At 39.6% G+C, this 55714-nt stretch overlaps 1 protein-coding gene across 1 annotated transcript; it reads left to right on the top strand.

The window, feature by feature from the left end:
• The first annotated feature begins 13831 nt into the window (after positions 1 to 13831).
• cckbrb (cholecystokinin B receptor b) lies at positions 13832 to 54413 on the top strand. Its single transcript, XM_063006245.1, has 6 exons — positions 13832 to 13976; positions 41404 to 41652; positions 45639 to 45900; positions 48297 to 48421; positions 49900 to 49914; positions 53899 to 54413. Exons 1-6 carry the CDS (start codon positions 13832 to 13834, stop codon positions 54411 to 54413), a joined length of 1311 nt encoding a protein of 436 aa, XP_062862315.1.
• Positions 54414 to 55714: the final 1301 nt, after the last annotated feature.

Below are 55714 nucleotides of genomic sequence, written 5' to 3'. Positions count from 1 at the left end.
TTCGCAGGACACCTTGTGAAACTATAAACCCCAAAAAAGACACTGATGGGGTATGGAAAACGGATTTCTCCAGCTTGACGAACAAGTGATGGTCAAGCAAAAGCTGGAGAACCCGACGAACGTGCCTGACATGTTCTTCGATGGATCGGCTAAAGATAAAGATATCGTCCAGATAGACATAGACGTATCTGTCAAGGGCCTCCCGCAAAGCCTCATTGATAAAGCGTTGAAAGACCGCGGGGGCATTCATTAACCCAAAGGGCATCACTAGATATTCATAGTGTCCCGTGGGCGTAATGAACGCAGTCTTCCATTCATCCCCTCGCCGGATACGAATCAAGTTATACGCGCTGCGAAGATCTAGCTTCGTAAAAATTGAAGCTCGCTGAAGAGCTTCAAAAGCTGTGGCCATCAGCGGCAGCGGATAACGATCCTTAACCGTTATAGCGTTCAGACCTCGATAATCGATACAGGGGCGCAAAGTTCCATCCTTCTTTCCCACAAAGAAAAATCCTGCCCCAGCTGGGGAGGACGATGGTCGGATGAACCCCTGATCGAGCGCCTCCTTGACATATTCCTCCATGGCGATCCTCTCCGGTCCCGACAGGGAGAAGAGGCGCCCCCTAGGAGGAGAAGTGCCAGGAAGCAAATTAATAGCACAATCGAAAGGTCTGTGTGGGGGCAAGTCCCGCGCCCGGGACTTGCTAAACACCTCCTGTAGGTCATGGTACACGGGAGGTACCCGGGCCAAATCAGGGGTCATCGCAACAGGCGATTGTGGTGCCGATGACATGCTTGCTGGCAACAGGCAAGCATCCTGGCACCGTGTTCCCCAGGCGAAGATTGACCCGGTCTGCCAATCAATTTGAGGATTGTGCTTCTTCAGCCACGAGTGCCCCAGGACCACTTGGAGTTGAGGAACCTGGGTCACCAAAAATGTGACCCGCTCCTCGTGCCTCCCCAAACGCATCGTGAGAGGAGGCGTTTGATGCGTGATCGGGCTCCCGGCCACCGCCCGGTCGTCCACAGCGTGAACCACTATGGGGACTCGTAGAGGCTGAAGATCAATCCCCAACCCGTGCACCAGATGGCGATCAATAAAATTTTCCACCGCGCCTGAATCGACACAGACCTGGAGATCAGTGGTCCCAGAGTCCCAATGCAACGATGCGCTAAGGAAAAGACCCTGTTCAGGGATGATGGTATGGCTCGCCCTCGACTCCCTACCCCGAGAGTGGCCTACTCGTTTAACCGAGGTCGGCCTCTCGAGGCGGGGTCGGATGGTCGTGGGGCGGCTCCCCGAGTCGATCCCAGTTGCATGGGTTCTGGGTCCTGATCTCCCGAAACGGGCCGGGGCTGGCCCTGAGGCCGACAAAAGGGTGGGTGAGGCCCTCGCTCCCGGTTACGTTGTCGGAGTCGGGTGTCGATCGAGGTGGCTAGGAGATAGAAGGCCTTGAGAGAAGTGGGAAGTTCTCGAGTGGCCAGCTCATCTTTAATTCTCTCTCCTAGACCACGATGGAAAATGGCGACTAATGCCCCCTCGTCCCAACCGCACTCAGCCGCCAGAGTACGAAACTCGATGACGTAGTCGGCGACTGAGCGCCCCCCTTGGGACAGCTCGAGCAAACGCGGACCCGCCTCCCTTCCCCCCGTGGGATGAAAGAAAGTATCCCTCAGAGCCTCCTTGAACAAGGACTCTGAAGAACACTCCGGAGCGTTCTGTTCCCACAGGGCAGTAGCCCACTCCAAGGCTTTGCCTGTCAGCAAAGATATTATAAACGCGACCTTGGAGCGCTCAGAAGGGAAGCGGGACGGCTGAAGCTCGAATGTGAGGGAGCATTGTAGGAGGAAGCCTCGACATTTCTTCGCCTCCCCTGAAAAGCGCTCGGGGGGCGGAATGGGGGTTTCAACTCCTACTGGAACCGCTGCGGGGGCGGGAGGATGGTTGGGGGGACCCGAACCGGCACCCAGAGATGGCAGCAGCTGGGCAATTTCAGTTACCCGCTGAGCCAGCTCTGAAAGCGCCAGCTCGTGTCGACCTAAAGCAACCCCCTGGTGACGAAGCACGTCAATCACAGGGGGAGTCTCCGCTGGGTCCATAACTGGTCGCACCTTTCTGTAATGAATAGAGGCGTAGGACCCAAAGATGCGGAGCAAAAAATGATATTTATTAACAATAAATGATATATACAGAAGAACAAAGGAAAGGAGTTAAACAAAAAACAATTCGGGAAATCCCGAACGACGCCACTCTCGTCACTGGCAACTGAAAAGGAAACACAAAAACAGAAAATAGAAAAACAGCCAACGCGAGGCGCGAACCCGGGTCGCTCACTCGCGGTAATTATAATCACCCCGCTACGCTACGGCGTTGCTGAGGTTACACACTCGCCTTCTGAATATAAGGCTGAAACGAGAAGACGGATCTCAGTAAATAATCCGTTAAAAGGGGCAAAACTTGTAAAGATAATTGAAAGGGGAATAGTGGATCGGTTATGTCACCAGTTTTAAAAGGCTGGGAAGAAACCGATGATTGAGTTTGGAAAAAGGGTTCAGGCGAGTGGATTCGAACCGGGGATTCACGCATGGAGGAGCGGAGACTTACCGCTCAACCAAACAGCAGTGAATAACCCTGAAAAAAGTACACGCCTTTAAAGGACTGCGGAAGGTGGCAATTAGCCTGAGGCTAACCCGCTGCTAGCTTTGCAAGCGGGGACCTTATGTGGCAACGCCAAAACAACCACAGCTCGAGGGCTGTAAGGAATCGCACCAGCTCTCCCTATTAAATTAAACAAAACCCTAATTTACCTCAGTCTTACGACTTACACACCCAACCGCGCTACCAGGCGCCTGGGGTACCAAACTAGCCCTGCAAAAGGAATGGCTGCAGCAGTGCAGCCGGTCGAAAACAAAGAACAAAGGTGCGACGACTGCAGACTGGCGACGCCCCCTTAAGTAGGAAGCTGACAGCTGCAGGTCGTTGCCCTAATCAGCTGGCCTCCTATTTGAGGCCACGCTGCTCTTTGTTCTGTAACGCCTGCAACGCTGTGAACTGGTGGTACGTTCGCCAGACGTTGCAGGCACCCTAACAGACAGACAGACAGACAGATAGATAGATAGATAGATAGATAGATAGATAGATAGATAGATAGATAGATAGATAGATAGATAGATAGATAGATAGATAGATAGATAGATAGATAGATAGATAGATAGGAATCACTTTATTTTGCCAGATATGTTACACATACGAGGAATTTGCTTTGGTGATACACATAATAGTACACATAGAAGTACACACAATACACATAATAGTACAGATAATTACACATGTATGACATGTAACATATAACATATTCAACAGACCCGATAGCACACGGACTGTTAACCAGTATTTAACCAACATTTACCCAAGAGAACAACTGTGGTTAAGAAGTGTTACAGCTCTGGGGAAAAAGCTGTTAGCATGTCTGGATGTGTTTGTTTTTATTGTCCTGAGTCTTCTGCCAGATGGAAGAGTGTGAAAACGGTGATGTCCAGAATGAGAGAGGTGTGCTGTAATTTTGCCGGCGCGCTTCAGCACTCTCATGTTACAGATGTCCTGAAGCATTGGCAGACTACACCCAATGATCCTCTCCGCTGTCCTGATTATACAGTACATTGGAGTTTGGCTCGTTCATGTGATGTGAAGGAACCAAACCAAAGGGTGATGGATGGATGGATGGATGGAGACAGATACTTTATTAATCCCAATGGAAATTATTAAAAAATACCAGTAATGAGTCATTCATTTTCATTCATGACTAAAAGCTTAATTTAAATTAGCATCCTAATGCACAGTTTAAAGCTCATCAGCAGCCATGAAATGATCCCTTAATTGCAACTCATGGGTCAAACTGAGCTGTCTATTACTTGTACATTTAATTATCTGGATAGTACAGACTATATTACCTAGATAACAGCTCTATTACCTATATACTGTAGTATTACCTGTACTTTGTAGTGACCCTGTGATAAATGTAAAGGTACAACCATGAGATAATAACATACATAAGCATGGCTCTACACTTTATGGCCAAAAGTATGTGGACACACCCCACCACATCAACCCTAATCACTAGGGTCAGGTGTTTTAGAAAGTTGATTATATAAACTATATTATAAGTGTCTGCTTTCTGTCTCATTTATTTTTTACTTTCACTTTCAAAATTGGAGTATAATACATTTTTACAGTTTTGACATTTAGCAGACACTTTTATCAACCAAAGTGACGTACAGTACTGTGACAGTATATTGTCTAAACAATCGAGGGTTAAGGAGCTTGCTCAAGGGCTCAACAGTGGCAACCTGGCTGTGGTGGGGCTTGAACCTGGCGACCTTTTGATTACTAGTCCAGTACTTTAACCGCTAGGCTACAACTGCCCTTAATAAATAAATTACCTTAATAAATAAATTACAAACAAAAAAATACTTGTTTACTTTTAATGTCAATGTGATTTTTGAATAAGATTTACTGTCTAGTCTAACGTTATTTAAATGCTTCAGTGATATTCTAATGTATTAGTGAGGTGCAATAATTGGACCTTCAGTGGTGATTCATGAATTGTTGGTCAGTACACTGAGCAGTGATTGACACTGACACTGACACTGACACTGACACACACAGACACAGACACACACAGACACACACAGACACACACAGACACACACAATAAAGCAATAACATGCCTCAGTGACCTGGTTCTTCAATACCCTTTAATTATTGAGCAGGGCTCTGTGCTGCAGTTACCATGAATGAGCTGCACAGGTTTACCTCAGAGAATGATACAATTCTGCAGGGTAAAACATCACAACCTCTGAGCTAAATCACTGTACCTTGGTGGCATTGTGGAAAGAAATGCAAATAAAATAAAAATGCAGTGTTCCTTACATTTACTTTTATTTGTTTGCAGATAGTTTGAACTCAAGATATTTCATGTTTTGTCTGCTCAACTTCATTTCATTTGCATTTCAGGCATGCAACACATTCCAAAAAAGTTGGGACGGTGGAATTTTAGGGCTAGTAACGAGGTGAAAAAACTAAATAATGATGTAATTCCAAACAGGTGATGTCAACAGGTGATTGTAATAAAGTTTTGATACAAAAGCAGTATTTGCATATTTCTCCCTCTACAGTGCATAATATCATTAAACGATTCAAGGAATTGGGAGGAATTTCAGTATGTAAAGGCCCAGGCTGCCAGCTTAAGCTGAACGCCTGTGATCTTTGATTCCTCAAATGGCACTGCATCAAGAACCGTCACTCAACAATAGCTGATATAACCACATGGGTGAGGGATTACTTTGGCAAACCTTTATCAAGCTCTACAATACAGAGTTACATGCACAAATGCCACTTACGTTAACCATATCCAGAAGCAGCGTTGACTTCTCTGGGCTCAGAGGCATCTAGGATGGACCATCACACAGTGGAAACGTGTATTGTGGTCAGATAAATCAGCATTCCAGGTCTTTTTTGGAAAAAAATGGACGCCGTGTACTCCGGACCAAGGACGAAAAGGACCATCCAGACTGTTATCAGCAACAAGTCCAAAAGCCAGGGTCTGTCATGGTGTGGGGCTGTGTCAGTGTCCTTGGCAAATGTAATTTACAACTCTGTGATGAAGAGGGTATGGGTACTCGACTGGCCTGCCTGCATGCCTGACCTGTCCCTACTACAGAATGTTTGGAGAAATGAAACGGAAAATGCGACAACGATGACCCTGTACTGTTGCACATCTTAAGACGTGTTTGCAGGAATTATGGGACAAAATAAAAGCTGAAACCCTAAATCGCTTTGTATCCTCGGTGCCAAAACGTCTTAAGTATGGTGAAAAGGAATAGCAACATTACAAAGTGGTAAATGCTTTACTGTCCCAACTTTATTTGGAATGTGTTGCAGGCCTGAAATGCAATAACTTTGTAATTTAAAGTTATTTATCCATACTGAATACAAGTATAAATACATGTTTGTATTGTTTGCATTGCATGTGCTGTAAAATATAGGAAGTACAAGTTTATATTATTTTATACAAATGGTCTAATGACAAGTCAATTAACCTTATCACTGCGCTAAAAAGTAACTTGTGCTAGTCTAATGCAATTGCTAATGCAATATGCTGCTTCCTGTTTTAACCATTACCAAAGTAAAACCAAATTAAAAGACCTTTGGTCCTGGGTGTGCACTTGTTTATATCATTTGAAATGATAATCAATAAATGTCTTTATAATGCAATATGTCATGGGTTTATTATTTTATAAGCTAAATAATGGACATGCATACTTAGTCATTAATCCATTTATAGTATTTACAAGGCACTATCAACACAATCAGGTCATGAATTTAATTATTGAACCAAATATAACCAGTCAGGCATGGTCACCAGTGCATCTGCCAATTAGCTAAACTAACTTTAGTTTACAAATTGCTTTGCTGTTTTGAGATCAAGAAAGTAAAACAGGTCTGAATATGGAAACGCTACATTTCCATTTAGTACCAGGCGATTTTAAATAAAAATCTGGTCTTTACTTGCCAATGAGCTAAAAGTTAGAAGGGCTCAAATCAAACTTCCAAATCCACATACTTATACTTTGCAGTCTCACAAGTACTCTTACAACTTTTCCCTAGCACTAAAGTTCAAAGGCATCAATATTCTTCATGTCTCGCTTTTTTAATTGTCCTGCTTTCACATCCACAGACCTGTTGAATCAGGGCATCACTTAAATAGAACCTGTCTGGTAATGCAAAGCAGACTTGAATGTCTTAAAAAGCAGCACATGATGCCACTTTCTAAAGATATTTGAATACAGATGTGAAAGTCATTGAACTCCAGCCTGTAAAGAATTACAAAGACTCCAGTGAACCACAATGAGAGCCATTATTCCCAAATGGAGAAAACTTCTCATGAGTGGCCACATCAAAATTGCAGGTAGGTATTTAATAGGGTGGTATGGTGACTCGGTGGGTAGCACTGTCGCCTCACAGCAAGAAGGTCCTGGGTTCGATCCCCAGGCGGGGTGGTTCGGGTTCTTTCTGTGCGGAGTTTGCATGTTCTCGTGTCTGTGTGGAGAGCTCCGGTTTTCTCCCACAGTCCAAAAACATGCAGTCAGGCATGCCCTGCCACCACTAATTGGAAAAGCGGTTAAGAAAGTAAGTTAGTGAGTGAGGTATTTAATATGGCACTATTGTCTCATTATAATCAAGTCAAGTCAAACGTATTTGTATAGCGCTTTTTACAATAGACATTGTCTCAAAGCAACTGTACAGAATCAAGGACCGACAGACCAAAAACCCCTGTTAAGCAAGCCAAGGGCGACAGTGGCAAGGAAAAACTTCCTTAAAATGACAGGGAGAAACCTTGAGAGGAACCAGACTCAGCAGGAACCCCCTTCTTGGGTGGTCTGGAGAATAAACAAGCAACTGGAGTTACTTCATTACTCAGTCCAGTCTGTGATAAAGTCTGTAGTGAGTTTTATTTTAGGTGCACCATTTTATAATAGTGATTCTATTTGACCAATCAACTGTGACCAATCAACAGCCTAAATGTGGGATCACTGATTTTAAAACATACCGTACCATAGGGTACTGTCCTGTGAAAAACGGCATGTATAGTTGTAATGATCATGCTTGCTAAATGTTTGTGTTGATGCTGTTTAGACCAAATTTAAACCTAAATATAGCTCTCTAAACCACCAGTAACTATTTACTGAACACTAATCATTGCTTTATCTGGCAGATGCTTTCACTTGCAACTGTGACAAGATACAATGCAAGCAAACAGCTGAGCAATTAGAGGAAAAGGGCAGGACTCAAGGGTGCTCAGTGGTTGTCTGACCTTAAACTTTCTGATAACTAGCTCTGAGCCTTAACCACTAAGCCACAGCTGAAATACGGCGTACACCAGTCTGCTGCTCTCAGCCAAAAGTACCCACTAATTTGTTTTGCTTCAAACCTCATTCTATCATTACTTTTTACTGCACAGGAAACAAGACTGCTACTCCATGTTCTTTTTACATAGAATTTCTCCTTTCCGCTATGGCATGTGTAAACCCAAACCATGGTGCCAACCTTCCACCGTTTGCTAAGTTTCCACGTTATGTTAATTTGCCCTAGAAAAAAAAATAAAAAAAACATGTTTGCACTAGTTATAATGTGGTAAAATATTAAACAAAACACAAAAAGAAGACTGTAAAAGGATGTTAAGAATTATGTGATAAATAAATATAAATATTAATAAATAGTGCTGTAAATATATGTCCCTTTTCTTCTATTAAATGTTTCATATCTTCTAATTAATTTTAAGATAAAGATAACATGAGTAAACACAAAGTGCAGCTTTAAGTGATCATTACATTTATTTAGGTTCTATTTAAAACCTAGACTATATGGACAAAACTATTGGGACATCTACACATTACACCTACAAGAGCTTTATGACATTCCATTCTGAATACATACTGTATGCATTAGAGTATGCATATAAGAGTAGCCCCCCCCACTTTTTTGCTATAACAACTTCCACTCTTCTGGGAAGACTTTCTACAAAATTTTGGAGTGTGTCTATGAGAAAAACCTTCCAACTGGTGGTGCCACCGATGGCTGTAACAAATGCAATCAACCATTTGTGATAGTGTGCAATCTTTTACATCATTGTTTTAATTAGGCTACATTGGAGAGTTTTCAAGTATGATGTCTTGCCACAGCATCTTAATGGAAATCAAGTCAGGACTTTAAATTATACTCTTAATTTTGTTTCTTTTTAGCTATTCAGAGGTAGATTTGCTTGTGGTGATGGATCATTTACAAACTGATAGTTGGGCATGTCTTACATATTTCTTTAACTTTTGACTCATCAGTCCACAGAATATTACCTCAAAAGTCTTGAGGGTCAGTTTTTTTTTCTTTTGGCAAATGTGAGACAAGTCCTTGAGTTCTTGACAGTGATACTTTGTGCCTTAAAGCTCTCCCATGGATCCCATTTTTGCTTTTCTGTTGTGGAATCATGATCATTGCTTTTAAGTGAGGCAAGTAAGGCCTGCAGTTCTTTAGTCCCAGAACCTAGATTTGTATTTGTATCTCTTTAGAATGTGGCATTATGTGCTGCTTTTGAGAACTGCTACCCTGCTTCACACTGCCAGACAAGTTCTATTTAAGAGACGCTTTAATTCAGCAGGTCTGGCAGTAATCATGTCTGGGTGTGGCTAGTGAAATTGAACCTGTTTGTTAATTGAATTTGGTTAACTGGTTGATTTAGTAGCTAGGGGGTATTTACTTTTCCACACAGGCATTTTTCTTTTAATAAATGAAATCATCATTTTGTGGTTACTTGGTTTATCTTTGTCTAATAGTTTTGTTGTTTGAAGCGTATAAGTGTGACAAATATGCAAAAATAGAAAACATTTGGAAGTGTAGCAAGTTAAGTATCTTCTAAATTCATATGCCTTAATATAGACTACTTTTCACAACAACTTTCACTATTCTGGGAAGGCTTTCTACAAAATTTTGGAGTGTGTCTATGAGAAAAACCTTACAACTGGTGGTGCCACCCCTGGCTGCATCAAATGCAATCAGCCATTTGTGATAGCATGCAAATTTTTAGGCTACACTGGAGGATTTTCAAGTATGAAATCTTACTATTCAGAGGTAGATTTGCTTGTGTGCTTCAGATGATTGACCAGCTGCATAACCCAACTGTGCTTGAGCCTTAGATCACAAACTGATAGGTGGACATGTCTTTACCATTTTTTAAATCTTTGACTCATCGGTTCACAGAATATTATCCCAAACATCTTGGGGGGGTCATCTAGATGTTTTTTGGCAACTGCAAAACAAATTTTAAGTGAGGTCAATGGATACTTAAGTTTTTTTTTTTTAGCTATGGCTTTGTAAGCCTTGACTGGAAGAGTTCAATGACTTTGTTTTATCTGTAATTTATCTTTTTAGAATGTGGGATCATGTGCTGCTTTTGAGAACTTCTACCCTGCGTCACACTACCAGACTAGTCCTATTTAAGTGATGCTTTAATTCAACAGGTCTGGCAGTAATCATGCCTGGGTGTGGCTAGTAAAATTGAATTAGCTAGGGGGCATTTACTTTTCTACATAGGCATTTTTCCTTTAACAAATGGAATCATTATTAAAAAAAAAATACATTGTGATTACTTGGTTTATCTTTGTCAAATATTAAAAGTAGTTTGGTTGTTTGAAACATATAAGTGTGACAAATATGCAAAAATAGAAGAAATTGGGAAGTGGGCAGGTAATAAAACTTAAAATAACTGTAGTTACTTTAAGTCAGAGGTGTCCAATACATCATCATTCCTTTTGTAACCTACACTGTTTGTGAAGATGAGTGCACAACCAAGCACAAAGAAACCAAAAAAGGTTCGATTCGGCAAGACCACTTCAAAGGCGGCTGTTTCGTTCATATGTGGAAGAAGCTGACAGAGAATATTCAGATCTCATGTTACATACAGAAATTTGAAACACTAAAATCTGACATTCATATGTTTGGATATTCTTCCTCAACCAGCCTCAAACATAAGAAAATGTGCCTCATATTTGACAGCATTTTTGGATCAACCTGCTTGTGTGAATCAGCCTTTTCCCACATGATTTCCAATTCCAGTCCAAGTCTAAATATCGGCCCACCCTTACTGGTGAACATTTGGAAGCCTGCTTGAGAATTGGCATCAGCAGCTATTGTCCAGACTACATAAACCTGACTGACACCATTCAGTGCAAATCATCATGTAATGCTGAATATCAATATAAGCCACTGAAGCACGTTTAAAACACCTTCAAAGCTTTTTTTAAAAAATGATGAGGCCAACCTTAAAAAGTACTGAAAATTTTAGATCTCATGCCACGAAAGTGTGAGCACCCCTGCTTTAAGTGAAAGTCTTGAAGTTCAAAATTTAACACTAAATGGCAGAAAAATTGCATCATGTGTAGTAAAACCATCACACCTGGTTGCTTTCTGGTGAATGTAACTATAGTATCAGATCTGTAAGTATCTGGTCTTTTAAAGAATACCAGGCTACCTCAGCTACAGATATCTAGGTTAAAGATTATATTATTAAAGACTGGTATTGTCTTATAACAAGGATATTTATACATGTATACCTCATGTGTACTAATTGCATTTATGTTGTCATTCAACTGTCAGTCAGTATATGCAGTGCACTTGGGGACTTTACTGAAAAATTGCTAAATACCCCAAAACTAATAATAAACCCCACACATATAATTAACTAGTCTTCTTGAAATAACAGCTCCTGGCCCGGGAGAGATAGTTGTCTACATCTTGACAGATTAATTTTTGTAGGAAGCCTCTGGGTGCTTTTAACATGCAACGGTTGCTACCAAGTGTAGATCTATTTTTGTAGGAAGCCTAGGGATGCTTTTCACATACAACGTCTGCTACCAAGTGTTCCGTGTGGTAAGGGATTTGCATGTTTTTGTACCAGCCAGCAGGCACACCATGTGGTGCAAACACTCATTTCCAATGATGTTTTCTTTTATAGGATGATACTGCCCACATACTGCCCAGACATTGGCTAGGCTACACAAGGCCATTCAGAGATTTACCCCAAAGCTACTGCAATGTTGTTTTGGCTGAATGCCATCAGGTCAAAGTGAACTGTTGCCCAAGTCTGAGATTGCGTGCACTGGGAATATTTATTTTTTTACTCCTGTATTTGGCTGCATTAATCCATCCCTTATTTCTTACCAGTCTCCCTGTCCCTGCCACTGAGAACCACCACCACCTAGCATTATGCTATTAACCAGGTGAAGTTCACTGCCCAAGGAGTTAATTTTCATCTGATCAGAGTCTTTCACATGCTGTCATATGGCTTGCACTCTACAATGGCATCCTGATTTATGGCATGCTGCAGAAATAATTATACAACAGGTTCTCCCATCAGACTTTTGTAGCTCTTTGACAGTGATGGTTGGCTTATTTCTAACCCTACAGAACAAAGCTCTTATTTCCCAAATGCCTAAGCGTTTTTCATTTTAAAATGATTACGGCCTCTATGGTCCTGGGAACACTTGTAGCGCTGGCTATTGTTTTTACCCTGATCTATGCCTTGCTGTAAGTAGATCCTGGAAATTCACAGACAGTTCTTTGTACAGCATGGTTTGGATTTTGTCCTGACAGTACAGTGTACACTTTAATTAACTCAGTTTGCCAAAGGTGAACTCCAAGTTCTAGACACATCTCAAGGATAATTAAAGCAAACAATGTGGACTGCCACAGCAAAATGTATAAATACTTTTTGGAATAAAGTTTCTTTTTTGGATTTTTAATTTATTTTTGAAGAACCTAAATCATGGTATCACTTTATTATGAGTGAGTGTAAATAAATAGGTGAAAAAAATACATTTTAATTGCTATAAATTATATAAATAAATTAAAAATATTATAAAAATACAAATAAATTGTGCAAAAATATTAATACACTCTATGTGGTAGCAGAATCCAGTTTATTTTAGCATTCTTTTTCTGTTTTCAGTAGCAGGTTGCAGTGTTACTAAAGTTGGGGTTCCTCTTAAGCTATTTTACAAAAAAAAGTTGGGACAACAGAGAAAATACAAATAATAAAAAAACACAGAGTTTCTTACATGTACTTTGACTTTCATTTCATTGCAGACAGGATGAACCTGAGATATTTCATGTTTTGTCTGCTCAACTTCATTTCATTTATTAATAAACATCCATTCCTGCATTTCAAACCTGCAACACATTCCAAAAAAGTTGGGACAGTAAAGCATTTACCACTTTGTAATGTTGCCATTCCTTTTCACCACATTTAAAAGACGTTTTGGCACCGAGGATACCAAGTGATTTCATGTTTCAGCTTTTATTTTGTTCTTGCAAACACGTCTTAAGATGTGCAACAGTACGGGGTCGTCGTCGTTGCATTTTTCATTTCAAAATTCTCCACACATTCTCTATTGGGGACAGATCAGGACTGCAGGCAGGCCAGTCCAGTATCCGTACCCTCTTCTTCCGCAGCCATGCCTTTGTAATGTGTGCAGCATGTGGTTTTGTATTGTTTTGTTGAAAAATGCAGGACGTCCCTGGAAAAGATGACGTCTTGAAGCCAGCATATGTTGCTCTAAGATCTTAATGTACTTTTTTTTTGCATTAATGCTGCCATCACAGAAGTGTAAATGACCTTTTCCAATGTTTGATGGGGTTCCAGTCCAGGCCAACCAAGGACATTTAGAGATTCACCCCAAAATCGGGCCAAATTGTTCAGAAATGTACAGTTTTAGACACTTCATACATTTAGGAGTGTGTGTAATAAAGTTTCTGCTTGTTGTGGAATGCTGAAATTTTACTGGTACTGATTCATTTCCAAAAAAGCTCAGTGACAATTCTACTTTCATAAAAGGATCTCTATTGTATCCAATCACATGAGAGAATTCAATGAGCATGCTAATTCTGCTCCGTTCCACCCAGCATACACACTCAGTCCTGTCTGCTCCGCTGTTCTCTCCAAACCTGCTGCGCGCAAAACTGATGCTGAAGCTCTGCAACACTCAGATCACTGCTGCCATTAGGAATAAGTACTATATTTAACTTCATCACATCCTCCACACAAGATCAGCACAACTTCTATAAAGTTTCTCACCAGAAGACTAATCTACTGAAGGTAAATAGTAGTTTTTATTGATGTAGACTTGTGAGAATAAAATTTTAAGGTATTTATTTGTAAAATAAATATAACAGTTTTTATAGAACACAGTGTTTATTGTGTATTGTTTCTGTTTTTAGACTAGGATGGATTTGGAGAACCTGAATGAGCTGTTGGAGTGTTTAAGTGCAGTAAATAGTACAGGACTGAATGGAAGTTTAGAGCTGAGCGACTCTAACAGCACCTGTGGAGAAGACTTTATTCCTATCATACCAGCAGTACGAACAAAAGGTAAACTCTCTCTTTTTTAAATTTTACTATACAAAGCTAGAAAGAAGAAGTGAATACACTAAGATAGCTAATCCAATTGTCATTTAGAATGAAATGCACCTTATTGTTCAGGGAAAATTGTAGCTGTCTGATAAGTGATTTGCCTTCTAAAATAATTGCTTGTTCTTTTTTACTAGTTTCATTATTTATTGAACGTTTCTTGGGGAAAAAATGCCAGCCAATTCACATTTACTGCAGGGTTTTTATTGCCTTGGGCACAGACTATGAGTGTTTTCACATAGAGGTTGCCCTTTCCCTTCTTTTACAGGCACAGGGTAAACATATTTAATAATTCACATGCTCATAAGCTTTATGAAAGTTCTGACAGTGTATAGTATTGCGCTGCACTTTGCACTCAGGTTTTATGTGCATAAAACCTCTCGGAAGGTGATTAAAGGTGGGCAAGGATATTGAAAAACAGATAAAGAATGCACAGATCTGGAATCAGCATTGGGGTGATAGCAGCTAGAAGTTTTTCTTTCACTTGATATATTTTCTGATCTAGTATACATGCCAGTTTCACTGTGGACATGTGTGGAATATTAACACAACATGACCTTGCTCATAAACGAAGGACTCAAAGCCTGAAGTCCTCTGCTGTTATGCGAAAATGCAACAGCAAAAGCTTGAGTGGGAGGTAAGTGTGGGCGATGTAGTCAAAATCACAGAACAGTCATATGCAAGCGATTGGACACCCTGTGGGTAAATTATATACTCCTTTACATGGAACATGACATTCTGTACACAAAGCACACTTTTGCACATTTTAATGCAAAAGCACTGGTTATTTAATTAATTAAACATCTGGAAACTAAAAGGTGGCTTATCTCTTATTTAATATTTGCTTTTTCCAGTATGGTGAATTTAGCCATGAAATAGAAAAGATATGGTGTATACTTAAATTAGCAGGAAATGCCTTAATGAAGTTATGAAAACACGATTTTTAAACAAGGGTGTCCAAACATTTGCATAATATTGTTCACATAAGAAACAATATACAGTATATTATAATAGGACATTTTATAGGAATGTTACAAAAGCACAACTGCTTGGTGTCGGTTTTTTAAAAACTGAATTGTAATCACAAAACAGACGTGTCTTTGAATTACAAACTTTGTGTTAAATAAGGGAAATTTTATAAAGAATTTCTGAAGTTATTTCTAAATAATAAGTACAGTAGAGTGTAACAAGTGTTTAACAAAAAAACTGCCAACCAGAATGAGTGTTGCATGTTCATCCTTAAATAAGACTTGAATTTGTGTGAACTGTTAAGCAGATTGTATGACATTAAGAAACTTAAGAAAGTCTGAAAAACAGTCCTCAAGTGAGTCCTTTAAAAAAAACGTAGTACTACTATTTTTGTATTCTTAGTTCATTATTGGTTTTAACATGTTTGATATTCCTCTATTTTTTTAATGGTGTTGTATTTATTTATTACTTTTTTAGTTGTTAATCACTTTTAGATTGCTCTGTCAATAGTATATAGGCTGATCAGCATATACCTGTTATATGTTTCAGAATATACTCGTTTTTATAAAAAAAAAACCCACTCATGTTAAAATTATGTTTCATAATCCATAAACTACCTTCCAAATTAGAGTTAGTTTTTTTTAGTGTTAAACCACAAAAATCCACATTACACACATTCTGTATGCTTGCTAAAATGAAATGTATTAGTTGGTCCTAAAATAAAAAAACTAAAACAGTTATTATTATTATTTTAACTCTTTCCTGATTTGAAGGGTTGTTCGTTGGTACCTTTACATTATATAAACCCTTTTCCTGAAAAAAGTTAGGTTGTTTTGTAAACAGCAGTTAAAAAAACAATCTGTAATGTTCATTTTCTTAAAATGAATACAATTAGAATCAACTGATCAACTTTTTTGTAGTTTGTAAATAGAAACAAATTTTGAATTTGATGTATGTAACACACTCAAAAAAGTTTGACAGCAGCAGACTGTGTTAGGTGACAACAGTTTTCTGATGTACTTATTTATTTATTATTTATTATTAGGATTTTAACATCATGATTTACACACTTTGGTTACATTCATGACAGAAACGGTAGTTACAGTGCGGTCAAAAAGTATTTAGTCAGCCACTGATTGTGCAAGTTCTCCTACTTAGGAGGATGAGAGAGGTCTGTAATTTTCATCATAGGTACACTTCAACTATGAGAGACAAAATGAGAAAAAAAAATCCAGGAAATCACATTGTAGGATTTTTAAAGAATTTATTTGTAAATTATGGTGGAAAATAAGTATTTGGTCAATAACAAAAGTTCAACTCAATACTTTGTAACATAACCTTTGTTGGCAATGACAGAGGTCAAACGTTTCCTGTAAGTCTTCACCAGGTTTGCACACACTGTAGCTGGTATTTTGGCCCATTCCTCCATGCAGATCTCCTCTAGAGCAGTGATGTTTTGGGGCTGTTGCTGGGCAACACGGACTCCACAAATTTTCTATGGGGTTGAGGTCTGGAGACTGGCTAGGCCAATCCAGGACCTTGAAAGGCTTTTTACGGAGCCACTCCTTTGTTGCCCGAGCGGTGTGTTTGGGATCAGTGTCATGCTGGAAGACCCAGCCACGTTCCATCTTCAATGCTCTCACTGATGGAAGGAGGTTTTGGCTTAAAATGTCACGATACATGGCCCCGTCATTCATCAGGTCCCTCCGTGTAGTTCTGAGATTTTTGCTCACCGTTCTCATGATCATTTTGACCCCACGGGATCAAGGGAGATTATCAATGGTCTTGTATGTCTTCCATTTTCTTACAATTGTTCCCACAGTTGATTTATTCACACCAACCTGCTTGCCTATTGTAGATTCACTCTTCCCAGCCTGGTGCAGGTCTACAGTTTTCTTCCTGGTGTCCTTCGACAGCTCTTTGGTCTTGGCCATGGTTGACTGTTTGAGGCTGTGGACAGGTGTCTTTTATACAGATAACGAGGTCAAACAGGTGCCATTAATACAGGTAACGAGTGGAGGACAGAAGAGCTTCTTAAAGAAGAAGTTACAGGTCTGTGAGAGCCAGAAATCTTGCTTGTTTTTTATTGACCAAATACTTATTTTCCACCATAATTTACAAATAAATTCTTTTAAAATCCTACAATGTGATTTCCTGGATTTTTTTTCTCATTTTGTCTCTCATAGTTGAAGTGTACCTATGATGAAAATTACAGACCTCTCTCATCTTTCTAAGTAGGAGAACTTGCACAATTAGTGGCTGACTGAATACTTTTTGGCCCCACTGTATTTGTTACTCAAGATTCATCAGTTCACAAGTTTAATATCAAACACAGTCATGGACAATTTAGTATCTCCAATTCACCTCACTTGCATGTCTTTGAACTGTGGGAGGAAACCGGAGCTCCCAGAGGAAACCCATGCAGGGGGGAACATGCAAACTCCATACAGAAAGGACCCGGACAGCCTGATGTACTTCCGAGCCCATATTGTTATTACTATTTGTGGTAGCATGACTGTTTCTCATGCAATGTTGTCTGAGGTCTAGAAGGTGCAGCACGTTCAACAGTGGTTCTGGCCTTACACTGTCTGTCTGAATCTTTTCACAATATCATGTACAGTAGATGGTGAAAGCAAAGCTATTAGCAAACTTGTTCTGAGAAATGTTGACAATTCTCTCATCAAAGTTTGATACTAAAGTGTTGAGCCACAATCTTTGCCTGCAAAGACGGCTTTTGGTTGATCTTCCTTTTATACTTAGTTGTCATGATAACGTTACATGTTTCCAATTATCCTGCTTGTTGTGCAATGTTTTAGATTAGTGTAACATGAATATTCTAAAATTTTTATATCTTATTTTGCCTCAGTATCAACATTGTATTTAGTGTTGCAGGTATCAAATTCTAAATTTGTATATATTCACAAAACATTAAACGTCCTTTTAATGTTACACCTTTGACAGTGTAATTTGTTAATTTTCTAGAGATTTAATTTAAGTGTGATGTTATTATTGCATTTTACAGTAATAAAGTTTAGTAATATTTAAAATATTCATATAACAAGCAGTTAGATAAAGAAAGATAATAAAGCGTATAAAGCATAATCAAATGCAATGCCTCCATATCTGTAGATATCAGTAGTTTAGTGGAGGTATTTAGTAAGATTACAGATTAAACCTGCTCTTTTACTCTTTTACAAAAGTATCACATTCTGAAGAGAGGATTTGTATAATTTTTATCAGACTGGTACATTTTTAGCGGTAATACTGTAGGTCAGGGACTCTTGTGTTTAGCCAGTTATTTAAATAATTCACACAGCCAATTCATTTTTTACCTAAAATATCCAGTCCAATACCTTATCCAGAAATGTAGTTCTGTGTCTTCCATATCACGTTCAAGATTCTTATGCAAGTATGATTATACACTGAACAGCCATAACATTAAAACCACCTCCTTGTTTCTACACTCACTGTCCATTTTATCAGCTCCACTTACCATATAGAAGCACTTTGTAGTTCTACAATTACTGACTGTAGTCCATCTGTTTCTCTGCATGGTTTGTTAGCCCCCTTGCATGCTGTTCTTTAATAGTCAGGACTCTCCCAGGACCACTACAGAGCAGATATTATTTGGGTGGTGGATCATTCTCTGCACTGCAGTGACACTGACATGGTGGTGGTGTGTTGGTGTGTGTTGTGCTGGTATGAGTGGATAAGACACAGCAATGCTGATGGAGTTTTTAAACACCTCACTGTCACTGCTGGATTGAGAAAAGTCCACCAACCAAAACAATCCAGCCAACAGCGCCCCGTGGGCAGCGACCTGTGACCACTGATGAAGGTCTAGAAAATGATCAACTCAAACAGCAGCCATAGATGTGCGATCGTCTTTGTCATTGGCATTCAAATCTGCAGGGTAGTGCGATCATTTGCTTAAAGAAGTAGTAGAGGTTATAAATACCTTAAGAGTGGAAATACTTTGGACACTAGATTTTTGAAACTGTGTTAGGAATATGTGACTAGTTGCAAGATAATAACTAGGGATGTAATGATGCACCACAAGTCAGTTAAAAATTGGTGCACATGTGCCACGATTCAAATCGGTTATTCATTTAAGATGAATCAATATTCATTTTAAACAGCAGAGGGCACTGGTGCTATTCACCTCACTTCACAAAGTTGCCAGGTAGGGGATTTTTCAGCCAAATTTATTTATGTGAGGATACTTTTTTTTACACAATAACCATTATTTGGCATAGTTTGTACTACCTTAGAAATAAAAGGGCATTAATTATTTAGATAAATAAAAGATAAGCACAAATACAGTATTTAATTTATTTATTTATTCTTTTACGAGAAATAATAAAAGGAAACTTTGTCATAATTTGTCTTCAATTTCATTTTGTTTAAAAAAAAAAAAAATCGGGAAAAAATCGTATCGTAAACCCAGTATCGTATCGAATCGTGGGTAGAGTGTATCGTTACATCCCTAGTAATAACAGATGGACAGCATCGATAACCAGATAAAAAATCAGGGTTTAAAAATAAACTGGGATGTTCTGAAACATCTGGATAATATACCTTGAATTGCTTTAGGTAATAGGTAGTGACAAAGGGTGTATCACAACAATCTAATAAATGGGTCTGCCTGTCTGTAGCCTTAAGGAACTGTCTAGTCTTTTTATCTTGATATGTATCTTAATATGTATACTTCATATTGAAGAATCATCCAGTCAGACCAGTGTTTGCTTTATAGTCTTTTCAGTCTTTCAACACCATATCCAGAACAAACCAGTAATGCTAAACAGAATGGTATAGCACTAAACAGGTTTTGGAGGGTGAGCTAAGCCAAATGTATGAGGGATCTTCAAAAAGTTTCCGCACTTTTATGTTTTCATTGGAAATGGTGAGTAGTAGAGAGAGAGCTTATAGTCCAAATTAGTGCCATCTGATTTCCACCTTTTTGTACCGCTCAAAGAAGCTTTAAGAGGAAGAAGATTTTCATGTGATGATGATGTAAAAAACATGATGTGGAAAACATGATGTGAAAAGATTTTTTGCTGATGGCATTAAAAAGTAGATACCATTCTGGGAAAAATGCATAGGAATGTAGAAAAATGTAGTTTTGTTTTTTAAATTCTTAATAAACAGAGTTTATTAGTGCTGTGGTGAATCAGAGCATTAGAGCAATAAAATACTGCTTGCAACACAGAAACATACCCTGAAAAGCATATTACCAAGGACTACATTAGAAGCAACTAAGCACTCAGTAGCTATTCTTGCAATACTTAGGGGGATTTATTTCCAGCCTTCTTGTAGGCTTTTATCAGTTTGAATACAAAGAGTCCAGTATAAATCCAGACTTATATTTATAAAATAAAAAAAACACTTTAAATAATAACTCAAAACATATTTTTGTTTGTTGCTACCCGGCATTAGCAAAATCCCAAATGGCTTTCTCCCGTGTACATCTGTGTGGTACAATAAAATTGCTTCTACATCTAAGAGCACTATGTAAAAGCTTTATTTTAGAATGTAAAAAAAAAAAAAAAAAAAAAATCAATTCATAATAAACTAACCAATACTGACTGACAATGCAGCCAGAACCAATACAGTGTTATAAATATGACAACAGGCAGTACAGAGTGCCAGACTTTCTTCTGGTCACATCTGTTTTGGGTAACGTTTCTGTAGAGAGGTACAGCAAACATTAACAAGGCTGAAAATAACCAGAGAAAGAGATTCAGCGAAAACAAATGAACAATGGTAGACTTGATTACACGGCCAGGATACAATACAGTAACAGACAGATGTACCGTATGTCAGGCTGCTGATGATCAAATACACAGCTAAATATAGCTGCAAGCGCTGATTTCCAGGGTCCAGGCACAAACTAGCCCAATGTGGCTCAATATGTGAGTAGGGGACATTCCTGAATGAGGATAGGACATAGAACACGATCCCAAATTTAGCACTGCAGTTACACCATATTTTTGCCATAGCGTACAAACTTCCTGCGCTGTGTGCCTGTAAAGTTTGGTGACAATTGTTGAAATGTTTTTTGAGTTAGAACTTGGCTTGCTCCACCCATGTTTTGATTGGAATCTGACATTGACACTGTAAAGCAATTCCAACTTTTTTTTTAATAATTATTAAAGTCTGAGAATTCAAGTTCTCAGTGTTCCTTTGATACAACATTTGTGTATGTGGGGTGAAAATCCAGAGACTAGTTCACGCTTAAAAATGTGTGGGTGCCCAGGTGGCGCAGCGGGATATTCCACTAGCACACCAGCTCAGAGATTCTGAACTCCTCGGTTCGAAACTCGGGGTTGCCACTGGTCGGCTGGGCGCCATCTAGCAGGCATAATTGTCAATGCCAGCAGCAGACACTAATTGGCTACCGTGTCTGCTAGGGCGGGATACCGGACTATGTGGGTGGGGTCTTCAAACGCTGTGCAAGGACCCTAATTAGCAGATAGAGGTGCCTGTGCAGTGTGCATGGGTAAAAAAGAAAAACACACACAAGCATATTATGCAGATCAGCTCAAAATTCAATCGGGTGGAACTACAGTGTATCACAAAAGTGAGTACACCCCTCACATAAAAAATATTTTATTATATCTTTTCATGGGACAACACTATAGAAATAAAACTTGGATATAACTTAGAGTAGTCAGTGTACAACTTGTCTAGCAGTGTAGATTTACTGTCTTCTGAAAATAACTCAACACACAGCCATTAATGTCTAAATGGCTGGCAACATAAGTGAGTACACCCCACAGTGAACATGTCCAAATTGTGCCCAAAGTGTCAATATTTTGTGTGACCACCATTATTATCCAGCACTGCCTTAACCCTCCTGGGCATGGAATTCACCAGAGCTGCACAGGTTGCTACTGGAATCCTCTTCCACTCCTCCATGATGACATCACGGAGCTGGTGGATGTTAGACACCTTATACTCCTCCACCTTCCACTTGAGGATGCGCCACAGGTGCTCAATTGGGTTTAGTCCATCACCTTTACCTTCAGCTTCCTCAGCAAGGCAGTTGTCATCTTGGAGGTTGTGTTTGGGGTCGTTATCCTGTTGGAAAACTGCCATGAGTTTTCGAAGGGAGGGGATCATGCTCTGTTTCAGAATGTCACAGTACATGTTGGAATTCATGTTTCCCTCAATGAACTGCAGCTCCCCAGTGCCAGCAACACTCATGCAGCCCAAGACCATGATGCTACCACCACCATGCTTGACTGTAGGCAAGATACAGTTGTCTTGGTACTTCTCACCAGGGCGCCGCCACACATGCTGGACACCATCTGAGCCAAACAAGTTTATCTTGGTCTCGTCAGACCACAGGGCATTCCAGTAATCCATGTTCTTGGACTGCTTGTTTTCAGCAAACTGTTTGTGGGCATTCTTGTGCGTCAGCTTCCTTCTGGGATGACGACCATGCAGACCGAGTTGATGCAGTGTGCGGCGTATGGTCTGAGCACTGACAGGCTGACCTCCCACGTCTTCAACCTCTGCAGCAATGCTGGCAGCACTCATGTGTCTATTTTTTAAAGCCAACCTCTGGATATGACACCGAACACGTGTACTCAACTTCTTTGGTTGACCCTGGCGAAGCCTGTTCCGAGTGGAACCTGTCCTGGAAAACCGCTGTATGACCTTGGCCACCATGCTGTAGCTCAGTTTCAGGGTGTTAGCAATCTTCTTATAGCCCAGGCCATCTTTGTGGAGAGCAACAATTCTATTTCTCACATCCTCAGAGAGTTCTTTGCCATGAGGTGCCATGTTGAATATCCAGTGGCCAGTATGAGAGAATTGTATCCAAAACACCACATTTAACAGCCCTGCTCCCCATTTACACCTGGGACCTTGACACATGACACCAGGGAGGGACAACGACTAGTAAATCTACACTGCTATACAAGCTGTACACTGACTACTCTAAGTTATATCCAAGTTTCATGTCTATAGTGTTGTCCCATGAAAAGATATAATGAAATATTTGCAGAAATGTGAGGGGTGTACTCACTATTGTGATACACTGTATATGGTTCTTGGGGCTTTTTGTAGGGCATGAGACAAATAATCGGGGATACAGGGTAGGAAATATGGATCTCAAAGTTTGCACTACGCTATAGTGCCACCATCTAGCCAATTGGGCTAGAAGAAAAATCCTAACAAAACCAGTAGGGTTCCAACACCTTTGGCACTTGGATCCCTACTAATCTGTAAATACATTTACATATAAAAAAAGAAAATACCATGCAGAAACAGCTTCTATGTTTTGAGCTATGCTTACATATTAAATTAAACACCAATGTACCAAAAACATCATGTTAAAAAAAACAGCTGTCATGTATTTTTAGTGTAATTATCTAGTGGCACAGGCACCGTCATACGTGCCAAGCGAACATGTTCCTTCTTGTCAGTACCAACAGTAAAGGTTCTGCTGCTGCTTTTAGCTTGTATACGTTCTAACTTGTGGCAAAGTTCCTGGGTCATTATGATATCAAAGATGAAGAAAAAAATCAATAATTGAATTTTACTGTAATAACAGGACAGGTTTTCAAATCCAGCTAAAGATGTGTTTAACAAGGCTGGGCATAAGTAAAATTGTTCAAAATGGAATCAAGTAATCAAGCTGAATAACTTTTCATCGTCAACCAATTGCATAATTACTGCCCTTTTTATGTTTATAGCAGAAATCTCAGTAGCCACGTTTCTAATCTGACTATTAGTCATAGACTACGTCACATGTGACAAACTTAAGGCCTGTGGGCCAGATCCGGCACGACACGTCATTTTATGTGGCCCGCGAGAGCTTAAAAGATGTATGATTGTTGTGATGGTTCAAGTAGTTACAGGCGTACTTATAATTTAAAGGGACACCTGCGCCTTTAAGTGGCAACCGTTGACGTTGTAGTCATGGCAACTAACTTTGACTTTGCTAAGAAGCCATGTCACTTTTACCTTTTAAAGCGGCAAAAGAACTCAGACTGCAATCACAGCAGGATACGTTACAATCGGCCCTTTGAGGGCCACTATAATGCAGATGTGGCCCTTGGTGAAAATGAGTTTGACACCCCTGACACATCCATGTATACACTAATTGGATTGAGGCCATTCAGAATACGATTATGGCATCATCATCATCAACATCATGGCAAGTCATTGCAAATGTTGGACTACCAATGGTGGCACAACCAGTTATTAGGTTTATTGAGAACAATTACTTTTTCACATGGGAGATGTAGGTTTTCAATAAATGTAAATGTAACACATCTTTACCTTTAAAAAATTTCTAATTGGTAAGTGTAAAACAGCCACGTTTCCTCTTTCTAGAAGCAGGAATAGCACAATAAAATGTTTTCTTCAAAACTAACAAAACATATATAGTTGATACAGCTATGTCTTGATTATAGTATTTATCAACAACAAAAAAGGTAATACTTAATCACATTACCAGTCTGACAGATATGATGGGGCCAAATTACCTTTAGTGATACGTTTCATTTTCCTCTAATGCAATACAACATCTTTTACTAAAAATCACATAATCAGCATAACAGTTTCACAGTTTCAAATTCATAAATGGGAATCTTTGACAAATTTACATACATTTCTAAATTTCTTAGTATTTGATAAGGCCATATTTATAATAGTTAAACAATGACTGCAAATGTTTTAACTTAAACAAGCTTCTGTTAGGTAAATCAGTGTTTTGGCAATACTGCAACTGAATATGTTCATGCCAATGAAGCTTACTAAATTGTAGGTCAAATAAACATGCTCAAAGCTCCAGAATTGTTGGCATGCTTATTATAAGTAAGTAAAGGCGCAGTCACATGAGAAGCGGCAAAACCGCTTTTGTGCAACACACACTTTTGCCGTGTTGGGCTCGTGATTTTTGTGCTTGTCGTGATGAGTTCACCTGATTGAACTTCGACCCAGTTTGCTGCAGACCTGTTCAAAGCGCCTCCAATGAGACAAACTGTTTGATATGACGTGGTAAAAGTGACTCAGGCAGTACGAACAACTCTTAACGTTGTTGAACGCCTATACTGTTCTTGTAGTACATTAAACCGTGTTAAGTTTTTTTTTTTGTATCTAAGCATTTTAGACTCTCTTGGAAAAGCTGATTCTTACAATTTCTCAGCACTCTGAACCATAACACAAGCTTAAAAGTAAAACAGTGAGGAAAATACAGCTAAACATTGGTGTATGCAGATGCTTTTACAGTGAATTTGATGGTTATTTCATACAAATGAATATTTGTCACTTCATATTCGTCACTTTGATGATGTTTTACCGTACCGCTTAAGCCAAGCACTGAGCTAAGCGCCAGTTTGCGACAAGGCTCATGGTGAGCAAAGAGCAAAACGCTTTTCATGTGAATTCACTTTGTGTAAAAAGCAAAAATGTCTGTGTAGTTAAACTTACATTGAAAATATTTTTAGATATTAAACACAACTGATGCCAATTTATGAAATATATAAAAAGGGCGCCCAGGCGCCATCTAGCGGGCACAATTGGCAGTGCCTGCAGCAGACAATAAGTGGCCACTATGTCTGCAGGGTGGGATGACGGATGTGTGGGGTCTACAAACGCTGTGTAAGGACCCTGGTTAGCAGATAAAGGCGCCTGTGCAGAAAGCATGGGTGAAAAGAAGGCGTCTGCTAGGACTGCTTACAGGTCGGAGGAGGCGTGAGCAGCAACATAGCCTCCTCGAATGCAATCAGGGATCCCCCCGACAGTGCTACCCACCGAGCCACCGTGGTGCACTAATGCACAATTTAATTATTACTAAACAAACATACATGACAAAAAATCCTGCAGAGAAACAGCAGACCAACAAAACATGGACACCAATTTAATGGTACGCCACACTTCTGCAGCACCCACTTTACTAGCTGTGGCATTATGCTGCCTGTAAGTATAAGTGACTAAATGGGTGAGTTTGTGATGAATTAGTGCCCTGACCTGGGTGCATTTCTGCCCTGTGCCTAGTATGGTTCCGAAGCCCTGATCTGACCCTGATCTGAATGAAATGCTTACTGTAAATGAATAAATGAATGATGCCCTGTCAATGGTATTTTCTTTTCCCTTAACAGAAATCCTCTTATGGTCTTCCCTTGCCTCTTACACACATTAATAATAATAATAATACATTTTATTTATATAGCGCTTTTCAAGATACTCAAAGACGCTTTACATAAGACAAATAATCAAAACAAATACGTACATACACCATACAAATCATAGTACAAAATCAAAATAGTACATCAACATCAAGAATAATTAAGATAAAAACAAAGAGAGCAGCATAAGACAGTTCATTAAAAATTAGCTAAATTATGAGAGAGAACAACAAATATAGAACAATTTCTTAAAATTAGACAGAAACAGGACAGATTTACATGCAATCAGGAAACTGAAAACTTTACAAGTTTTAGGATCTAGGACTTCACATTTCTGTCGTGATCTAAGTATAAAAACTATTAAAAAGAATAGCAAAAATAAAAGCATTTATTTTGTGTTGTTACAAGTTAAATGCCACTCTGAATAGATGAGTTTTGAGAAGTGACTTGAATTTGGACAGGTCAGGACAATCTCGTAGGTGATTGGGGAGAGCATTCCATAAAGATGGAGCAGCTATGGAAAAGGCCCTGTCACCCCAGGTCCGGTGCTTGGTCCTAGAGGGTATGGACAGTAGGTTAGCCTCAGAAGAGCGAAGGCTACGGGAGGGAATGTGCTGATGGAGCAGGTCGGTGAGGTAGGATGGGGCCTGATTATGGAGAGCTTTGTGAGTGAATAGAAGAATTTTGAATTGAATGCGTTGAGCAACGGGAAGCCAATGAAGTTTTTGTAGAACAGGTGTAATATGATCACGGGAGCGAGTATGAGTAAGGAGGCGAGCAGCTGAATTCTGGATATACTGAAGTTTTTTTAGGATTTTGTTAGATGTACCATAAAGGATGCTATTGCAATAATCAATTCTGGATGTAATAAAAGCATGAATCAAGGTTTCGGCGGCAGAAAAGGAGAGTGATGGACGTAGACGTGCTATGTTTTTTAGATGAAAGAAAGCAGTTTTGGTGATGTGATTTACATGGCGGTCAAAAGAGAGGTTGCCATCAAAAATTACACCAAGATTTCGGATGTTAGAAGACGGAGACAAAGTGTCATTATCAATGGTAATTTGAAAATTTTTTGTGGTTTTTGCCAGGGTTGTAGGACCTACGATGATCATATCTGATTTTTCACAGTTTAATTTGAGGAAATTAGCTTTCATCCACAATTTCATTTCAGTGATGCAATTTGTCAGAGTGGAGTGAAGTTCAGTATTAATGGATTTGGAGGAGATGTAAAGCTGAATATCATCAGCATAGCAGTGGAAATGTAAACCATGCCGACGTATGATGTCACCAAGGGGGAGCATATAAAGAATAAACAAAAGGGGACCTAACACTGAGCCTTGGGGAACGCCTTGGGACAGTGGAGCAATGGCAGAACTACAATTGTTGATATTAACAAACTGTTGTCTGTTTATGAGATATGACCTTAACCACAAAAGGGCAGTACCAGTGATGTTGACAGAGGATTCAAGGCGGGACAGAAGAATGGAGTGATTAATGGTGTCAAAAGCTGCAGTAAGATCAAGGAGGACGAGAATATTAATTTGTCCAGAGTCTGAGGAAAGAAGAAGGTCATTTGTGACTTTGAGGAGGGCTGACTCAGTGCTGTGCTGGGGGCGGAAACCAGACTGAAATGATTCAAATAGATTATTGGAATTTAGGTGATCTTTGAGCTGTGAGGCAACAACACGTTCCAGTATTTTCGACAGAAATGGAAGATTGGAAATGGGCCGAAAGTTACTCATAATGTTAGAGTCAAGTCCAGGTTTTTTAAGTATGGGAGTAACAGCAGCCAATTTGAGTGATTGAGGGACTGAGCCAGAACTAAGAGAGGAATTGATTATCTCTGTGATAAGTGATGAGATAACTGGAAAACAACCCTTAACAAGTTTTGATGGAGCAGGATCCAAAACACAAGTGGAGCTTCGCATCCCTGTTAAGATCTCAGATAGGTCCAAAAGAGACACAGGTGAGAACTGAGACAGAGGCTGGGTAATAAATTGAGATGAGATAGGCGGAGAAACAGAGATGACAGGGGAAACTGTCAGAAAATTGTGGATATTCTCAACTTTTGTTTGAAAAAATGAGAGGTAAGAGTTACACTTGTCAACTGTAAAGGAATTGGTAGTATTGTCAATTGGTTTGAGAAGTTTATTTATTGTGGAAAAGAGAGTCTTAGGATTTGTTGATCCAGCATGTATGAGTTCGGAATAGTAAGTGGATCGGGCTGCCGTAAGAGCGTCTTTGTAATGTTGAAGATAATCAGAATAAATCTGATAATGTACTGTTAGACCGGTTTTCTTATAAAGTCTTTCAAGCTGGCGTTTACGGGATTTCATTTGGTGAAGCTCAATTGTGTACCATGGTGCGGAATGACTAAATGAAACAAATTTGGTTCTCAAAGGAGCCAGCTCATCAAGACATGAGGCGAGTATGTCATTATAGTAATCGACAAGGTCAGATGAATTACTAGACAGTACAGGACAGACAGACATCTTTTTAACAAGAGAATCTGAGAAAGCAGAGGGAGAGATATATTGAAGATTCCTGAAGGATATTTTACGTTTAGCTCTAGTGATGGGCCTAGTGACCTCAATGTCCATGATGATTGTCAAATGATCAGAGACAGTAAGGTCATGGCTGGACGGCTGATGAACTAGGACACCAGTAGAGCAGACAAGGTCAAGAGTATGACCTTTTTTATGAGTTGGAAAATGTATATGTTGTGTGAAATTAAAACACTGTAACAATTCCAAAAATTCCCTGGCAAATTTACAGTTGTTGTCATCAATATGGATGTTAAAATCACCCATAAGCAGTACAGAGGATGAGAGGGCACTAAGCTGGGTTAAAAAATCTGAAAAATCAGAGAGAAAGGAAGCGTTTGGCTTTGGCGGACGATAAACTACAGCAGTGACCAGAGGAGTAGGCCCTGACAACTTGAAAGCCAGGTGTTCAAAAGAAAGAGCAGCAGGAAAAGACAAAGTGGTTATTTTAATATCATCCCTATAGACTGCAGCAACACCACCACCTCGCCCTTCCATACGAGGTTCATCAATATACGAGTATCCCATTGGCGTGGTCTGATTTAACATAAAATAATCCAAGGGTTTATGCCAAGTTTCAGTGAGACAGAAAAAGTCTAGTTCACTGTCAGATATAAATTCACTGAGTACAGTACTTTTTGTGTTGAGTGAACGAACATTAAGCAATGCCATTTTCAAGTGGTATTGTTGTGTAGTTGGCTGTGAGGAACGAGGAAGAGAACGGAGATTTGCTAAGTCCACTCCGCGTTTCCTATCCCACTCCGTGGACAGCGTTGTCATGGAGACTACACCGCTACTGGTGTGCAAGGCAGCAGCGCTCTGATGACGTGTTTGCGGAGCGACAGTGCGCACGGCTGACCAGAAGGATGGAATAGCGTTACCGTTTCGAAGATAAACAAGCTTTCTCCGGGAGCCCCTGTGAATATAACGAGGCCGGCGAAGGAGTCCAAGCTGTTTGATGACTGAAATACACGATGGAGTAGTGCAGTTGTTGAACTTCCTCAGCTGGTCAACGGAATAGTTCAACATCGTGCCGATCCCAGGAAAACTCATCCACCGTTCACCACCGGCCGCAGACGCGATGTACAGTAGAAAGAACAAAAAGTATCAAAAGCACAAATAAAAGTATCAAAAGTAACATAAAAGAAATAGATCCACAAGGTGTGTAAAAAGATGAAAACGAAAAACGATAAAAATACAATAAAATACGGTAAAATACGGTAAAATACGGTAACGGTAGCGGCAGCCAAATGCGCCAGCGTCCACCATCACCATGGCAATTAACACACATTAACACACTAATGTTTTAAGCACTGTGCATCTAGGTACACCGGAGCACATTCTGGCTCTAAACACCTCTTCTTGAAACTCAAATGGCTAAATGTCCTTTCTGGTTGTTTTTAGCATGTGTGCAGGTTCCAAATGATGCCATTACTGGTGTATTACTTCCACTCTTTCAAAGAAATGGACTGTAAGCATATTTTCTCTCTAATGTTTTTGAGTCACGATCAGCATAAATTTCCCTGATGTAATTTTGTTTGCTACCAGAGTGAAACGATTGCTTGTCTAAACAAGTCTTCATATCCTGAAATAATTCACTTCATTTTTACCTAAATGTACGTGATTACATGATGTCATTTACACTTTGTGTGGAAACTTTACACCGATTAGGCATAACATTATGACCACCTTCCAAATACACTGTGTTGGTCCCCCTTTTGCTGCCAAAACAGCCCTGCAACTGTGATGCTCTGTGTATTCTGACACCTTTCTATCAGAACCAGCATTAGCTTCTTCAGCAATTGGCTGCCCATGACCCTGTCGCCGGTTTACCACGGTTTCTTCCTTGGACCACTTTTGATAGATACTGACCACTGCAGACCGGGAACACCCCACAAGAGCTGCAGTTTTGGAGATGCTCTGACCCAGTCGTCTAGCCATCACAATTTGGCCCTTGTCAAACTCGCTCAAATCCTTACACGTGCTCATTTTTCCTGCTTCTAACATCAACTTTGAGGATAAAATGTTAATTTGCTTCCTAATATATCCCACCCACTAACAGGTGCCATGATGAAGAGATAATCAGTGTTATTATACCTGTCAGTGGTCATAATGTTATGCCTAGTCGGTGTATATATATTGTATTATTATTTATTTATCAGTGTTATGATAAATCATGGCTTTGTAGATGGTAATCCAATTAAATAATACATACATAGTCTTTTTTGACATTCAATCATGTGGATTAAATATGTATTATACAGTATCAAAGAGGAAGTGGATTTCTTGCTGCACAGCATTAAGTTAATAGGTTGTTATATGTTGGAAATATTTTATGCAACAGTACATGTGTGTACATTTATCACAAGTATTCATTCTACACACACTATATAGCCGAATAGCCAAGCACATGTTGTGGAAAAATAAGCTGAATAACCAGGAACAGAACTGTGTGCCTCCCTTTATACTGCTTTAGTCACATTACATTGGGTGTTAGACTTTGGAGCCTCCATTCTGTGCTAACTGTTGTTTCTTATTTGCTTACAACAGCTTAACGACAGACATGTTGCTTATCTCTGTACTTTAGACTCCCAGCCACATCTCAAGCAACCACGTGACTAAAGATTTAATGTACAAGCAGCATAAAACTAATATTACCCTTATGTCTAAAACAAGCATTTTATGTGCATTATTGAAGTAATAAGAAACCACATAAAGCAAAAAAGGGGGGTTATATTTTTAATGGTCACACGGTGCCATCATTGCTTTTGTGGGTAGTCACCTGACATTAGCGACTTGGGTCATTGGCTGAACAGTTTTGCAAGGCCAGACAATATTCTCTTATATATAAGAGAATATAGCTAAGGGATATAGCTTTGGGGAGGTCAGTATAAAAGGTTTGCTATAAATGGCACTGAAATCAAACACAGCCGTGTCCACTTATTTAGTTCTAAAACCTGCTCCAAAACCATTAATTCGTTGTCTGTTTTAGCACCGCTTCATTCCAGTCAGGCTAATGTTGGGTCTGATTTATTGGCTAAAAGGCAGAAAATACCTCAGACAGGTTGCCAGCGTTTTACAGGGCAGACACACACGCACACACACACTTAAGGCAATTTTTGTTGCTCCAACTGGCCTTATTGCATGCCTCAGGAAACTGGAGCACTCAAAGGAAACCCACACAGACACAGTAAGAACGTGCAGACTCCACACAGAAAAGACCTCTGGCTGCCTGTATGGGGAATCAAACCAAGGCCCATCTTGACCTGAGGCACTATCACTACCCACTGCACCACCGTGCCACCAGCTTCAAAACCAGAACAAACATAAAACACTGTAAACTTTAGTGAACAAGCTAAGTCCATATAATCTTCAAAAAGTTTCTGCACTTTTATATTTTGGTTGGACACGTTGAGGGTGGGAGGAGTAGTAATTGGTCGTGTCTGAGAGACTGAGCAAGAGCTTATAGTCCGGATTTAGCGCCATCTGATTTCCACCTATTTGAACAGCTTAAAGAAGCTTTAAGGGGAAGCAGATTTTCATGTGATGATGATGTGAAAACAGCGAACGCATCAGTGGCTACACGCTCAACCAAAAACATTTTTTGCTGATGGTATTAAAATGGTACGATGCTGGGAAACATGCCTCGCAAAGGAAGGTGATTATGTAGAAAAGTGATGTATTTGTTTTTAGAATTCCCAATAAATAGAGTTAAAAAAAAGTGTGGAAACTTTTTGAAGAACCCTCGTAGCATTCGTAATGCATTGATTTCAGATATTCCATGGCACAGTAGTGGTTTATTTGAGACACGTCCCGCTCAGGTGATTGACTTGAGTTTGTTTCAACCCTAAAGCAACATAGCTTTTAAGTAAACCTTCTTATCAGAATATTGAGACTTAAGTCAAGTCCTTATTAGACTATTGTTTTGTTTTAACAATATTTTTAGTCTTTATGATCAAACTAATGTCTAAATAAAAGTGCCTGTAAATGTAAACACATAGGGTGTGTTTAAAAACCTAGTGAGCTCTCTACATAGACAGCATTTTACGTCATCCTACGCGCACTCCAGAGAAGTAGGCTGTTTAAAATCCTAGATGCCTTAATATGCTCACTAGTAACTAGTAACGAGTGCTGCCATAGCGGTGGAGGCAATCCCAGCATTCAGTGCGGTACAACTTTTCTCACAGAAAAATAAAAAATGTGGCGGACGGTGCGGAGAAACGTAAATAAATAATTATTGATTTTTAATTTGTATAAACTTGCACAAGTGTCATTTATTTGCAAATTCGGGCTGGAATTGCTAAGTAACACATGAATAATCTGCCTTATAAGTCGATGACTTATTAGAATCCTCTCTACTGAAGCAGCTGCCTATGTAGGTAGTAAGACAGCAAGGCAGCTCACCAGGTTTTCGAACACACCCATAGTTATGCTTTAATAAATCAATTATTAGTGACATTACAACTTCTTCTACTACTACTACTAATAATATTAATAATAATAATAAGAAGAAGCGGAAGAAGAATTCTACACATACACACTTCTAGAAGCAGTTTAGAGTGATTGTTTAAAGTCTGTCTTGATTATAATCCTTCATATACTCTATACGTTAAATATCATATACAAAATTAAATGATCACATTATTAGATGTATTACATTAACAAATAGTACACATTGACCCAAGCTAATCCTCTGGTGACCCTTTAGTGAGGGTTGAATTTTATTGCTATTTCTTGGTTTGAATGTATTGAGTTGCCCTGAAGCCACTAGTTGTTTTTGTTGTTTGCTTGAGGTTATTGTTATTATATAAGGCGAACTGTTGCTTTTGTTTGAGTTTGTGTGTGATCTGGAAGAGGTTTTCTTCAAGTGTTGCTATGATTGGCTGCATTGATCCCTCTTCTCTATTCTAACCTTTTATTCTCCGTCTCTGCCACTGAGAAGCCCCGCCATACCATGCGGCCACTATTCTGGCCATAAGGTTTTTTTTTTTCACCAAAAAGTACATTTTTGTCTAATTGGACGATATAATTTTTTTCTTCATGCTGCCATGAGTTCAGTTGAGTTCAACCAGACTGTAATATCATTTTTACTCAACAGTGACTTTTATCTTTCCACACAGGTTTGATTTATAAAGAGATTTTCTGCCCAGCAAGATCCTGCATCTCTGCACAATCTCTGCCAGATGACCAACTCTATGAAAGTTCAAAATAGTTCTTTTATTTCCAAAGTATTGCTGATTGTTTTTTGTGTCCTGACAATGTAGTATAAATCATGTGTCTTCCCAAACTATGTCCAGTTAATCCACATTCAAACAGGATGTAACAGATCATAAATTGAAGCGTGACAGCAAAGGGTAAAAGGATGTTGTTGTTTTTTTTTTTGCAATTTCCCCACCAATTTTCTCCCTAATCTAGTCGTATCCAATCACCGGACACACGCCCCCTCCCTTGTGTGTAGTAGCTGACTGCATCTTTTCACCTGCACGAGGAGAGTTTCTATGCAGATCAGCTTTGTGTACAGAGAGACACACCCTGATCAACACATTATTCCTTGACTCTGTGCAGGCGCCATCAACCAGCCAGCAAAGGTCGTAATTGCATCAGTTATGAGGAGCCCTGGTCCGGCTTTCCCACCCTGTGTGAACAACAGCCAACTGTTGTTCATGTAGCCGCTCAGCCCAGCCGGATGGCAGAGCTGAGTTTCGAACCGATGTGTTTGAAATTCCAGCTCTGGTGTGCTAGCGTGTTTTACCACTGCATCACCTGAGCGGCTGGGTCTAAAGACTTTTGTAAATAATACATTTAAAAGTGTAGGCTGATGGGGAAAAAATGACATTAATATTTATTCAAAATAAAACCCACAACACAGTAAGATGTGCAGCAAGTCAGCATGCATGTTCTAAGAGTTTCAAATGTATCCGTTTACACTTAATTCTTTCAAACTTAAGCAAGTCACCTTTGCATTAATTTTTTTTTTCTCACGATAATCTACTGCAGAATTTTTATTGGTAGGAACCAGTAGTGTCAGTGGTATTGATTAAACCATTAAAATGCTTTTTAGAACAAGGCATTGATTAGGCATGGATATGTAAGCAGTATGTTAGAGTTGTAAATCTCTGTGTCTCACAAGTAAATCAGATGCTATACGCCAAAGTAAATGTGGATTTACTTTTCAGAAAAATGTAATGTTTGAAGAAGTATTTGCATACAGATGTTTTTAATGGATTTCTTGTTGACTGCTTGATTTCCTTTAAGAAATGCTAATGCATACATCAACATTTTTAAAAATCGTGTGTCTCTAAATCTCTGGCAAAAGTTTTAAAAAGGCCTTTTCCTTTTTCTGGTAATGCTGGAATGCTCAAAGAATATTCTCACAGGAAAGGAATTGAACATCATGCTTTGGTGGCTTCGATTTGAGTCACACTTTCCTTACATCTGTGCTTTTGTTGCAACTTGTTTGAAATTTCCACTATGCATCTGACAGTGCTGACAACTTGCCAACCCAAACATAAGTTGTGTGTGATTTTTTGCTTTGTAGCAGGGCACATTATCCTGCTGAAAGAGGCCACAGCCATCAGAAAATACTGTTTCCATGAAAGGGTGTACATGGTCTGCAACAATGCTTAGGTAGGTGATACGTGTCAAAGTAACATCCACATGGATGGCAGGACCCAAGGTTTCCCAGCAGAACATTGCCCAAAGCGTCACACTGCCTCCGCCAGCTTGCCTTCTTCCCATAGTGCATCCTGGTGCTATGTGTTCCCCAGGTATACATATACGATGATATATCTTGTTTTTTTGCTGTTTCTGGATCCTGCTTGCACATCTGTGGGTTCTTTTTTTAAATCAGCATAATTTCATTGGCATATGATGGAAGGGAGATTGTACGATAGTTTCCACACTACTTGCCAACTTACTTTGGTACTGGGTTTATAAACAGACCTCTTTTGATCTGCCATTCATTGAGTGGTTTTCAAGATTTGTTAGCATAACTTGGTCATCTATTTAACCAAATCTTATTCAGAATCTTTAAATATTTCCATTGCAATGTTTTTGATTCCTTTGTCTTTCTTTTTTGGTATTGATCTCATGGCCTGTGTGACTTTATCTTTAAGCACTAAGGGTTTTTTATACAGAGATCAACAACAGTGTTTAGGCAACTGATGTCTTGTTTGTAGACATCTTCTGTGTATACCTCACATTACTGTTTGGTCATTATTTGGTCAGTTATTACCAGTGGCATCTCTCACACAAAGCCTTGTGGGACTCAATAAACAGTAACACACACTACACACAAATCTACTTGCTCAATGAATACAAACCCACCTCATCAGTGTTGTTACAAATACACACATTAACATAAATCAAGAGTTAGTAGAAGCAAGGGGCCAATGTGATTGTGTCCCACAGTTCATTATTAAAATCGCATTGAATATACACACAAGTGTTTTTTAACTGTTTACTTGCCTGGACTGGGTGCTGAGGGGCCGACACCATGTGATCACTTTTGAGACGGTCCATAATTTGTGCTACACAGCGTATATCCAACATATAACTAACTTACATTGGTTGTTGCCCATTAGAAGACTGATAGAAGAAATCTATAGAATTTGTATAAAAAATATATGTAACATTCAGTGATAAAGTTGAGCACTGCTCTACAGTAACACATCTGGTGGCCCCACTAGCCCCTAATGAGGAGACTCCTCTGGTTATGACTGGTTATGCCTATACAGATGTTGCTGTAGTATTGAACTTGTCCTTTCACAGTTTAGTTTCAACTGCTAAACAAATACAAAGTTTAACTAGACAATGATGTGGTGTGTTTAACAAATAAACATAATGTGTAGTTCAGGCAGAATGTGTTTATGATGTGTAATTATTGTATTAAGGCAACTACAGGATTCACAAATTGGAACAAAACTGAAAGAGTAACTTTGAGGTGGTGGCAACAGACACTGATTGTTGAAGCAGAAAGAAGCATGATTTTCCATTAAAGGTGGTCTGGATTGATTGCAACAGCTCAGTGAGCTAGTCTTAGAATCTGGTCAATCAAATCCTATAATCTTCTCTGCCCACACTGCATAACGCTGCCCTTTCAATCTGTAGGACAGACAACAGTTGGCATTAATGTAGCAATGTTTTTCACAAAGTTACTATCAGAGACTTATTTTAGCCACCATTGCCTACTTTTCTGTTACTTTAATGTATTGCTGTGGTGGAATTTTATGTACAGGTCCTTCTCAAAAAATTAGCATATTGTGATAAAGTTCATTATTTTCCATAATGTAATGATAAAAATTAAACTTTCATATATTTTAGATTCATTGCACACCAACTGAAATATTTCAGGTCTTTTATTGTTTTAATACAGATGATTTTGGCATACAGCTCATGAAAACCCAAAATTCCTATCTAAAAAAATTAGCATATTTCATCCGACCAATAAAAGAAAAGTGTTTTTAATACAAAAAAAGTCAACCTTCAAATAATTATGTTCAGTTATGCACTCAATACTTGGTCGGGAATCCTTTTGCAGAAATGACTGCTTCAATGCGGCGTGGCATGGAGGCAATCAGCCTGTGGCACTGCTGAGGTGTTATGGAGGCCCAGGATGCTTCGATAGCGGCCTTAAGCTCATCCAGAGTGTTGGGTCTTGTGTCTCTCAACTTTCTCTTCACAATATCCCACAGATTCTCTATGGGGTTCAGGTCAGGAGAGTTGGCAGGCCAATTGAGCACAGTAATACCATGGTCAGTAAACCATTCACCAGTGGTTTTGGCACTGTGAGCAGGTGCCAGGTCGTGCTGAAAAATGAAATCTTCATCTCCATAAAGCTTTTCAGCAGATGGAAGCATGAAGTGCTCCAAAATCTGCATTGACCCTGCCCTTGATAAAACACAGTGGACCAACACCAGCAGCTGACATGGCACCCCAGACCATCACTGACTGTGGGTACTTGACACTGGACTTCAGGCATTTTGGCATTTCCTTCTCCCCAGTCTTCCTCCAGACTCTGGCACCTTGATTTCCGAAAACAGTACTTTGGACCACTGAGCAACAGTCCAGTGCTGCTTCTCTGTAGCCCAGGTCAGGCGCTTCTGCCGCTGTTTCTGGTTCAAAAGTGGCTTGACCTGGGGAATGCGGCACCTGTAGCCCATTTCCTGCACACGCCTGTGCACGGTGGCTCTGGATGTTTCTACTCCAGACTCAGTCCACTGCTTCCGCAGGTCCCCCAAGGTCTGGAATCGGCCCTTCTCCACAATCTTCCTCAGGGTCCGGTCACCTCTTCTCGTTGTGCAGCGTTTTCTGCCACACTTTTTCCTTCCCACAGACTTCCCACTGAGGTGCCTTGATACAGCACTCTGGGAACAGCCTATTCGTTCAGAAATTTCTTTCTGTGTCTTACCCTCTTGCTTGAGGGTGTCAATGATGGCCTTCTGGACAGCAGTCAGGTCGGCAGTCTTACCCATGATTGCAGTTTTGAGTAATGAACCAGGCTGGGAGTTTTTAAAAGCCTCAGGAATCTTTTGCAGGTGTTTAGAGTTAATTCGTTGATTCAGATGATTAGGTTAATAGCTCGTTTAGAGAACCTTTTCATGATATGCTAATTTTTTGAGATAGGAATTTTGGGTTTTCATGAGCTGTTATAAAACAATAAAAGACCTGAAATATTTCAGTTGGTGTGCAATGAATCTAAAATATATGAAAGTTTAATTTTTATCATTACATTATGGACAATAATGAACTTTATCACAATATGCTAATTTTTTTAGAAGGACCTGTATATAATATTTTGTGTATGCATCTACAGTATATGTTTTGTGATGTGTATGGGTGGGGGCATCCAGATACTACTGGAAAGCACAAATGTTTACAACTGGACTTTACAACTGACAGTTGGGTTAGCCAATGAGACTACACCACGAACTGAATGCATTTTACGTGGAAAGGTGTTTTTGGAGTATAAAAGAGAAAGGTTTTAACAGTTCGGGGAAGGTCTGGTCAGATACGGTCTGAAATCTTCCCGCTGGCGTTGGTTAGGGTATTCTTAATTAATTCCTAAGGCGAACATGTCTGATCTGGTTAATATCACGGAAACATTCCACGACAGTGCTAAAAGTAAAGAAAAAAAACCTAAAACCTTCTGCAGTTTTGTATTTGATATCATTCACATTTTGTATTTTTGTTTAAAAGTTTTTTTAATTAAGTCAACTTTAAATAATCAATTTCACTACACAGAAAATAGCAGGTGGTGTCAACAAAATCACAAAAATCTTTGTAGCTCATACATACAGTATATAAATAACAAACTTTTATTGCTTTTGACATCCTAGGCTTATTCCACCTGCCATGGTACATTTAATCAGTCAAGAATTACTTTCCTTTTGTATATACTGTATACATATTTGTAAAAGGGTCGCTAACATTGTCTTGTTTATGATATATTACCCTAAAAGTCATCAGGTCTAAAAGTCACATCTATGTCCCAAGCTGCGGTAATGACGGACAAATTTGTCCTCTTAAACAAAACCCTTTTTGTACCTAAGACCAGACTAGTGAATCTAGCTGAAGTTGAGTTGAAGTCTGGAAAGTCTGGTACAACCAGTCTACATTTACATTTTTAGCATTTAGCAGACGCTTTTATCCAAAGCGACTTACACAATGAGCAGAACACGATGAGCAATTGAGGGTTAAGGGCTTGCTCAGGGACCCAACAGTGGCAACTTGGTGGTGGCGGGGCTTGAACCGGCAACCTTCTGTTTACTAGTCCAGTACCTTAACCACTGAACTATCACTGGCCCAGTCCAGAAACGAAGTCACAAAATAAAAAATAAATCTTTTGTTTTTGCTTATAATGGCAAGATGGCATAGATGGACCTACATTTGTTTCTCACCTTAGGTCACAGTGTATGAGAGGTTTCTGGTTTCTTTCTGCCTTCCAAAAACATGCAAAGGTGTACTGACTTCAAAAAATTGTCCCAAGTCTGACAGGGTGGATATGTGATGCTTTGTGTGGTGCTTGAGTGCATTTCTACCTTTACCCAGTTTTTCAAGTGATTTAATAAAATAAATTAAAGAATGTGTAGATGAAATTATGTCAAAATATTTTATTCAGTGTTTAGTGAGGGTAATTTTATAGTGTGAATGTGTGTATTTTTAATTGCACATAAAATTATATCATTTAGATTGGTATGATTTACTTACATATGCAAGTATATATTTGCATCTTTGGTCCTGAGTGCCAGCACATCTCTGAGTTACTAATTAGTGGCAATGCGTCTTCATACATCAGTGTTAATTACCCTGAGATTAACCACTGGAGAGGAAATGAAGGATTATATCATTTATTATAGTGCACACAAACTAATCAAGCTGTTCCTTTACAAAAAAAGTAGAAAAGGGGTAATACCAAAATCAGTTTTGGTATTACTGCAGTAAGTCAGCAGTTTGTCTTCATGTTTTACATCACCCTTGCATAGGGTACAGCCATCCTTTGTCAACATAAGAGCTTAAAGTCTGCTCTTGTGAGACTTGATATGAATCCAGAATTCAGAGCAAGGAATCTGGGAGCGCTTTTCAATAGAAGTGATTGAAACACGAATATCTAGCATGTTAAATATCTGGACCTGTCGCCGATTCAAAATCGTGTAGTGTGCAAGGCTTTGCGAGCAGGCTGCGAGTGGCAGCGAGTGCTGTGTTGAACTACAGCCAATGAGAACGCCAGATACGGGGTGAGGGGAAACCCGGGGGAGGCATAATATAGATTTTATCAATATACATCGGCACACACAAGCTTTACAGTATTTTGTGATCTTATCGTCCACGCCAAACCATAATACCCACGCTGCATTGCAAAAAAATATGTATTTATATCCAACTCACTACAGAACAGACAATCCCTGCTGGCCACGTAGCCAAATTCACTCAGATGAATTTATTTTTCCTACTTGCTTTTACTCTGCACATCAGCGCACAAACAACTTTGATCGCTTGCTTATTGCTGGCGTGCATTTTTGGACGTGGTGTCATTGAACCCCTTGTCACTTCTCGCATGTGTTTTTGTGACAAAACTTAGTTGGGAGACCAGATAGACTCACCTGCGATTCCTCCCGCTGATAGATTGTATAGTGTGTGACCCCCTACTGCCGATCAGTTGTGTAGTGTGAAATACACAACAACTTAAAAGACTCCCGATTACAAGAGATCCAGTCATGTGTGAACTGTACAGAGATCTGACGACTTGGAAAGTCATGTAGTGTGAACTTGGCATTACTTGAGTTTAGGTCAAGGAAGTGGTATGGTCAAGGCAAAAGTTTATAGCAATACTTCCTTTGGTCACCAATTGTTGTTGCCAAAAAAGCTCTATTTTGTCTCATCTGACTATAAAACCAGCTTTCAGTAAAAGTTTAAGTTTGGTCTTGTGAACTGCAGGCACGTATTTTGGTAAATAGATGGTAGAAAAGGCTTTAAGCACTCAAATGGCTCAGTGATAAATCACACTCGGATATTTTTAATTGCACGTAAAGTGTGCAAAAAGTCATGGGGTCTAAATAATTACTGAATCCACTGTATATCTTTGTTTTAGGTTGCACATTTTAATTCAAAAATGCTTGAAGGCTTTTAGAAATCCCTGTAAAAGGGCTGAAAATCCCAGTAATACTTATTACATTTGTTTTGCAACACATGGACGATAGAACTAATTTGCACATTCACTATTGTTATCTTTTCCAGAAATGGACTCAGTGAGAATACTGCTATACTCGCTCATCTTCCTGCTCAGCATCTTTGGCAACCTTTTAATCATTGTGGTTTTGGTGGTGAACAAGCGCATGCGAACCGTCACGAACTCCTTCCTCCTATCCTTGGCTGTGAGTGACCTGATGATGGCTGTGTTCTGCATGCCCTTCACGTTCATACCCAATCTTCTGGAGGACTTTATCTTCGGAGCTGCCATGTGCAAGATTGTGGCCTATCTCATGGGTAATGATTTAATTTTGTAAAGAACAACTACATGGTTGTAAATGCAATTATTCATAAACAAATTGGGTCATACTACGAGCCTTGTTGTTGTTTAGCTTCCCACTAGAGCTACCGCAGAATTTAAATACTGTTGGTGTAATGTAGAAACATTTAGAACAGGTAGGCACATAGGGGAAACAAATGAAGCTAAGGGCAACAAGGACCTGTAATAATAATACAAGTAAATTAAATCCTACTTGATTGCCAACCCCAGCTTTTTATTCACATTACGTTAATAGGTGGGTATAAATTACTATCTGTAAAATCCTAACAGTGTTGCACAAATAAAGACTGGACAGGTTTTATTACCAATTGGCAATTCCATTGGGGTTATTTGTAACAAGAACTCTCAAGAGGGTTTGGATGCAAATACCAAGCAATTAAAATACTTGTCAGACAATAGACCAAGGTTGATTGTTCTGTGAACAGGCTTTGGTAGACGAGGCTTATAGGCAAAATACAAAATGCTACAGTCAAAATCACAATACTTACTCATCTAACAAACATCTCAGTACAGGCTTGAGGTCTGCTCTGATACCTGATAGACATGGAAAAAGATGTGAGTGTGAGCAGTATGGGTTCACATTTACATGATGTAAACTTTTTCAAAAATGTTTTTCAAGCTGCATTAGATTTTATTTTTAAACTTTATTAAATTTCTACCTACATTTACTTATGGACTTCCTGAAAGATGCCAACAGTCTACACATGGCCTGTCAGTTAGAGTTTAGACACCCCAAACCCCCCAAAAAACTCTAAACTTGTAGGTCACACAAACTTATAGAACACCACTGACAAGTGCAAAGGCTTGTAACACATATACACATTCTCCATTGTTTAAATCTGGTTTTAGCAACAGTCTTAGCACTTCAATACCCTAATGCACAAAGCAAAATCTTTAAAGAAATGATTATGTCTGTATTACGTCTGTATTTTCTGTTCTTGAGTCCTGCATCAGGCTGCGACTTATGGTTTATTTTAGTTTTGTTTATTTATCTTCTTTTATTTCTTTGATCACTCATTTTGTTTTTTACTTGTCTTTTGTGTTTGTGGATTTTGAGCCACAGTATCGTCATGCCTTGGTTAAGCCTCCTGCAATCGGGTTCAATCCTTTACAGTGCCTTGCAAAAGTATTCAGCCCCCTTGAACTTTTCAACCTTTTGCCACATTTCAGGCTTCAAACATAACGATATGAAATTGTAATTTTTTGTGAAGAATCAACAACAAGTGGGACACAATCGTGAAGTAGAACGAAATGTATTGGATATTTTAAACTTTTTTTAGAAATAAAAAACTAAAAAGTGGGGCGTGCAATATTATTCAGCCCCTTTACTTTCAGTGCAGCAAACTCACTCCAGAAGTTCAGTGAGGATCTCTGAATGATCCAATGTTGACCTAAATGACTGATGGTGATAAATAGAATCCACCTGTGTGTAATCAAGTCTCCGTATAAATGCACCTGCTCTGTGACAGTCTCAGAGTTCTGTTTAAAGCGCAGAGAGCATCATGAAGACCAAGGAACACACCAGGCAGGTCCGAGATACTGTTGTGGAGAAGTTTAAAGCCGGATTTGGATACAAAAAGATTTCCCAAGCTTTAAACATCTCAAGGAGCACTGTGCAAGCGATCATATTGAAATGGAAGGAGTATCAGACCACTGCAAATCTACCAAGACCCGGCCGTCCCTCTAAACTTTCAGCTCAAACAAGGAGAGGACTGATCAGAGATGCAGCCAAGAGGCCCATGATCACTCTGAATGAACTGCAGAGATCTACAGCTGAGGTGGGAGACTCTGTCCATAGGACACAATCAGTCGTACACTGCACAAATCTGGCCTTTATGGAAGAGTGGCAAGAAGAAAGCCATTTCTCAAAGATATCTATAAAAAGTCACCTGGGAGACACACCAAACATGTGGAAGAAGGTGCTCTGGTCAGATGAAACCAAAATCGAACTTTTTGGCTACAATGCAAAACGTTATGTTTGGCGTAAAAGCAACACAGCTCATCACCCTGAACACACCATCCCCACTGTCAAACATGGTGGTGGCAGCATCATGGTTTGGGCCTGCTTTTCTTCAGCAGGGACAGGGAAGATGGTTAAAATTGATGGGAAGATGGATGGAGCCAAATACAGGACCATTCTGGAAGAAAACCTGTTGCAGTCTGCAAAAGACCTGAGACTGGGACGGAGATTTATCTTCCAACAAGACAATGATCCAAAACATAAAGCAAAATCTACAATGGAATGGTTCACAAATAAACGTATCCAGGTGTTAGAATGGCCAAGTCAAAGTCCAGACCTGAATCCCATCAAGAATCTGTGGAAAGAGCTGAAAACTGCTGTTCACAAACGCTCTCCATCCAACCTCACTGAGCTCGAGCTGTTTTGCAAGGAAGAATGGGCAAAAATGTCTGTCTCTCGATGTGCAAAACTGATAGAGACATACCCCAAGCGACTTGCAGCTGTAATCGCAGCAAAAGGTGGCGCTACAAAGTATTAACGCAAGGGGGCTGAATAATATTGCACGCCCCACTTTTCAGTTTTTTATTTCTAAAAAAAGTTTAAAATATCCAATAAATTTCGTTCCACTTCACGATTGTGTCCCACTTGTTGTTGATTCTTCACAAAAAATTACAATTTCATATCGTTATGTTTGAAGCCTGAAATGTGGCAAAAGGTTGAAAAGTTCAAGGGGGCTGAATACTTTTGCAAGGCACTGTATATCACAAATGCAGGGTTACAACTGGTTTCTTTGTCACAAGGCGCTCATCACTCTGTGCCAAGATTAGATTGGACTCTTTGTATAGTAACAAACATACACAACAGGACGACCAGCACACTGCACCAGCCATGAAACAAGGTGGTCCTGTGCAGATCAGAGCAAAAAAAAACAAAAAAACCCCCTCAAGAATAAAGATCCGTTAATCAGAGTGATGTAAAAAATATTTAAACATTGATGGATTTGTGTGTAAAATGTCTATTTTTAGATATGGATTGTTTTGTTTATTAAATACAGACATGCTCAAGGCTGTATTGCTAAAGTTGCATATATTAGTATTTAAATACAGCATATACACTGATCAGCCATAACATTAAAACCACCTCCATGTTTCTACACACATTGTCCATTTTACCAGCTCCACTTACCACATAGAAGCACTTTACTCCCAACTTAGCATAGCCAATTATTATTTGCTGCTATTGACCTCGATCACGTTTGAGGAAGGCATATTCACCTGACACATACTCCCTCTGAAAGGTGCACTGTTCACCAATCCCTTCTTATTTGCCCATACTTTGGTGGATTTGCTCATGAGGCCAGTATTGCGCATGGAGAGTCACACACTGATCTCCACGTTCCTCCACTTCTGTACAGGCATCTTAGGCTACTGACTAGGGTCCTTACACAGCGTTGAAGACCCCACTCCCTTTAGCTACCCAGCAGATTAGTGGCCCATCCAACCAGTAGCAGAGCTGAGATTCAAAGTTCAGAATCCCAGCATTGTTGTGCTAGCAGATTATCCCACTGCGCCACCTGGGTGACTTTAAAGTTAAACTGAACTTAGTAACAGTGTCTATTTTAATAGTTTTCACTACAGCTTTAATTTCTAAATGGTAGACAAATATCTCTCATCAGACAGTGGAAATATATGTCATATCTTCTGGCCTTAAGACTATAGGACTACATTGTACATGTAAACAACATTGTCATGTATCTAATTTTTTATTTATTATAACTTTTCTATATTACTGCAGACTTTTGCTTTCAGTAATGAGAGTATGAAGTAAGCATGGTGTGTTTAGTCTTTCTAAATGAGTCTTATTTGGCTGTTTCACAATATTAAAACATATGCTCTGTGCAAATCTCATACTAATGTGAATAAAATGCCTTGGATTTAAGTCTGCGAGTGTGTTTGAAATCTAAATCTTTGCTTTCTCTCACAGGAATTTCCGTCAGCATATCCACCTTCAGCCTCATGGCCATAGCCATCGAGAGATACAGTGCTATCTGTAATCCTCTAAAGTCCCGCGCCTGGCAGACACGTTCTCACGCGTACAAGGTGATTGCTGTGACCTGGACTTTGTCCTTTCTCATAATGACTCCGTACCCAATCTTTTCCTCACTTGTGAGCTACACCAAATTTAACAACACCACTGCACACATGTGCCGCCATGACTGGCCCAAGGACCAGGTGCAGCAGGCTTGGTGAGTAATTTAAATGTTTTCCAATTCATTAAAAATAATTAGAGCAGTATCAAGGGATTAAAGACTGATTAAAGTTTGTCAATAAAGTCAGGATTCTATTAAAATGTATTCGTAATAAGTGGTGCTTGGCTGGTGCTGCGGTAAAACGCGGTAGCCTACCAGTGCTGGGATCTCAAGCTTTCCAGTCGGAATCAGCTCAGCTCTGCTATTAACTGGCCTGGCGCCTACATACAGGCATGATTGGCTAGTGTCAGCCGGGTCAAAGGGATACTCTATCGCTACTGCAATTGTGACCTCTTCAGGCTGATCAATGGAGCCTGCACAGATTTAGGTGATATTAGAGATTATTGTTTGACCCTACGTGTAAAATACTGGTCACTATGGCAAGAAAGAGGAGTCACTGAGTCGACTCTTTTCTGCACTAAATTACTCCTGCCTACCTAGTACTAGGTGAAACCATGTCCATGGCCAGCTACTCAGTCCACCAACCAACTGTCATGTGGTCAAAGCTCTAATGATTTTCTCCCACTTCTAGATGTGCAGTACAGACATTACTTTAACATTTTTGGCATTTAGCAGACGCTCTTATCCAGAGCAAATTACAGAAGTGCTTCCATAATAAACTTACTCTAGTTTAAGTAGACAACAGTCCAAGGATACAAATCTGCTGAAACCCTGTTAGAACAAAGGCCTTTTTTAAAAATAAGAAATAAATATGAACGTTAGTAAGTACATGTTAGTTCTTAGTAGCGTTAGTAAAGAGGTAGGTTGTTTGGACAAATGAGGGAAGTTCATTCGGGGAAGTCCATTTGGGTGCAAGTACAAAGAGGAGCCTTGATGCTTTTCTTCCCTGAGTTCTGGGTGGAGGATCAAATTTGGCGAGACTAGTGGCTCGAAGGTTGCGTGGTACAGAGGGGTTTGATTAGACCTCTAAGGTAGTTTGGAGATGGTCCATATTTGGCTTTGTATGCGAGCACCATTGTTTTAAACTGAATGCGTGCAGCTACAGGAAGCCAGTGAAGAGAACACAGAAGTGAGGTGATGTAGCAGTGTTTAGGTTGGTTAAAAACCAGGTGAGCAACTGCATTTTGAATTGGTTGCAGGGGTTTAATAGTGGACATGGGAGCACCTGCCAGGAGGGAGTTGCAGTAGTCCAGGCGGGAGATTACAAGTGACTAGAGAAGAATCTGAGTGGCTTACATAGAGAGAAATGGATGAATCTTCTTGATGTTGTAGAGAAGGAACTGGCATTATCTTGTCTGTTCGTCTATTGTGAAGCAAACAAACGGCATCTGAAAGATTTTGGACACTCTCCCTTTCCATGACAACCCACTGCAGAACTGCAGTATTTCAAATGTTTTTATAAATAAACTACTTTTTTTCTAAAGAGCATCAGCATTTAGTATATATTTAAAAACACATATTTCAGAGCCAATATTTCTTATAATTACCTTTTGGTACTCTGTAATTGTTTAGGAATGATTCCACCCTTATTTTAGCTAGTAAATTAACTCAAGTTTTAAAATGGTTAACTACAAGAGTATATGAAATTGAGGAATTATTCAAAATGAACAGTATGTTGATTTTTGTATGATTGTTTGCATATTTTCAGCACTAATATTGCTCTGCATTTTACACCGATCAACCATAACATTTAAACCACCTCCTTGTTTCTACACTCACTGTCATTTTTATCAGCTCCACTTACCATATAGAAACACTTTGTAGTTCTACAATTACTGACTGTAGTCCATCTGTTTCCCTGCTTGCTTTGTTAGCCCCCTTTCATGCTGTTCTTCAATGATCAGGACCCCCACAGGACCACCACAGAGCAGGTATTATTTGGGTGGTGGGTCATTCTCAGCACTGCAGTGACACTGACATGGTGGTGGTGTGTTAGTATGTGTTGTGCTGGTATGAGTGAATAAGACACAGCAACACTGCTGGAGTTTTTAAACACCTCACTGTCACTGCTGGATTGAGAACAGTCCACCAACCAAAAATATCCAACCAACAGCACTCCGTATGCAGCGTCCTGTGACCACTGATGAAGGTCTCAAAGATGACCAACTCAAACAGCAAGCAATAGATGAGCAATCGTCTCTGACTTTACATCTACAATGTGAACCAACTGAGTAGGAGTGTCTAATAGAGTGGACAGTGAGTGGACATGGTATTTAAAAACTCCAGCAGTGCTGCTGTGTCTGATCCACTCATACCAGCACAACACACACTAACACACCACCACCATGTTATTGTCATTGCAGTGCTGAGAATGATCCACCACCTAAATAATACCTGCTCTGTAGCTGATAAAATGGACAGTGAGTGTAGAAACAAGGAGGTGGTTTTAATGTTATGGCTGATCAGTGTATATTGGTCATTTTTTCTTCCAGGTGTGTACTGCTGCTTTTCATTCTGTTCTTTTTCCCTGGAGTCGTAATGATCATTGCCTATGGCCTCATCTCCCGGGAGCTCTACTGCGGAATACAGTTTGAACTGGAGCAGAAAAAAGGACAGAGTGGTGAGATGTTGTTTTAATCCTGTCTAACTGTCAAATATATTAGATTTTTAATAACCGTTGGATCAGTGGTTTGCAATCGTGTGGTCATGGCCTACTAGGGAGCCTCATTGAGCCCAGAGTGGGGTCCTGTTGCATGGTATTGAGAAGAGTAAAAATGAACATGTGATGGGATGGGAAAATGAATAGGCTGTTAGCTTAGGATGTATATTTATATTTTTATGTACATCACTTTCTACAGTCACCTTCGTCTTTGGTCTTACCAACTTTTTAATGTCATCAGCAAAAAAATGCTTTTGGTTGAGCGCGTAGCCACTCATACACTGCTGCTTTCACATCATCATCACATGAAAATCTTCTTCCCCTTAAAGCTTCTTTGAGCGGTCCAAAAAGGTGGAAATCAGATTGCGCAAAATCTGGACTATAAGCTCTCTCTCAGTCTCTCAGACACGACCAATTACTACTCCTCACACCCTCACCACTTCCAACGAAAATTTAAAAGTGCGGAAACTTTTTGAAGATCCCTTGTCTATTTAAAATACTATGTTGTGTCTTTAAGAATGGACAAATATTTCATTTGTCCACCTCAAAAGTGCAAAGGTGAACACATTGGCATTTCGAATGATTCAGATTCATTTGACACAGATCCCCCTGAACTAGATCCTGGTGATAAAGCTCCCACCACCAGTAACATAAGCTCTGCGAGCACTAGCAGTAAACACATTACATCAACCAAAATCAGAAAATACCAAGATTTATACCTGTATTTTGGATTCATCAAAAGTCCCATGAGCAAAAAGACAGTACCTTTTATCATCCTTGCTGAAAGCATAAGAATAATATCATAACCCGTGCCAAGGGGGTCCTAGAAAAAAAAAAAAAAAGAACACAGAGAAAGTTGAAAACCACTTCATAAAATAATATCATATGCACAGTTTTCACTATGGATTTGCTTACCTGTATTTTAGGATGTGACGATCTGTTTATTAAACAGATCAAATTTAGTGAACATAGCTCTCCATATGTATTAAAGAAGGTTCTTTTTTATAAACTTTCTATAATCATGGGCTGAGATTCCATTTGTTGTGGTAAATTAATTTAATTGGTTACATTTATAAATAGACCTCCATCTCCTAAAGACTAATTGAGTCATCCAGCTTTTAAAATTACTCAACCTTTGCCTGAGTCACAGCCTTTCTTATTAGTTTCCACCAGCTCTTAATAGTCGTAAATGGCAATTTACTTAACATATTTGCTGCTAGCAGTTTTCCACAAATAGATGAAACTTTTACATTATGGAAACAAATGTTACCAAATTATAGTTAATCAATGGTTAACTATTTATTTAAAAAACTTTAATGCAACTCATTAAAATCACTTAAACACTTTGTTTAATGAGAAAATAGATGTAGACGTTGTTGATTAAAAACAGCCTTACAGTAAAGCAGGTCCATAAAATATAACTATTATAATTACAGGAACACAGCTGGGTGGCCAGGGTCCTTTCAGAGTAGAGTTTGCATGTTCGCCCTGTGTTTGTGTGGGTTACGTCCGGGTGCTCTGTTTTTCTTCAACAAGTCTAAATACATGCAGTCAGGTTGCAGTACCTTGAAACTCAATGTCAATTGGTTCTGGGAGTGGGGTTGAGTTTCAAGGTATTTTTTCCCATAAGGATGTATATGAACCCTTTTAGTGCGTTCCATCGTCCTGAAGAAACTGCATGTAGTTTGGGTTTATGTAAAATAATGGGGTTGTTTTTGACTGCTCCCCTCAAGCCAAGCACTCAATTTGAGTTTAGGAGATGTTGAGTTACAAGGTACCACTAAACACAAGAAATTGCCCTATATGTAAATGTGTGTTTGCCCTGTAATGGACTGATGCCCTGTCCGGGTTGTTTCCTGCCTTTTGCCCAATTTATCAGACCCACTGCAACCCTGACCAGGATAAAGCTAAGATAATAGAAATATAGCATGTCTTCGTAAGCTCTTCTTGACAACATTAGTTAATAGAATATGGATAACAGGGTCTTTTCTTTGTACTGCAGCATGGTACAAAACATCTGAATCAATTCCACATGTGCTAACATACAACATGTGGTCTACTCATCAGCGGCTCTGTGCTGATGCATAATACATTCCCTGTGTTTAATATAAATGTCTAATTGTATTACTGTTTGTGATTTTAATTATTTCAATGCCTAATCAAAGAACATTCTTCTAAGACTGGACACATAAAAAACAGTAGTGTACACCCTTGTACGTAGAAGCTGGCAAAATGTCTTTGTTTCAGTAAGAGAACTTCAAGTACTGCTTTGGCTTTTCACTAGGCTATTTTATTTTCCTACGCTCCACACAGACAGTCCCTGAAACAACTCAAAACTGTTCACTAAGCAGAACATATAGCTTTATATGCAAGCTGTTATTTACCCAGTATGGCTACTTGCCTTTGTGTCACTGTATTACACAAGAACAAGCACACACAGGAGAAACAGAACTGAAGTTTAGTAGCCATGATGATTGTTATCACCAGGTGAAACCACTAAATAACTCTCGTAACATTGATATCCCAATTTCACCCATCCGCAACATCCCATGCTAGACCAAGCCCCCATTTTCTTCCAATTTAGTATAGTCAGTTTGTCTTCCACTGCTGGGGGATCCCTGATCCCTGTCTGCTGCAGGCACTGCCGGTGCCACGACCGGTGGCAACGCCGAGGAGTTCAGAATCTCAGCGCTGGTATGCTAGCGGAATATCCCACTACGTTATCTGGGCAGCAATTTTTTAACTCTCCTGAATTACAGAAAAGTGGTTGTAAAACATACAATGAATAGATAAATGAATAATTCCACTAGTGCCTAGTTCACACTACACGTTTTTTGTCCTGATTTTCGCTCACCGACCAGTCACCAACAAATGCACCAGTTTGGGGGTAATTCGGTGTTTGGGGCTCGAAAGTTGACTCTTAATCGGTATGTATCAGTGGCGATTTCTCTAAGACTGCAAGGGAAGCTCAGCTTCCCCTAAAATGTCAAAAATTAAATGGTCAAATATGTACAGTTGTGTTAACATTTCATTGACTACAAATGCGTTAGAACACGTTCATCTCGAAGACGAGTTCGTTCAGAATCAGCTACTTATCACAAATCGACTGACTCGATTTTGTTATCTTCTCTTACATTCCCGTAGCGTCAATGCATTTGCCCGTAGAAGCTGAGCGTCTATTCACTTCAATGATACTAGATGGAACATTTTTTTCATTGCTTCTAAACTCGCAGGTCATTGGATAAATGCCACGATTTTGTCCCGCCCCCGGACGCTGAGCGTCTCTGGGGGTGAATGGAGCTGTGGGCGGGTCTGGACGCGGAGCTTCTGCAAGATGATTGGAGGATCAGTGGAAAGGCTGAATCGCGTTTTGATTGACAGCTATTTTGAGATCTACACGTCACTTAATCACTGGGAGCTTCAGTCCCATCGCGGATTTTGCGAGAAGTCGAAAGACAAACTGCAACCCATTTCTTCGATAGGATCACAGGCCATTTTCTTGAAAAGGAACGGAGGGCAGAATTTATGTATAAATAAATTGACAAATTTTATGATGTAAGCCGACAATGAGCTTCCCCTCTTTGAAAGACCAGCAGCCGCTGAACTGTTCAATGACTCAATCCAAGTGGCTCACCGATCACTTGCAGGCTCAAGATAAATATCTAGCATGCTAAATATTTCAACCTGTCAGCTCAGCAACTCAAAATCAGTGTGAAAAGTGTTGCAATCAGGTTGTAATAGGCAGTGAGTACAGCGTCAAACTCTAACAAATAAGAATGCAAGATACAAAGAGGGGAAAAGACTCCCATTTAAAAGTGATCAGGTTGTGTAGTGTGAACTGTACAGCATTCTGATGGCTTTGGAAGTTGTGTAGTGTAAAGATAAAGAGATAACGAGGTATAAAAAGTGTTTATACATACAGTATATTAACAGAAGTTAACAAATATTGCACTGACCTGTATTGCACAAAGTTCAACAAATGTTTTACTGTTTTAAAAAGGTATTGCACATGCTTCAAGTTTGCTTTAAGTGAGTGCAGATATAAATTTAGCATAAGATCAGCAGTTTGATGGGTCCAACTAAAAGCACAAGTTTTCTTTATTTGAACCACTCCAGGGTTGCTATGACTGCGCGTTGAGTTACTACCTTGCTGAAACAAACTTCCTTTCCAGTAAAAAAAGGTTTTGCATTTAATCCAACATCCTTTTTCTACTGTACCTTTATACAGCATACCAGTTAAGATTGAAGCTGCTTATCCAATTAGGGTCGCGTTTGGGGTGCTGGAGCCTATCCCAGCTTTTCAATGGGCGCAAGGCACACAGTAACACCCTGGACGGTGCGCCAGTCAATCGCAGGGCAGACACACATACACATACACACACCCACACACATTCACCTATAGGGCAATTCAGTGTCACCAATTAACCTGACTGCATGTTTTTGGACTGTGGGAGGAAACCAGAGCTTCCGGAGGAAACCCACACAAACACAGGGAGAACATGCAAACTCTGCACAGAAAGGACTCGGACCGCCCCGCCTGAGGATCGAACCGTGCCGCCCCGGTCCATGCATTAGCAATGGTTTATTTTTTTTACCCTATAAGTTGAGAGTGTGCTGTGTATTTCACTGCCTTGTTCTTTGGGGTCCCAGAGAGCCCAGTGTTGTGTGGGTAAAATAAAATTAAGTTAAAAATCCACCAAATTAATTAACCACATGTGTGTGTGTGTGTGTGTGTTTGTGTGTGTGTGTGTGTGTGTGTGCGCAAGAGACAGCTGTATCCTCAACAACAAACAGAAACTAAACACATACTGTATGTAAATATGTTGCTTATAATCATGTTTTCTAGCTGGGGTCATGTATTCTAGCTAGACTCCAAACAGAAGTGTATAAATTAGAGGGTGTCTAAAAGACAATATTAATATGAATAAAATTAGGAAAAGGCATGCTGATTGGGGTCTAAGGGATCCCAAACAGTACTTGAAGGTCAAATGTTTTTGACATGGTCTTGTATCCTTCTTCAGGTCTGTGTTTCTTTATCATTTGGACCCTGACTTGCTTTAAATGCACCTTAATCTTTGTTTAAAAATGTTTGTGTATGGTCTCTAACATACTGTATTCTTGTAAAGTAACTGAAAACATCTGATCTACATTTTTGTACTGTTACAACAGAAACTGGCTAGGTAAGATAGCAGGATGCATGAGATGGAAGTGTTATGATTACTCCAATATGAATACTATAAATAGGATTATAATAGTATAACAGTATAATATTAATAATTAAATGTCCAGGACCTTTAAATGTTAACATAATTACAAATGTGCAGTATGAGATAAAAAAATATGAAAATAATTTAGGGGGCTGAAAATTGCACATGTATTGGCTTGCTGTGTGCTTTTCAATTGTTCTTTGTTTAAAGTCTCACTCTTTTTTACAGGAAGTGCCACAGTTTCATCGGGCATCGATCATGGTGACGGTTGCTACATTCAGGTATTGAACCGACCCAACTCCATGGAGATGTCCAATCTCACCCTAGCAGCTTCTACTAAGGTGGACCGTCCTCGCAGCAACACTTCAGAGATTAAACTCATGGCCAAGAAGCGTGTAATACGCATGCTGATCGTTATCGTGACCATGTTCTTCATCTGCTGGATGCCTCTGTATTCTGTAAATACTTGGAAGGCCTTTCATCCGCCATCAGCCTATAGGGCTCTTTCAGGTGCCCCTATCTCTTTTATTCACCTGCTGGCCTACACCTCTGCCTGTGTCAATCCCATCATCTACTGCTTTATGAACAAGCGCTTTCGCAAGGCGCTGCTCGCCACCTTCTCCTGCTGCTGTCGGCCTTGCCGCCCACAGGGCTATAAAGAGGGAGACGATGATGTCACAGCCACCGGGGCATCTTTGTCTAAGTTCAACTACACCACCATCAGCACTATGGGGCCATGCTGATTCCAAAAATGAGACTACTAAAATACACTCCTACCTAATATGGACTGAACAGGTTAAGTGCATGAATGTTATCAGATAGATTAGAAGGAGAACTTTAAGTGAAACTGGTACTGGGCTTAGTTATGACCTTACAGTATGTTAGAAAAAGTACTGCATACAATAACTCAATAACTAGCAACAAAAACAGTATTAGCGTGATTACTCAATTGGGACAGTATGCAAAAAGCAAATACAAATGCAGTGTTTCTTACATTAACTTTGACTTTTATTTCATTGCAGACAGTAAGAACACTAGATATTACATGTTTTGTCTGCTCAGATTCATTTAATTTGTTAATATACCTCCATTCCTGCATTTCAGTCCGGCAACACATTCCAAAGAAAAGTTGAAATGGCAGCAATTTAGGGCTAGTAATGAGGTAAACAAGACTAAATAATGATGTGATTCAATCAAGTGATGTCAACAGGTGATCATGGTTTGGTACAAAAGCAGCATCCAGGAAAGGCTGAGTCTTTGATGAGCAAAGATGGTCCGAAAATCTCCAGTTTGTCAACAATTGTGTGAGATTATTGAATTATTGAAATGTTTAAAAAAATGTACCTCAAAGAAAGATTGGAAGGGATTTACATATTTCTCCCTCTACAGTGCATAATATTAATAAACGATTCAAGGTATCTGGAGGAATTTCAGTGTGTAAAGGGCAAGAGCACAAGTCTAAGCTACTCACTCTTGATCTCTGATCCATCAGACGGCACTGCATCAAGAGCAGTTATTCATCAATAGCTGATATAACCACATGGGCAAGGGATTGCTTTGGCAAACCTTTGTCAAGCACCACAATACTATAATAGAGTTAAATTCACATTACAAAGGCATGACTGTAGAAGAAAAGGGTATGGGTACTGGACTGGCCTGCCAGAGAGATGGTGTGGAGAACAATGATAACCCTGTACTGTTGCACAGTTTAAGACATGTTTGCAGGAAGAATGGGAATAAATACCTCTTGAAACATTTCATTGCTTGGTATCCTTGGTGCCAAAACATCTTTTGAATGTTGTGAGAAGATTTAGCAACATACAAAGCGAATGTGTTGCAGGCCTGAAATGCAGAAATTGATGTATATTAACAAATAAAATAAACTTGACCAGACAAAACATGAAATATTTTCCTGTTCATTCTATCTGCAATGAAACAAAAGTCTAAATAAATGTAAGAAACACTGCAGTTATTTTATTTGCGTTTTCCATACTGTCCCAAGTTTTTCTGATTTGGGGTTGTCATTTAGGTATTACCATTGTTG

This window comes from Trichomycterus rosablanca, chromosome 12 (genome assembly GCF_030014385.1).
Source record: "Trichomycterus rosablanca isolate fTriRos1 chromosome 12, fTriRos1.hap1, whole genome shotgun sequence".
Taxonomy (NCBI): Eukaryota; Metazoa; Chordata; class Actinopteri; order Siluriformes; family Trichomycteridae; genus Trichomycterus; species Trichomycterus rosablanca.
Note: the sequence above shows the minus strand (reverse complement) of the source record. Positions and strands in the feature narration are given on the sequence as shown.

Coding starts and splice junctions, on each gene's coding strand:
- cckbrb (XM_063006245.1), top strand. CDS start 13,832: ATGGATTTGGAGAACCTGAATGAGCTGTTGGAGTGTTTAAGTGCAGTA. Junction 13,977..41,403: donor ACCAGCAGTACGAACAAAAG/GTAAACTCTCTC, acceptor TATCTTTTCCAG/AAATGGACTCAGTGAGAATA. Junction 41,653..45,638: donor GATTGTGGCCTATCTCATGG/GTAATGATTTAA, acceptor TTTCTCTCACAG/GAATTTCCGTCAGCATATCC.